At 39.6% G+C, this 72,089-nt stretch overlaps 2 protein-coding genes across 4 annotated transcripts; both read right to left on the bottom strand.

Annotated features, from left to right (window-relative positions):
- Positions 1-40,948: 40,948 nt before the first annotated feature.
- On the bottom strand, positions 40,949-54,898 carry LOC124118995 (cell wall protein DAN4-like). 3 transcript variants are annotated; one of them, XR_007218861.1, is made up of 5 exons: positions 52,834-54,898; positions 50,869-50,959; positions 48,655-48,748; positions 42,428-42,991; positions 40,949-41,952 (listed from the first exon to the last, which is right to left on the bottom strand). XR_007218861.1 is itself a non-coding variant. In XM_046481344.2 (5 exons), the coding sequence occupies exons 1-5, from the start codon at positions 53,113-53,115 to the stop codon at positions 41,446-41,448; spliced, it is 1,044 nt and encodes a 347-aa protein (XP_046337300.2). In that variant the 5' UTR covers positions 53,116-54,898; the 3' UTR covers positions 40,949-41,445. The 3 variants fall into 3 exon arrangements, 2 of the variants coding, with proteins under 2 accessions (XP_046337300.2, XP_046337298.2); XM_046481344.2 differs by lacking the exon at positions 50,869-50,959 and having other exon boundaries at positions 40,949-41,459; positions 41,863-41,952; XM_046481342.2 differs by lacking the exon at positions 50,869-50,959 and having other exon boundaries at positions 52,834-54,897.
- A 4,264-nt stretch (positions 54,899-59,162) lies between these two features.
- Positions 59,163-69,601, bottom strand: LOC125375961. The gene is made up of 6 exons (XM_048387038.1): positions 69,447-69,601; positions 66,146-66,520; positions 61,655-61,795; positions 61,101-61,128; positions 60,789-60,814; positions 59,163-59,910 (listed from the first exon to the last, which is right to left on the bottom strand). Exons 1-6 carry the CDS (start codon positions 69,526-69,528, stop codon positions 59,795-59,797), a joined length of 768 nt encoding a protein of 255 aa, XP_048242995.1. The 5' UTR covers positions 69,529-69,601; the 3' UTR covers positions 59,163-59,794.
- Between the last annotated feature and the right edge of the window lie 2,488 nt (positions 69,602-72,089).

Genomic DNA, 72,089 nt, shown 5'->3' with positions numbered 1-72,089 from the left:
GCACATGTGTTGTTCTTGTCACTGGATGCTGATACAGTTTTGGTGAAGGGGTCGAATGACTTCATCTATGTACACTGGTTAATATGTAAATTAATTACAACTGAACGTTAAATCGGCTAGGGTGAGTGAGTGAGTGAGTTGGGTTTGACGACCCTTTTAACAGTATTATATTGCGGTGTGTCCGCTCAATGTGGGAGATAAACCCGAAGTGATGCAGGTCTCAGACGTTTACCACTTCGTCGAAACCTACGAGCACGGGTAGGATGCTGACAAACCAAGAAACATAATCGGGGAGAACCGGGACTCGAAGCCCCAATCATAGAAGGGATGCAACTGTGCACAGTGAATAGGTAGGTAGGTGGGTGGGTAGGGTAGGGTAGGTGTGGGTAGGGTAGGGTAGGGTAGGGTAGGGTAGGGTAGGGTAGGGTAGGGTAGGGTAGGGTAGGGTAGGGTAGGGTAAGATAGGGTAGGGTAGGGTACGGTAGGATAGGTAGGTGGGTGGGTAGGGTAGGATAGGGTAGGGTAGGGTAGGGTAGGGTAGGATCGGTAGGTAGGTAGGTAGGTAGGTAGGTAGGTTATTCAACAACACAAAATAAAATGGGCTAAAGATTGTCAGCAACCAATGTGAGGCCACCATACTTGGGACTGTGGGGACTTTCAATAACTCTGCTACCTGCACGGTTCCCTTCAGCATTTGGCAATGGTATGAAGGTTTAACCATCCGAGTTAAATGACAAATATACGACTTCTGGCATGAATGAAAATGCTTTGAATGGCGTGGAACTTACGCTCCTAGGGGTACAATACTTTTATGTTACTTCAACCACCCCTCGAGGGTAGAGTCACAGGTCTATAATCACTCTATATAATAAGAAGTGTTGAGTGCTGAGTGCTGCTTTAGCTGCAGCAACAGTCATTGTGTTACCAATGATTCCAACATGGCTCGGTGACCAACTAAAAACGATGTCATATTGCAATATGACATACGTATAAATTAATGTCGATTTGTCGAAATATTTGCTCAGTCACGGCTGTGGGTCACGGAAGCAAACAACAAATCTCTGCGCACAATGGCGGCGAGTGCTGTGATTGGTCCGCGCTCCAACCATAACAAACGCACATGGGGATATTTACCAATCAGAGCGCTCGGGGCCATGGAGTGCGGAAATGTGAGTAAACGAACAATCACTGAATGGAAAACCGTGAATGGAAGTTTCCATGGCTTATTTTTTAAGATAAGGGTGAAACGCTTTTCATGAGCTGTAGTTTGTGTCGCTATTATGAAACCATGTTCAAATTAACAAATGTGTGGGCTTACGATATCGATGGCACCAGTAACATACAAAAGTCCAGTATCACTAGACACATCGAAAGTGGCGAACAGAAACAAGCCTGTGAAAGAAGGGAGTATGAAGGTAAAGACATTCCTAACGGTGTCGACATTGGTGATGTGAACAGTGATGATTATTGTTCAACACAGTGTATAATGATGCTAACTCAGAATCTCCTTCTGTGAAAGTGAATGATTTGCTGAACTTACAGAGACTGAATGGTCTTGATGTCAGTTATAAAACCTGAGCTAGGATACAGTTACTGGCATTGAACAGTCAATTTCGTCTGTGCTGACGACAAGTATTGTCGATGACATCAAGTCGTCTCCAGTATGTGCTATCATGCTTGATGAAAGCACAGACATTACAGTGGACAAAACGCTGTCAGTTTGTGTCAGATACGTGAAACAAGGGGAAGCCATTACAACTTTTTTATTCAATACGCACATACAGTGGGCAATGGTGCTGTGTAAGAGTTTGCAAAGTTAGGACTTAACTTGTCCAAATGTACTTCACAGATGGTGCTGCAGTGATGATGGGGGAAAAACAGGTGTTGGAAAACAGATGCAAGCACAATATTCCCCCTTTTATGTTCAAACTCATTGTGTTACTCACAGACTCAACTTGGCATGTGTTGATGCCATCAAGAAGATTGACTACCTGCTTAAATTCAGAGATAAATTCAACAGTTTGTATTTTTTCATAAACGGTTCTAGCAACAGAACAACCACACCGAAACAGCTACAGAAACTCTAAAACTTTCCGGAACTTTCTGTCAAGGAAGCCCACTCAATCAGGTGGCTAGGTTTAAAGTCGGCAGTTCTATAGTAGTGTATGAATGCTATCCATCCGTACTGTCAACATTGTTGAAATTTGCTGAAGAAAAGTGTGCCTCAGCTAAAGGATTGTTTAAGTATTTCAGTGACTACAACGTTTTGTTAACAATAGCATTTATGTCAGATGTTCATTCAGAGCTTGCTGTTTTGAGCTGTGAGTTACAGAAGAGGAATATGTTCTTCAGTGAGCTTCAACCCCTGCTTGATGCCACATTGCCGAAACTCGAGTGTTTCACGAGTACAAATGGGCAGGCCCTGACAGAGGTCAAATCCAAAATCACCAGAGAAGAGCATGATGGAGTCAGTGTCCACTATTATGAAAAGAAACTTGTCTTATCGATGCACAATGGGTGAAGAGTTTGAGAGATTGAGGAGAAAATATTTGAAGAATCTGTGCAAAAAATATCAAAGCTAAAAATCAAAGCCAGACTGTGAAATTTTCAGTGATTTTAGTAAGGTTTTGGAGCCATTCACGGTTAATGCTACATCTGATGCTGAATTTGATGATGCCCCTGCCCATGCAGCCGAGATGTGAGAGTGAGAAGAAAGTGTGTGTGGTGGAAGGGGACATGGCTTCAGGGAGAATGTGAGAATTGTTGAGCCTCTCCTGGACAGAGAGCAGTTGGTTGATGAGTGGCCACGCCTCAAAGCGATTATTATGGGTTCATTTGAGCATTTCTAAATCTGGGAATTGTGTAATAGAAATCCTCTTATTCATCAGTCTATATTGCCAAACTGTGCCAGTCTTGCCAATATTGGGCTATGTATGACAATTACAAGCGTTCAAATAATGTTTCAGTTACCTCACGGCGTCCAGTATTATGGCAGGACGAACGTATAGTTTTTTGTTGTGGACAAATAGTTGAGAAGTAAATATACGAAGCGAGGACTTTTGTTTTGTTATTTTATGTAAGCATATACAACAAAGGCAGTGGGTAATAAGATGAATCACCTTCTGATTAAAATAATGCAGTTGGCGTGGTTGGAGTTGCTAGGCAGAACATTTTTTTCCCAATTGCTTGTCAGCGCCTACAACTTTCAATGCAATATAAATACCACATAAATACAGAACATTTATGCTGCTAGTGCACAGGGTACTGGTCTACTTGGTATACTGAGATACAGTTGAAAGAGACCTTTTTCTAAAACACAACCATAATTTCATTTTTTTTTAAATCTTAAAATGTTGACTCATTTTGGGGGAAAATCCCAAAAGAGTCAAGAATAGATGAGTGAAAACATATTGGTTACCCAATGAAAATTGTAATAACCCAATTAAAATAGAAACCCTAGAGTAAAAAGCTCAAAAAGTAATCTGGAGCTCTGCTGAAGAAAAAAAACATATCATCAATGGTTGAGTTCCTTATTCTAAATCCAACTTGCTCTTCGACACTTTTTATCAATGAATCGGACCAAAATATCAAACGATTATTAATAATTGAAACATAATAATTGCTAAATATACTTGAAAGTGTAATACCTCTGCAATTATTCACCTCATTGAAGAGAAACAATAACACCAAGTGTCCAGTCTTTGGGAAAGGTACTAGTTTCTAAAATAGTGTTGAATCATAATTCGAGATGGTAATATTGCCTTTAGAGAAAATTATAAAAAATCCGATTTTAACCAATACATAACAGGACATCTATTTGATTTTCCAACGCTGAACAGCAGCTATAATTTCATGACTACTTATAGGTAGTTCTAAAATATCAGTGGTCAAATAACACTCACTATCAAATCCTAAATTCCACTTCATATCACCTGAAGCATCTGTAGAATCTGTACCTCTGAAATAGTCTTGAAGTATTCAAGCCAATCGTCTCTTTCTGTACGATTACTTCCTACCTTCGTAAAGTTCACTTTTCCTAATAATCCCCACAGTCATTGTGTTACCAATGATTCCAACATGGCTCGGTGACCAACTAAAAACGATGTCATATTGCAATATGACATACGTATAAATTAATGTCGATTTGTCGAAATATTTGCTCAGTCACGGCTGTGGGTCACGGAAGCAAACAACAAATCTCTGCGCACAATGGCGGCGAGTGCTGTGAATGGTCCGCCCTCCAACCATAACAAACGCACATGGGGATATTTACCAATCAGAGCGCTCGGGGCCATTGAGTGCGGAAATGTGAGTAAACGAACAATCACTGAATGGAAAACCGTGAATGGAAGTTTCCATGGCTTATTTTTTAAGATAAGGTTGAAACGCTTTTCATGAGCTGTAGTTTGTGTCGCTATTATGAAACCATGTTCAAATTAACAAATGTGTGGGCTAACGATATCGATGGCACCAGTAACATACAAAAGTCCATTAACACTAGACACATCGAAAGTGGCGAACAGAAACAAGCCTGTGAAAGAAGGGAGTATGAAGGTAAAGACATTCCTAACGGTGTCGACATTGGTGATGTGAACAGTGATGATTATTGTTCAACACAGTGTATAATGATGCTAACTCAGAATCTCCTTCTGTGAAAGTGAATGATTTGCTGAACTTACAGAGACTGAATGGTCTTGATGTCAGTTATAAAACCTGAGCTAGGATACAGTTACTGGCATTGAACAGTCAATTTCGTCTGTGCTGACGACAAGTATTGTCGATGACATCAAGTCGTCTCCAGTATGTGCTATCATGCTTGATGAAAGCACAGACATTACAGTGGACAAAACGCTGTCAGTTTGTGTCAGATACGTGAAACAAGGGGAAGCCATTACAACTTTTTTATTCAATACGCACATACAGTGGGCAATGGTGCTGTGTAAGAGTTTGCAAAGTTAGGACTTAACTTGTCCAAATGTACTTCACAGATGGTGCTGCAGTGATGATAGGGGAAAAACAGGTGTTGGAAAACAGATGCAAGCACAATATTCCCCCTTTTATGTTCAAACTCATTGTGTTACTCACAGACTCAACTTGGCATGTGTTGATGCCATCAAGAAGATTGACTACCTGCTTAAATTCAGAGATAAATTCAACAGTTTGTATTTTTTCATAAACGGTTCTAGCAACAGAACAACCACACTGAAACAGCTACAGAAACTCTAAAACTTTCCGGAACTTTCTGTCAAGGAAGCCCACTCAATCAGGTGGCTAGGTTTAAAGTCGGCAGTTCTATAGTAGTGTATGAATGCTATCCATCCGTACTGTCAACATTGTTGAAATTTGCTGAAGAAAAGTGTGCCTCAGCTAAAGGATTGTTTAAGTATTTCAGTGACTACAACGTTTTGTTAACAATAGCATTTATGTCAGATGTTCATTCAGAGCTTGCTGTTTTGAGCTGTGAGTTACAGAAGAGGAATATGTTCTTCAGTGAGCTTCAACCCCTGTTTGATGCCACATTGCCGAAACTCGAGTGTTTCACGAGTACAAATGGGCAGGCCCTGACAGAGGTCAAATCCAAAATCACCAGAGAAGAGCATGATGGAGTCAGTGTCCACTATTATGAAAAGAAACTTGTCTTATCGATGCACAATGGGTGAAGAGTTTGAGAGATTGAGGAGAAAATATTTGAAGAATCTGTGCAAAAAATATCAAAGCTAAAAATCAAAGCCAGACTGTGAAATTTTCAGTGATTTTAGTAAGGTTTTGGAGCCATTCACGGTTAATGCTACATCTGATGCTGAATTTGATGATGCCCCTGCCCATGCAGCCGAAATGTGAGAGTGAGAAGAAAGTGTGTGTGGTGGAAGGGGACATGGCTTCAGGGAGAATGTGAGAATTGTTGAGCCTCTCCTGGACAGAGAGCAGTTGGTTGATGAGTGGCCACGCCTCAAAGCGATTATTATGGGTTCATTTGAGCATTTCTAAATCTGGGAATTGTGTAATAGAAATCCTCTTGTTCATCAGTCTATATTGCCAAACTGTGCCAGTCTTGCCAATATTGGGCTATGTATGACAATTACAAGCGTTCAAATAATGTTTCAGTTACCTCACGGCGTCCAGTATTATGGCAGGACGAACGTATAGTTTTTTTGTTGTGGACAAATAGTTGAGAAGTAAATATACGAAGCGAGGACTTTTGTTTTGTTATTTTATGTAAGCATATACAACAATGGCAGTGGGTAATAAGATGAATCACCTTCTGATTAAAATAATGCAGTTGGCGTGGTTGGAGTTGCTAGGCAGAACATTTTTTTCCCAATTGCTTGTCAGCGCCTACAACTTTCAATGCAATATAAATACCACATAAATACAGAACATTTATGCTGCTAGTGCACAGGGTACTGGTCTACTTGGTATACTGAGATACAGTTGAAAGAGACCTTTTTCTAAAACACAACCATAATTTCATTTTTTTTTAAATCTTAAAATGTTGACTCATTTTGGGGAAAAATCCCAAAAGAGTCAAGAATAGATGAGTGAAAACATATTGGTTACCCAATGAAAATTGTAATAACCCAATTAAAATAGAAACCCTAGAGTAAAAAGCTCAAAAAGTAATCTGGAGCTCTGCTGAAGAAAAAAAACATATCATCAATGGTTGAGTTCCTTATTCTAAATCCAACTTGCTCTTCGACACTTTTTATCAATGAATCGGACCAAAATATCAAACGATTATTAATAATTGAAACATAATAATTGCTAAATATACTTGAAAGTGTAATACCTCTGCAATTATTCACCTCATTGAAGAGAAACAATAACACCAAGTGTCCAGTCTTTGGGAAAGGTACTAGTTTCTAAAATAGTGTTGAATCATAATTCGAGATGGTAATATTGCCTTTAGAGAAAATTATAAAAAATCCGATTTTAACCAATACATAACAGGACATCTATTTGATTTTCCAACGCTGAACAGCAGCTATAATTTCATGACTACTTATAGGTAGTTCTAAAATATCAGTGGTCAAATAACACTCACTATCAAATCCTAAATTCCACTTCATATCACCTGAAGCATCTGTAGAATCTGTACCTCTGAAATAGTCTTGAAGTATTCAAGCCAATCGTCTCTTTCTGTACGATTACTTCCTACCTTCGTAAAGTTCACTTTTCCTAATAATCCCCACAGTCATTGTGTTACCAATGATTCCAACATGGCTCGGTGACCAACTAAAAACGATGTCATATTGCAATATGACATACGTATAAATTAATGTCGATTTGTCGAAATATTTGCTCAGTCACGGCTGTGGGTCACGGAAGCAAACAACAAATCTCTGCGCACAATGGCGGCGAGTGCTGTGAATGGTCCGCCCTCCAACCATAACAAACGCACATGGGGATATTTACCAATCAGAGCGCTCGGGGCCATTGAGTGCGGAAATGTGAGTAAACGAACAATCACTGAATGGAAAACCGTGAATGGAAGTTTCCATGGCTTATTTTTTAAGATAAGGTTGAAACGCTTTTCATGAGCTGTAGTTTGTGTCGCTATTATGAAACCATGTTCAAATTAACAAATGTGTGGGCTAACGATATCGATGGCACCAGTAACATACAAAAGTCCATTAACACTAGACACATCGAAAGTGGCGAACAGAAACAAGCCTGTGAAAGAAGGGAGTATGAAGGTAAAGACATTCCTAACGGTGTCGACATTGGTGATGTGAACAGTGATGATTATTGTTCAACACAGTGTATGATGATGCTAACTCAGAATCTCCTTCTGTGAAAGTGAATGATTTGCTGAACTTACAGAGACTGAATGGTCTTGATGTCAGTTATAAAACCTGAGCTAGGATACAGTTACTGGCATTGAACAGTCAATTTCGTCTGTGCTGACGACAAGTATTGTCGATGACATCAAGTCGTCTCCAGTATGTGCTATCATGCTTGATGAAAGCACAGACATTACAGTGGACAAAACGCTGTCAGTTTGTGTCAGATACGTGAAACAAGGGGAAGCCATTACAACTTTTTTATTCAATACGCACATACAGTGGGCAATGGTGCTGTGTAAGAGTTTGCAAAGTTAGGACTTAACTTGTCCAAATGTACTTCACAGATGGTGCTGCAGTGATGATGGGGGAAAACCAGGTGTTGGAAAACAGATGCAAGCACAATATTCCCCCTTTTATGTTCAAACTCATTGTGTTACTCACAGACTCAACTTGGCATGTGTTGATGCCATCAAGAAGATTGACTACCTGCTTAAATTCAGAGATAAATTCAACAGTTTGTATTTTTTCATAAACGGTTCTAGCAACAGAACAACCACACTGAAACAGCTACAGAAACTCTAAAACTTTCCGGAACTTTCTGTCAAGGAAGCCCACTCAATCAGGTGGCTAGGTTTAAAGTCGGCAGTTCTATAGTAGTGTATGAATGCTATCCATCCGTACTGTCAACATTGTTGAAATTTGCTGAAGAAAAGTGTGCCTCAGCTAAAGGATTGTTTAAGTATTTCAGTGACTACAACGTTTTGTTAACAATAGCATTTATGTCAGATGTTCATTCAGAGCTTGCTGTTTTGAGCTGTGAGTTACAGAAGAGGAATATGTTCTTCAGTGAGCTTCAACCCCTGCTTGATGCCACATTGCCGAAACTCGAGTGTTTCACGAGTACAAATGGGCAGGCCCTGACAGAGGTCAAATCCAAAATCACCAGAGAAGAACATGATGGAGTCAGTGTCCACTATTATGAAAAGAAACTTGTCTTATCGATGCACAATGGGTGAAGAGTTTGAGAGATTGAGGAGAAAATATTTGAAGAATCTGTGCAAAAAATATCAAAGCTAAAAATCAAAGCCAGACTGTGAAATTTTCAGTGATTTTAGTAAGGTTTTGGAGCCATTCACGGTTAATGCTACATCTGATGCTGAATTTGATGATGCCCCTGCCCATGCAGCCGAGATGTGAGAGTGAGAAGAAAGTGTGTGTGGTGGAAGGGGACATGGCTTCAGGGAGAATGTGAGAATTGTTGAGCCTCTCCTGGACAGAGAGCAGTTGGTTGATGAGTGGCCACGCCTCAAAGCGATTATTATGGGTTCATTTGAGCATTTCTAAATCTGGGAATTGTGTAATAGAAATCCTCTTGTTCATCAGTCTATATTGCCAAACTGTGCCAGTCTTGCCAATATTGGGCTATGTATGACAATTACAAGCGTTCAAATAATGTTTCAGTTACCTCACGGCGTCCAGTATTATGGCAGGACGAACGTATAGTTTTTTGTTGTGGACAAATAGTTGAGAAGTAAATATACGAAGCGAGGACTTTTGTTTTGTTATTTTATGTAAGCATATACAACAATGGCAGTGGGTAATAAGATGAATCACCTTCTGATTAAAATAATGCAGTTGGCGTGGTTGGAGTTGCTAGGCAGAACATTTTTTTCCCAATTGCTTGTCAGCGCCTACAACTTTCAATGCAATATAAATACCACATAAATACAGAACATTTATGCTGCTAGTGCACAGGGTACTCGGTCTACTTGGTATACTGAGATACAGTTGAAAGAGACCTTTTTCTAAAACACAACCATAATTTCATTTTTTTTTAAATCTTAAAATGTTGACTCATTTTGGGGAAAAATCCCAAAAGAGTCAAGAATAGATGAGTGAAAAAATATTGGTTACCCAATGAAAATTGTAATAACCCAATTAAAATAGAAACCCTAGAGTAAAAAGCTCAAAAAGTAATCTGGAGCTCTGCTGAAGAAAAAAAACATATCATCAATGGTTGAGTTCCTTATTCTAAATCCAACTTGCTCTTCGACACTTTTTATCAATGAATCGGACCAAAATATCAAACGATTATTAATAATTGAAACATAATAATTGCTAAATATACTTGAAAGTGTAATACCTCTGCAATTATTCACCTCATTGAAGAGAAACAATAACACCAAGTGTCCAGTCTTTGGGAAAGGTACTAGTTTCTAAAATAGTGTTGAATCATAATTCGAGATGGTAATATTGCCTTTAGAGAAAATTATAAAAAATCCGATTTTAACCAATACATAACAGGACATCTATTTGATTTTCCAACGCTGAACAGCAGCTATAATTTCATGACTACTTATAGGTAGTTCTAAAATATCAGTGGTCAAATAACACTCACTATCAAATCCTAAATTCCACTTCATATCACCTGAAGCATCTGTAGAATCTGTACCTCTGAAATAGTCTTGAAGTATTCAAGCCAATCGTCTCTTTCTGTACGATTACTTCCTACCTTCGTAAAGTTCACTTTTCCTAATAATCCCCACAGTCATTGTGTTACCAATGATTCCAACATGGCTCGGTGACCAACTAAAAACGATGTCATATTGCAATATGACATACGTATAAATTAATGTCGATTTGTCGAAATATTTGCTCAGTCACGGCTGTGGGTCACGGAAGCAAACAACAAATCTCTGCGCACAATGGCGGCGAGTGCTGTGATTGGTCCGCCCTCCAACCATAACAAACGCACATGGGGATATTTACCAATCAGAGCGCTCGGGGCCATTGAGTGCGGAAATGTGAGTAAACGAACAATCACTGAATGGAAAACCGTGAATGGAAGTTTCCATGGCTTATTTTTTAAGATAAGGTTGAAACGCTTTTCATGAGCTGTAGTTTGTGTCGCTATTATGAAACCATGTTCAAATTAACAAATGTGTGGGCTAACGATATCGATGGCACCAGTAACATACAAAAGTCCATTAACACTAGACACATCGAAAGTGGCGAACAGAAACAAGCCTGTGAAAGAAAGGAGTATGAAGGTAAAGACATTCCTAACGGTGTCGACATTGGTGATGTGAACAGTGATGAGAAAATATTGTTCAACACAGTGTATAATGATGCTAACTCAGAATCTCCTTCTGTGAAAGTGAATGATTTGCTGAACTTACAGAGATTGAATGGCCTTGATGTCGTGTTAAAAATCTGAGCTTGGATACAGTTACTGGCATTCAACAGTCAATTTCGTCTGTGCTGACGACAAGTATTGTCGATGACATCAAGTCGTCTCCAGTATGTGCTATCATACTTGATGAAAGCACAGACATTACAGTGGACAAAACGCTGTCAGTTTGTGTCAGATACGTGAAACAAGGGGACGCCATTACAACTTTTTTATTCAATACGCACATACAGTGGGCAATGGTGTTGTGTCAGAGTTTGCAAAGTTAGGACTTAACTTGTCCAAATGTACTTCACAGATGGTGCTGCAGTGATGATGGGGGAAAACCAGGTGTTGGAAAACAGATGCAAGCACAATATTCCCCCTTTTATGTTCAAACTCATTGTGTTACTCACAGACTCAACTTGGCATGTGTTGATGCCATCAAGAAGATTGACTACCTGCTTAAATTCAGAGATAAATTCAACAGTTTGTATTTTTTCATAAACGGTTCTAGCAACAGAACAACCACACTGAAACAGCTACAGAAACTCTAAAACTTTCCGGAACTTTCTGTTAAAGAAGCCCACTCAATCAGGTGGCTAGGTTTAAAGTCGGCAGTTGCATAGTAGTGTATGAATGCTATCCATCCGTACTGTCAACATTGTTGAAATTTGCTGAAGAAAAGTGTGCCTCAGCTAAAGGATTGTTTAAGTATTTCAGTGACTACTAAGATTTTTTAACAATAGCATTTATGTTAGATATTCATTCAGAGCTTGCTGTTTTGAGCTGTGTGATACAGAAGAGGAATCTGTTGTTCAGTGAGCTTCAACCCCTGCTTGATGCCACATTGCCGAAACTTGAGTGTTTCATGAGTACAGATGGGCAGGCCCTGACAAAGGTCAAATCCAAAATCACCAGAGAAGAACATGATGGAGTCAGTGTCCACTATTATGAAAAGAAACTTTTCTTATCGATGCACAATGGATGAAGAGTTTGAGAGATTGAGGAGAGACTATTTGAAGAATCTGTGCAAAAATATCAAAGCTAAATTTTAGGAACGACGACCGTGACATTTTCAGTGATTTTAGTAGAATTTTGGAGCCATTCACGGTAAATGCTTCATCTAATGTTGAATCTAATGATGTCCTTGCTCATGTGGCTGAGATGTGAGAGTGAGAAGAAAGTGTGTGTGGTGGAAGGGGACATGGGACATGGCTTCGATGACAATGTGAGGATCGTTGAGCCTCTCCTGAACAGATAGCAGTTGGTTGATGAGTGGCCACGCCTCAAAGCGATTATTATGGGTTCATTTGAGCATTTCCAATTCCGGGAATTGTGTAAGAGAAATCATCTTGTTCATCAGTCTATATGCCAAACTGTGCCATTCTTGCCAATATTGGGCTATGTATGACAATTACAAGCGTTGAATGTGAGCGTTCGTTTAGTGCCCAGAACCCCCTCAAGTCAAATAACAGGTCTTCACTATTCTCAGATTAGCTTGATACTTTGCTGAAAATCAAGATGCTTGGTCTCCAGATTGATACACATGACTGTTCACATGCTGTGCGACACTGGTTGGCAGGAAAAAGGAGGAGAAAATCTCGAGAAAAATGAGAAGAGTTGCCTCCTCAACATGTTCAAGTGTTGACTGATCGGGAAAGGGTTGCTTTGACAATCTTGTGCCCCCACAACATAAGTAAGTTTAGGTTTTACGCCTCTTCAGTTACCTCAACGCGTCCAGTATAATGGCTGGAGGAATGCATATTGTTTTGTTGTGTACAAATGGTTGAGAAGTATATATAAGAAGCAAGGATTTTTGTTATGTTATTTTATGTAAGCGTATAGTACAATGGCAGTGGGTAATAAGATGAATCACCTTCTGATTAAAATAATGCAGTTGGCGTGGTTGGAGTTGCTAGGCAGAACATATTTTTCCCAATTGCTTGTCAGCGCCTACAACTTTCAATGCAATATAAATACCACATAAATACAGAACATTTATGCTGCTAGTGCACAGGGTACTCGGTCTACTTGGTATACTGAGATACAGTTGAAAGAGACCTTTTTCTAAAACACAAGCATAATTTAATATTTTTTTAAATCTTAAAATGTTGACTCATTTTGGGGAAAAAAACCAATAGAGTCAAGAATAGATGAGTGAAAAAATATTGGTTACCCAATGAAAATTGTAATAACCCAATTAAAATAGAAACCCTAGAGTAAAAAGCTCAAAAAGTAATCTGGAGCTCTGCTGAAGAAAAAACAACATATTATCAATGGTTGAGTTCCTTATTCTAAATCCAACTTGCTCTTCGACACTTTTTATCAATGAATCGGACCAAAATATCAAACGATTATTAATAATTGAAACATAATAATTGCTAAATATACTCGAAAGTGTAATACCTCTGCAATTATTCACCTCATTGAAGAGAAACAATAACAACCAGTGTCCAGTCTTTGGGAAAGGTACTAGTTTCTAAAATAGTGTTGAATCATAATTCAAGATATGGTAATATTGCCTTTAGAGAATATTATAAAAAATCCGATTTTAACCAATACATAACAGGACATCTATTTGATTTTCCAACGCTGAACAGCAGCTATAATTTCATAACTACTTATAGGTAGTTCTAAAATATCAGTGGTCAAATAACACTCACTATCAAATCCTAAATTCCACTTCATATCACCTGAAGCATCTGTAGAATCTGTACCTCTGAAATAGTCTTGAAGTATTCAAGCCAATCGTCTCTTTCTGTACGATTACTTCCTACCTTGGTAAAGTTCACTTTTCCTAATATTCCGCAGAATTCCTTTGAGGAGGAAATGTTATGTTCCAGCTTCTCTCTGTTTTGACTCATGACGAGACTCTATGTTGAAGTGTTCACAAATGTGAAATATATCTCCAGTACCAAGAATATAATCAATATCACCAGCTTCTATATTACCGTTACATGTAAAGACTCCTTTGTCCATCCCACTACACAACGACCAATCATGATGTGTACATTTAATAACGGACCCGTGAAGGTCCGGGTTAGAATAGGTCTTCAACAACCCATGCTTTCCGACAAAGGCGATTATGCTTGTCGTAAGAGGCGACTTATCGCTGACTCGGATAACACATGTCATCGTATCCCAATTGCGTGGATCGATGCTCATGATGTCAATCACTGGATTGTCAGGTCCAGACTCTATTTATAGACCGCCGTCATATAGCTGGAATATTGCCGAGTGTAGCGTAAAACAACAAACAAACAAACTAACAAACATTCAATAACGAACATAAATTAATCACTTTCTATAATTATTATCGCAGCAGAATACAGTTTGGTCAAACGTGTCTAGAATAAAGTCCCAGTTTGAGTTGTTTTGACCTTCTAGATTCTCCTGGATATTTATTGATATAACGTCCACCTTTTTTAGATGTAACGTCCCCCTTTATATAAATGTGCAAATCTAATAAATACAACGAATGCGGGTGAGGTGAGGTGAAATGGGGTTCAACATAGCGTCCAAGATTTTTACACTTATATACCGAAGTGCATGCACCTGTGTGAGTGCTCTGCCACTGAGATACCATGCCGCAGTTTAACGTGAATATCCCACTAAGAGACAGTGTACTGACTCGGAGCCGACCAGTACAGGGTAACAAGTACTATCTTATAACATCGTTTGTTATGACGCGGCCGGGACTCTCCGTACAACGAAAGTGAAACAGTGTGATCGCACTACCTACCGTGATGAATTGTTGCTGCCAGAATGAAGGCAAAGGTTTGACTCTTCATCACTGAAACGGCACCTACAAGAGCCATCGTCCTTGTCACACGGCAATGCTGACCCTATGGGAATCTCTACGGCTTCTGCTGCCGTTTACTCTTTCAGGATGACAGATAATATAGTATTACACGAGATGCTCCATAAAAAGTCGTTTACTCTGTTGCTTTGATATCTATATAAAGATGAAAATACAAAATACAGAAATACAAAATCGAAACACTATTTCAGATAAGAGATTGTATAGATTATCCACCTCTTTGATATTACCTATTCATTACGTTTTCTTGTGAACTTCAAGAAGGACGTAATTGTATGACGCACTGTGAAAAACAAAATAAGCACAACAACTTGTGAGAAGTTATTTCAATTACGAATACACACGACTTTGAAACACCTGAATACATTTATTAAAAGCCTTCAGCATTAAAGCATGCTATTACAAACATATCAAGTGGGTGAGTGCTTCCACGATGACAATATTTCAGAGGAACTCTTTCCAAAAGAAGCAGTGCGTTTAAATTTTCTAAAATCCTGTCATCAAATGACAGTAAAATAACCATATCACAAGTAACCATATCACAGATATATATTTAATGTTCCTGTCGCCGAGCATGCAGGTTTCTGATTAATCAGTCCTTTCCTCATGCATATCACTTATAAATATTTGTAACAAAATTTGGACTTTCGTGTTCACCTCACTCACCCTGTTCGCGGCTCGTCATTAGTTTTCTGCGTCTGCAGAAGCCTTTTCCAAAGTCTGTAAATAAAAGACTGAGACACGTTGGACATATTAGCTACCAAGTTCCAATAGCCCTTCACGATTATGATGTTGTCCTCGATGCATCCCATAACTGATAAGGGCGGTCGGGTAGCCTAGTGGTTAAAGCGTTCGCTCGTCACGCAAAGGACCCGGGTTCGATTCCCGACATGGGTAAAATGTGTGAAGCCTATTTCAGGTGCTCCCCGCCGTGATTTTGCTGGAATATTGCTAAAAGGGGCGTAAAACCAAACTCACTCACCCACCCATAACTGATAAAAAGTACTGTAGGCGAGAAGTGAGAGCTTATGTGTTACTGTGTATTTAATTTTCAACAATACTAATGACTCGATTTCACGATCCTTAAATAAATAACAAGGCGCCACTCTGTGTAACATAGGCATCCTGCCACATGGAATATAACAAGCAGTAAGTCAGGGTGGCGCAGTCAGTGTCATTAATAAGATAAAATCTTCCTTATCACGTTAACAATCAAAACTTGGTACACATGTATTGATTCCGAGCAAATATATCATATATATTACCCCATTTGAATGAGTATCTTGGGAGCAGTATAAAGTGTGCATTTCAGTTAAGTGTCCCGTTCCCTTATCTTCTAGCAAGTATGCTTGCCCTTTATCATTGTTAATGCAAAATATGTTTTGTCCCCAAACCTTTAACAGATGAATGTAAAGCTGACGTCAATTATTGAAAGCAGTTGTGATGTTTAAATTACACCAAAAGACAATCCGAGACAGTCAAGCAAGAACGGTCCTGCGGAGTAAATTGATCGGTCTTCGGTCTTGCCAACACAGAAGCATGTGTGACATTTCCTTAGGCAAGTGTCTTTGTTCAAAGTAAGCCTATGTCTAACCTGCGGTGAATGAGTATCCAGTAGTAACTAAAGGTTAGCGAGTGCATTTTGTTCTGTTTAGCGTACATAACAAGTACCCTGATACCCCGAGGTTGCAGGCTACCATTTGATAAGACATACACACATATTTTCGTGCATAGTTCGCAGTAATTTATCTGCACCTCAATACTTCAGAAAGCCATTTCCAAGTTAAATCGAGGTCCGTTTTTTACGTGGTGATTCCAAAAAATCCCGCAAAGGCTAACAAGAAAACAGGACTAACTTGCGAAATCTGCTAAAATAACCACACAAGATATATATGTACAATCGACACATTATACTGAAATACACAGGGTTAGGTTAACATGAATATGAATGACATATTTGGCAGCAGCAAAAGTAATAGGCCCCTTTAAAACAAGTCAGTGCACTCACCGAATGCGTCCCTCACCACGAAGTTGCACGAATATTGCTAGGAAGCGGCTTAAAAGCATATTCACTCACTCTTACGTTTTTTTTCATACATGAGTATGAGACTTTTTGCACAGATCAAAGTATAAATCAAAGGAGGCGACCTCACTGGTCTTCAATTTTTCTAGAGGGCACGGATGGCCCAGCCGTCTAAGGCGCCGCGAATCCCAGTTCGCCCCGATTATGTTCCTAGGTTTGTCAGCACCATACCCGTGCTCGTGGGTTTCACCGAAGTGGCAAACGCCTGAGACCTGCATCACTTCGGGCTTTCCTCCCACATTAAGCTGACACGCCGTGAATACTGTTTAAAGCGGCATTAAACCCAAGTCACTCACACACTCACTCACTCAATATTTCTAGTTCAAGTGTGTAAATCAGTGGAAATTGACTAGTTTATGGTTATTGAATCTCTATACCTGAAGCTTAAGTTAAACTTATTGGCCAAATGTCCTCTTTTTGATTATTCCAATCCGATCAGAAATTCCTATTGATATGCATAAAGAAACACAAAGTGTGTGCACATATTGGGAAACTCAAAATAACGAATGCAGTTGAGCACTGCACGCACTTAAAAGCGCCTCGGAGACAGTATATTTGTTCTATGGAGGGGGACGTAAATGTCCCAAGTCACCCGATGTTTGTCAAATCAAAAAGTGTAATATCTCGACTGATTGGAACTATGGAACAAGTACCGTTAAACGGGTGGTGTGGCAATTGCACCTTGTTGTGGCAGGTTTAAAAAATACTCCAAAATGAGATGGTCTCATTACATTAAGTGTACCAGGCAAAATAGTCACATCGGATCCTCTCATCAACAGAATGTACAATCACAAGAAGGTGAATTTATACATGGAGCCCACCTGAAAGCAGGTTTATAGCTGTTACATGCATTCACATCAACCCACATGGGAATAACAATCATAATAGTCGCAAGGGGTACAAATACAATAAGATGAGGTTTATGAAAAGATGCCAACATACCAGGAAATCAAGTAGAGGCCCACTATGTATTCCTTTTGCAACGTGTGAACGGATGATAAGTTCGTGTTCGCGTGCAGTATGTGAAGATAAGCAGTGGTTGTGTTTCTGTGCAGTGTTCACAGTTGCGGTCGTCACTTTCAGGCTCGTCGCTTCAAGATGGTCTGATGTTCGAACTCGAACTGTCACAAGGGGGCACATGTCCATCCCAGCATTATCGTCATGTTTAAAACATGTTTTGGGCAATTATTCGTTTCACAAGTGCGTATTCAATGGATTTGAGTGTATGTATGTAAATTGTGAGTGCCGCGTGCATCCAGAAAACCAGCTTACCTGGTGTGGTCCCTTTTTCAGTGATCCATTCATGTGATTTATACTGGAAATGTTTTGGCAGATAATCAAGACTGAGTATTCCTTGGCGTTTTGGAACTTACATATCGGAAACAAAAAACATTGAATCGTTTAACACGTACTAGCACGTTGACTCGTTTGTAGTTGGGAAAGTAGGCTACACATGTTGGACACACAGTGAGGCTCTACTGTTTTGCTCCCAGGATAATATTGATGTTTGAGATCATAGACATTTTCCCTCCTGAGCCCGTTTCCTGTGAGATCCCTTTTTATATTTACATATCTCAAACACCAAGACAACAGCAGCTAGCCCCACACCACATCCAGCAACAAATAAAACTGTGAACAAATTCCTCAGTTTCAGGCCATTATCTTCTTCCTCCTTTGATGAACACACCTTCTCGTCTAGGTTGGGCTGTTCATACCACTTATCAATAATCCCACGCTCCACAAGGAACATCAGCCTGCAACAATGAATATTAAAACGATTGAGGAATGCTGCACTTTGAAATGAACTTCGAGGAAATTATTAGGTTGTGTGAATTTAAATATTGGAAGCACAAAGACACTTAATCGTTTCACACAAACTAGCAGCATGAAGGTGATATTCATGATGTCAAGCCTACTCGTTTGTAACGTTAAGCTAGTCCGGACGTGCGGCACACAGCGCGGTTCTACTGTGTTATGGCACTGAACACCTTGGCCAGACTGCATATATTCTAAAGAGTATCATGCCATGTACTCAAAGGGTTTTGTTCTTTGAACTGGTTGGATTTTAAAAACATTTGTCAATAATTCCTTCCGCCATCAGCCTGTCATAATAGCTTGATTTAATGGTTCAGGCACACGGGACTTCAAGGAAATGTGTTGTGAAAGAATCGATTCATTAAGGACAAATATATCTACGCGAATGATATTGGTATCTTGACATATAGCCACATGCCCATGTGTGACGTTCTTCTACGCCAAAAGAAATCTAGTTCAGCGGATAATCGAGACTGATTATGCTAGTGTATCATCGCTATTTGAAAGTGAGTCATAAACTCATTTGGCCGACATGGTACACTGGGCAAAGATTTCATATAGCTACGGAAATGGTTTTGTCGCTTTTATTGGCATATGTATACTCACTCTGGGTCCATCAGCAAAGCAAGAGGAGAATGTTTTGGCACAATTAGTGAGGACGTGGCAGGAAACCTTTGTTCCATTGTGTGAGCCATGTCACATTTTTCAGCCATGTAGCTGTTGATAATGTCACTGTCCGTTATCAAAGCATACCGTCCTTCAGCTAGTCTGATCCTGTGGTAAACAATGTCCTCTTCATTAGTGAGGTTGCCAGGTTGGTGCTCCCTGTTCTTTTTCCAGATTTGTTTGTTGACGGAGGCATTCGACCCCTGCAATAAAATGTCAATGACGTCTAATGTGTCAGTATCATTTATTAATATGTACTATGAGCCCTGCAGCAACAATATCAATACAACATAATGTACAGTTGATTCTGAGCATCAGAGTACTCCTGTACTCTTTCTAAACTGGCATATATTTCTGGACCAAGCAATTGAAATTGACGAGAACGTAGTAGTCTGACACTCTGTGTAAACATGCATTTTTACCATTCGATCGTGGTGCTGGTTTAGGCAAGACTCCAACGCTTACATATGATCGAATGTAGAATACAACACCTACACTGAAGATCTCAGCGACGTATGATCCGGTTTCAATTCCAATATCATAGCCACTGTCGAGCAGATCATTTAGACCCGTGAATGGGACATTGTCCTTGGTGACAGTTAGGAAGGCAACCAGGTTCCCAGAATACACCGCCGTGATGGGAATACAACACAGCCACCAAAATGCGAGCAGGATCCGATTAGACTCTGTGTTTGGCAGTGTAGACGATCCTGTAAACGTTAATGTACATATCTGTGCTGGTAATTCAATTGTTTGAACGGTTTGCAGATGTTTTCACTGCCTGACATTTTGGTATTTCATTTTATCAGCTAATCGGAATCAGGTTGTCCAGCAATCACTTATTGTTATAAACCTTCACATAGATGCCTCTCTGTTCTAAGTAATAATTTGCTGACGACCGAATAAAACCCTGCACACACATATCATCATGGCTATTAATATTTGAAATTGTCATATCGCTTGAACTCCAAAATAAACCCTGATCTTATATAACAAAACAGTAGCATGATACCTTGCTTGCACGTAACTCCGATAGTCGACATTATTGTCTCTAGCATCTGATGGTCAACCTGTTTGCTGCGCCCGTGTTGATGGGCAGAACATCTCTTGCACACGAGGAAGGAAGTGGTCACTCCAACAATTGTCACCAGTACACATACATTGACTTGCCATTTGAAACATGATACCAGTACGGCCAAGTCGACGCGGGAGTCTGGTTTTTTGTAGAGGATGTCTTTGTAGGTGTATCTGATTGGATACAGAAATGTCACGTAGTTTGATCTGCGAAGGGAAACTGCATACGGCACTGCCGATATGTCCACTGTCTGAAATGATTAAAATGAGAAACTTGCTATCACAAACGATACATTGATGTCATGTGAGTTGATTTTGCGTTACCTTTTTCAGAGTACATCGACTACATGAAAGACATGGTTTTGTTATGGCACTTATACCTGTAGACCGACAAGGCTACTTCCCGGATTTCAGCCACATTAAATAACTAATTCTGCTTAAAAGATGCACGATCGCCTGAGCTAGCTTACCCATACGTGACCAAGAATTCTAGCACCCGTGAAGATCCGGGATAGACATGGTGTTCCTCAACCCATGGTTGTCGTAAGAGGCGAGTAGCGTGATCGGGTGGTCAGGCTCGCTGACTTGGTTGATGCATGTTATCGTATCCCATGCTTACTATTTGCTGTGGACAGTGTGTGATGAATACATACATGTATGTGTTACTGGTTTCTGTCATTTTATGTTTGCTCATGATGGGGAAGTTAATGTTAGGTAAGCTAAATTACAGCAATATCCAGGTATCTGAAAAACACAAGCTATGTCGCTGATACCTGTGCATTTTATAGTTCTAGGGGATGCATTTGCAAAGGCGAATGTATTTCTTTGAAATGTACTGCCTATATTGTATCTGTTAATGGTGTGTTTTAAACTTTAAAACAAATTATATTCATTGATATTTTTACCCGGTGTCACACCAAATTGCATGATATAATTTATTTTGGATTCTTTTGCACATTCAACTATTATTGTTACACTTTTGGGTACACGTAGAACGTGTTGTTCATTCATTGTTATGAATAAGACCACAGGGGCTTATGCTTTGCACAAAGCATGTTTATTCATTGCTGAGTTAATAACATCAATAGTTGTTTGTTTTATTTGATTGTTTGTTGTTTAACGTTGCACACAATATTCCTGCTATATGACGGCGGTATGTAAATAATCGAGTATGGACTAGACAAGCAAGTGATTGACACCATGAGCAATGCATCAACCAAGTCAGCGAGCCTGACGATCCGATCCTTTTAGTCGCCTCTTACGATAAGCATAGTCGCTTTTCACGGCAAGCACGGGTTGCTGAAGACCTATTCTACCCCGGATCTTCACGTGTCCATCATTAGCTAAGATATACACAGTTAACGTAAATGTTTACACTTTTGGTAGGCTTACACTACAACTTTGATCTCATCCATATCTCCAACATGACAGCATGGATAGATGTAAGCAAGGATGCTCAGAGAAAAATGCACGCCAAATGTATTACTTTCCCCTCGTCTGGACATTTGATAAAGATATAAAATATTATTTCGAATACATAATTTGTTATCTATCTTATAAAATTAAATTGATATGGCACAATAATTACAGACCAATCACACTAACACACTTTTTTCGCAAAACATTTGAAAAATGTTTCCATAAACACGTGTTTAACTTCTTTAAAGACAACATCATTGTGAGAAATCCTCACTCATGCGGAACCTGTTCTAGCTTGCATTAATTCTCAAGGTAGACATACCCGATATTAACGTGACATTATTATGAATATTTTGACATCATACACACTTGCCTCGTCACGTGTTAGGACTGTGACCTACACCCGTCTTTCTGGGCCTGTCCGTCTAAAGGTTAAAGTTTGATTGCAATGTATTTGTGAACACATGATGTTAAGAGATTGCTTTGATGACATATCCAATATGATTTTTCTATATGGTTTTGTTATTCTTCCATAAGCTCTCAAACACTTGGTATCGTTTCTGTTGGACATACCTTGTTTACCAACAGTCCCATGATTCCATCCCATGTTCCATTGTCGTACTTTCCCCAGGACTGATCCTCGGGCTCAACGTACGTGTAGCTGGAAAGAGCATTAAAAATATCGAATATTCCACAATTGAGTTTAATATATACAAAGCTAGCTCATTTGCTTAGTACAATTAAATAAATAACGTGTTCATTATTTCTGCATATTTTCGTAAAATAAAATATATATCCTTAGTACGCATTAGTCACAACATAAATGTCACAATACAATTCCCTATTTTGATTTGTACCATACGTTCCCTTGTTTTTTTTCAAGTGAACAATTTACTTGCTTCTGCGTGTGTTTCTGACGAGTTCCAAAGGAGGGCCAGGATACGCCGACCGTTTTGCAAACACCTGATGTCATCATTATTTGATAGTAATTCATAAACGCATGCCCATGGCATAGTTGGACTCGTACAATCGGTTCTGCTTGTAGCAGAAATGTCATATGAACATGGAAAGGGGTTGTATTGCTTTTAGTAGTATGGCAATGCAAAATCGTTGTCATAAAGATTATGAAAAGCACTTGGTCTAATATACGAACCTCTCTTTTGGTTCGTGTGTCAAAGTTTTTGAAAACGTTACCTGAAATTAAATACTCCTGATAGATGGGATATGAGTCTGCTGCATGGCCCGGAGGTGGTTTTGGTTTTACTATTTAGCTTGCATGAAAGCCACTGAAACGGAATGTGTGACATATTAATCAGCATTCATTGTACCAGTCAAACCCCTCATTGTTAAGATAAACAACGCTTCCCATGAGGCAGATTGAGAAAGCTATGTTTTGAATATTGAAAAAGTAGAAATAAACAGCGGAGGAAGAACTGGAAGTTTGTGATTAATTCAAGTATTGGCATGAGCTTGACAGAAACGTATTTTGTATGGGTATGGGGTGTCGGTTGTGGGTTGACAATCTACTTCCAAACGAAGGAGACTTTATATCTAATCTTAATATTTTTTACCAACATGTTTCAGCTCTGCCATGTCTAAAGTAAATATTATAATTATATAGTCCTCAGTTTGTCTATTCTAAATCGCACCTTAGTTTATCTAGCGTTGTTGTAATATAGTTTTTCAGGGTACAGTAGAAGGTGGCGATCTGTCGAGAGTCTCCTTGTTTCTGTGTTCTCGGTATTCACCTAACGCATGAGTTCTACAAATGCATCATGCTATATGGCAGTGTAATGTATTATCAAACAATGTTGCAAGAGTATTACTTTGTTTCTGTTGAATTCAGTAGACGGTCATAGCATCGTATTTTATCATAATTCGTGTTCAAGAAATTAGTACTATATAATGTATACAGTGCTGTGGAAGTTACTATATTTCGATTCTGGTGTTTTCTGGAAAATTCAGGAACAGCATAGACCAAGCCTGTTATGAACGATTCTGAAAGGAGACTGAAAAAGACAACATAGTAAACAAGGACAAACGTATCTCATCTCACATTATATCTCACATTATGTCCTCAAGACCAGCTTTTGTGTGAAGATTCACCCTGGACACCAGCCAAGGCCTATCTTGGAAGCTTATCCACTGTTTATATATTTGATACTGCCATTGTTTATTGTGTACCATTTGTTATTTGTTTGTTGGTTTTCACACTAAATTATTTTCTGTACAGATTTCTGGGTTAACATATTGTTTTAGTTTGTAAAGCGACACGTATCAATCTGTTCGAACTTTCATCTCAAATTATGCTGACAGGTCTTGATATTACAGAAATACTGTAAGTTTACCCCAGATACTTAAGTAGATGTTACATTCCTGTAATTAACAGACCGACCTGTAGTACTGCTGCCTTCAGTAGCCTGCCATTCAAACCAGTCTTGGTGTTGGGAAAAATACGAGAAGAAAGGTCCTCTGTAGGTACTTGTTTTCTTGAAGCGTTTTTCCACAACATAGTCTGCAGCAAGGAGATGTTCTGACAACACAATGGTACATTCATATAACAAATAGCACGTATTTCATGAACTTTACTTGCTGTCACAAACGATAAATGAATTGAATGAAAGTGTTGACCCACTATGCACAGACATACATGTTCAGTAAGTACAACCCAGTTGCATAGATAACAAGAGATTATTAAGCCAACATTGGAATATAACTGTAACAAACTGAAGACATGTACACTCTGAATCGATGTAACACAAACTTTAAATGAGTTTAAGAAATAAGTCCTCAAGACCAGCTTTTCTTCGTTGAAGGTGGGACTGTGAAGTAAATGAAAAAATTGTTGTCGATCTTTACAACTTGTCAAAATGATATATATATTTTTGCTGTTTGCATAGTTGTAATCATGATTTAAATTCATTAAAATGCTACTTTGGTAAAGAACCTGCAGTTTTATATTTGGGGTATATGTTCGAGTTATACACAAATAGTGTTATTTTTAACAACCTGGTGGGAGGGGAATGACGAGTTTTAAGCCATGACAAACATACCCTGCATAGGCTGCAATATATGTTGTCTATTGTCGTTTACAGCAACGTTGTCAAACACAATGTCGTCAATGATCAGTGCATCTACCGCTCCCGTTGACAACACTACCAGCCACCTGGAGAAGTGTCGAAGAAGTAGGCCTGCTCCAAGGTCGCTATCAATCTGCTGAGCCTGTTCATGACAGATGACTGGACAGTGTATATAAGCTGGATATATTGGCAAGAACATCAGACATTTCTCCTCTTTCCCTACTTGGGATGACAGCTTACATGCATTCTCTTTGAATAATAATCATAGTTAGGTTGCACCATATTCTATTCTACCTTGATATAAACAACTCAGGTAATCAGGTTTCCAATTCGCCTAACATACCCCGGAGAAAAAGAAAGCACTTTTTAAAATCTCTATTTGGGGGTAGTTAAAGAACGAAAGCATATGCCAGATAGGTAGAACGATATCAAGCAATGAATGTATGAAAGTGCTGTGTGTGAATATATTTTGATCAGAAGAACAAACGGGTCGATAAAAACTCGGAGAATATAAAGGGTTTCATAAATTTCAATTGCACAGAGAAAGCTGTCATAAATTGCTGGTTAATGTTTTCCTTGATATTATTTTCTCATCAGACAATATTAGCTCTTTAGCGTTTTGGAATAGTCGCGGAGTCGATCATACAAGTGTACTTATGATAACACCCAATGTCATAACCATTTTGTTCGTTGTTTAACGCCGCACTCAGCAATATTCGAGCTATATGACGGCAGTCTGAAAATAATCGGGCGGGACCAGATAATCCAGTGATTGACATCATAAGCATCGATCAACGCCTTTCGGATACGATGACATGAATGAACCAAGTCAGCGAGCATGAACACCCGATCCCGTTACTGGCTTCTTAGGACATAATATGTAATAGCGTAAATCAGCATCATGCATTGCATACATAGTAATACCTTTTGTAGCAGAGGACGAATTGTTTCAATGTCAGCGAGAACGAGAAACTTGAGGTTCCTTTTGACAGATTCCCGATTTTCATACAACATGACTGTAGACATATGCCACGATATCATGTTTGGAAAGGCATCGAGATCCACAATTTTGGCTTTCGTCTGTCGTGAAGTTGTTCTGATGATGTCGTCTATTCGCGAATCTAAAAAACATATTCCGTCTTAAATGAGAAAATGTCGTTTGTATTTAAAACCGATTCCACAGCGAATAAACAATATTTATTCTGGGTCTTTCACTTGTAAGTGGTAAATATGTTGTATTATCAACATTAATACACAAATGCAGCACAAATACAAACATGGTATGCTGATCGTATTTTTAACGATAAGCATGTCTCTCAGTTTCTGTCAGGTTATCAACATGTCTAATAACCTGTCAGACGGGCGGCACCAATTAAAATATGGAACTTGCTAAAGGCAGTATATTATTATAGTATGTAGACATTAATGGATAAAAAGTATTGAGATAACATATAGTATGTAGAGATAGATTGATAAAAAGTACTAAGTTTTGAGATAGCATCGCCCAGTAATGTGGCACAAGCATACAAAGCTTTAGCCTACATACAGGAACAAACCATTTAAAGTGTTAACCTGTTTTTGGTCCAATAATGATAGCCGTCGGTAACATGTCCATCTCACAGAGGAAACCGCTGAGGTTCCCTGTATCAGAGACAGCTTGCGAGTACCCAAGAAACCAACATGCTGAAAATAAAGAAACGTTTAAGGAAACATGATTGCAACACACCCAACATAGTCGTTGGGGTATCTTTCTCTTTCCATCCATCCATCCATCCATCCACCTATGCATTTATCTGTTTAAACCTTACACCATACCTTTAAGGGGATTTGTCTCGTAATTTCTAAACGCGGTTGGTGGATGGTTCTGAAATACCTCACCTTCATTTGTTCATACAAAGAAATATTTTCCTTACATGTACACAGTCTTTTTAATGTTCATCCTTGATTATTGCTTATTTAATAAACATTTGTTTTAACGTTATCTAGTTGTAACAGGGAGTGTTTATGTAGACTCCCTGATTGTACCTTCTTTGAAATGTGCAAATCCCATTCAAATGTTAGGCATTTTCTTCCAGCCTAAGGCAAAAGATGCCCTCTATTTCTGTTTCATAATTCATAAGTAAAACCACTGTCCAAAAGAAACGATACCCAGTGTTTGAATGGTTAAGGAAGAAATATAGAAAATCCATACTGGTATATCTCATTAGAGCAATCGTTTAAACGTCATGTGTACAAGCATTGATTGCATTCAGGACAGGCCAATAAATACGCGTGAGGTCAACGGTGAAAGTCACAGTACTAACACATGACGAGGCAAGTGTGTAAAATGTCAGAATACGCATCATAATGTCACGTTAATATCGGGTATGTCCACCTGCAGCATTAAAGCACGCCAGAGCACGTCGACAGGCCGATGACGTCAAACGTAGGTAGGGTCGATGTGCTCTGATACCATGTGCTCGTTTTCTCTTGCACGCGGTTTGACGACTGATCCTGTGTCGCAGTGCCTTCTGCTGCCGTTTATGTCGCCGTGACGAAGCGGTTTGAGAGGTGAATTGTCCGAATGCAGATGTCTTGAATGGTCGCCCGTGGTCTTCCGCTTCTCGGCCTGTCTGTTGTCGGACCTGTCTGACATAACCTTGTGATGGTTATACGGGCGCATCCAAACGTCCTGCCAATGACGGCGTGCGTTGCTCCCTGTTGGGCCATTCCAACGGCTCTCTCCCTCTCTATCGCAGTTAAACGTGTTCCTAACGTGTCGAGGTAGCAGTAGATCTTTGTGCAAGTGCACTTTTTGACACGAATTGTCAAATTTTCTTACCGATTCGTGGGATATGTTTAAAAATGTTTTAATATAAAATAAAGAAATTATAATAGTTTGTGTCGTTTATTTGGACATAAGTTTAGGATGGTCACTGTTAACACAAACTCAAAGGTAGATCATCCTGACAATAAGAATATATAAGTGAATGATTAAGAAATGAGTTATTATCCCCCACTCCAAAGCCCGTTCGTATGTTCGTCACGTTCCGTTTCCGGAGTATAACTCGGAAACCGTTTAAGATTTTATTCTGAAACTTTGTATGTTTCAAACACTTGCTGAATAAGTCATTCTTGATGTTTCAGTATCACTAAAATATGTTTTCTGGACAACAAACAAGGCTTAGACTCAAATACGCCTAGTGTTTTAGGAAACTGTTTAATATGGAACTTTGTGCTTTGCACTTTGGCAAATACAGTAGTAATTCATCAAGACGATTCGTTCTTATTCTGCAATTGATCATCTTGCAGATTTAACAGTACAATTACCTTGTCCATTATGCTAGACATTTGGAATAGGCAAAGCGAACAAAATCAAACCCATATACCCGAGGTACTAAGGTCCGTGATAACACATCAAGCTGATTTGTATTTCTGTCGCTTTTGCTCCCCCTGAAGTGTTAACAGTACAGTTACCTTGTCAATTATTGTAGCTATTTTGGATATGCCAAATCAATCTCCTACATCCGAGCCGCTGATATTAGACATACAATTTAATGTTTTGTTGAAGCATTAACTATTTGGCAAATATAAAACCAGCAGTTGTTCTTGGAAGTTATAGTGGATGCTTATAGTGACACGAACCCACCTTGTATGAACAGAAGAGAAGTTTCTAAAATGTCAGGAATTGCCATGTTCAGACGTCAAACAGTTCCAACACAGTCCGAAAGCTATGACTTTACATGTTGATCCTTTTATTTGAATGCACATGTACAATTGGTTCACAACACTTGGAATGATTAATTTGGACGAAGTGCGGCTTCGTGACAACACTTGAAGTGATTTGTAAACATGTTAATGAAGATATTACGCCTTCTATTTGCTCTTCACTGGCGACTTAAAATATGTTAAATGAATCCTTGTAAAACAAAACCCGATTGCTATCATTTAGCAAGGCCATATTGTAATGCTACAACAACTACCATATTTAGGGATATGGAATGGTAAACACATCGCTTGTTTCTGCCAACATCACATTATCGACTTTTATCACATGTCCCTTGAGGCGACTAACGGGAATGGATGGTCAGGCTCGCTGACTTAGTTGATGCATGTCAGCCCTCTCAATTGCATGGATCGATGTTCAAAATGTCAGTCACTGGTTTGTCTGGTCAAGACTCGATTATTTACAGACCATCGTCATTTAGCTGGAATATTGCTGAATATTGCTGAGTGCGGCATTAAATAACAAACAAACACATTCCCCTCGGGGAACTATTTACAAAGACTATTGATTTCCGTTTGATTCATTTATGGCATTATAACTTTCATGCAGATGCATTAGAATAGCCACATCAAAATTATATATAATTTTAGTATTCTAAAGAGAATTTTCTCTAAAAAGGAAAAACTGCTATCATGTGTATAATACACTGCATGACATGAAATAACTGTTGGAATATTCAGTATCTGTTGGTGTAGCATATTATGTCAGTATCATGAGTAAAATCATCAATTTATTTTTTACTGATCTATCTTGTCACCATAAAAAGGGGGAAGTGGGGTAGCCTGGTGGTTAAAGCGTTCGTTGAAGGCCAGGGTACAATGTTTCCGGTGAGTCTCCTGCCGTGATATTGCTCGAATCGTGGTAAAAGCGGCGTAAAACCACACTCTCCCACTAATATCAGAAAAATATCCATTTGTCATTTTATGGCTTTGGTCGTATTTTGACAGCGTTTACATTGTGGTTTTTAGAAAGCAGTTTAGGGAGGTAACTCTCGATCATGCTGATATTAGACCCTTGAAGAACCGGGTAAGAATAGCTCTTCAGCAACCAATGATTTAACAGGGGACAGTACTTGTCGTAAGAGGCGACAATCAGGATTGCAGGTCAGACTCGCCGACTTGGTTGATGCATGTCATCCTGTCCCAATTGCGTGGATCGATACCTGATTATTTACAGAACGCCGTTATATAGCTGGCATATTGATGAGTTCGGCGTTAAAGAACAAAAAAATAAAAACAAGCAAAACACAAAACACAGCCCTTGGGAGGTTTTTGACTGCTCTATTTGCCTTTGTCTACAGTCAATTGATGTTTTGTATGAAGCAAAGTGAACCCAGTGTGCTATTAGGAATGTTTAAATACAGTACGTTGATTGTGTGTTTGTAATTCATGGTTGTGCGCCCTATAATTCCGTATTACTGCATTAAACTTTATTTTCTTTTGTTCCTACTTCTGTTTTATGTCATCGTCTTTGATTCACCCCCTGAACCTGGTTCCCATCAATACTGTTGACTGTGGGGTCGAGCAACTAAACAAACAAACACACAAACAATCTGTCTTGTGCTATGAACTCCCAATAATGTTAGCCAGGAGATATAGGATAGTCCAGTACAACACATGTAATGTACTTTGACCATTCTGTCCCCCTCCGATATGGTCTGATTGATGGTAACAGCGACCCACTCACTCATTTGTTGTCTTATTTTTTTAGAGAGAGCATTTACTTGAATTTCATCTCCAATATAATCACTAGTATGTAGTTCACAGTAAGGACATTTTTATATCTGTCACTTTAAGTTATAAGTTTGCATTAAACACTCTTTGCTTAACAACGCTGATAAAAAAATGCTACCAACATTGTTGAGAAGCCAGATAAATTGTTGAGAGAGTGAGTGAGTGAGTGAGTTGTCAGTACTGCAGCCATATATTGACTAAAACTTGTTAAAAAATATTTATTTTTTAAAACAAAACAAGTCCAGATACATGTACAAAAGCAAGTCTACCAAGCTCTAGCCTGCTCATTTCAACAGTCATGTAAGTAAAATGAACATCAGAAAAATTATCTGTTTAATTTTAGAGGAGAGAAATGTATTATGTAATAAAAGATTTCATAGACCATATGTTAGTCCAATGTTATACATTGATAATAGTATATGAAAATTTCTGAACGGTGCACTGTACTATATCTAGCAATATATCACATTCAGATTTTCATGTCCTTAAAACAAGACTGAGAACATTGCATAAAGAAAACTATTGCTCAGGAACACAATGTATAAACGGGCAAAAGACCAACCCAGTAACCGTGGGGGATGGTGGTCTGCCGTCAGTTGCTGACGATCTACAGCCCGTTTTTATATTGTGTCGTCTGTTATAATCTGATTATTTTATTGTTCTAAAACTAGTTTAACAATTAGAATATGTGTCATTTTGCTAGTTCTTATACTGTCCTTCGACGACAGGTCTTAAGATATTAAACAAATGCATAACTTGCTCAAGTCACGATATGGCTGAAACAATGCCGAAGGGACTTTAAATATTAACTCACTCACTCACTCAGTAATAGACCGTTATCTACCAACCCAGTAACCGTGGGGGGTTACGGGCTACATGCACGGTTCTCTGGCAGGATTTGCATCATCTTACCGCGCATGATATAGCACCAGGATATTCCTGACGACCGTTATAGGTTATAGGTGTCGAATGTAGTTTTGTATACTTCATTTTAGAGCAATACGCTATGCATTTCTGTGCAGTTTAAGTATTTTGTTGACGAGAATAAGATAATTAATTGTGTTTCTTGTCGGCCTAATATGTGATTTTCGATATCGAACAGTTAACCATTATGAACTTCCTGCCCACAATTATGTTTCGTCTTAAGCGCCTTGCTAAATCGCCATGACACACAGACGATAAAAATATGAAAAACTTGACATTGGGCGGACGCTCTACAACTGGACCACGGAGGCGGTACCGAGATCTGAAGACGAGGGTTCATGACCACTAAGGACAGCTTTTAACGTCTTTTGGTATGACGCGGCCGGGGATAGAACCCCTGACTTTCCGTTCTCAGGGGGACGCTCTACAACTGGACCACGGAGGCGGTCCACAGTATAAACGGGCTGTAGATCGTTATCTACCAATCCAGCAACAGTACTTTGTTGAGGAGTATAAGTTAATTAATTGTGTTTCTTGTCGGCCTAATAATTGATTTTCGATATCAAAAGTTTAACCCTCATGGTGCCTGGCTGTCAGCTGGCTTTGTACACCGCTCAGTGCAGCACTGTGGTGACCTAGCGGTTTCACAAACGTATACATTGCATCGAAAGTAACTGTTACGACGTTCTCATTTCTATACACAGTGTTACTAAACATTCAACTTGAGTTGATTGTCTCTCCAACAGTATCTAAATTCATCAAGTCCCAAAGGTATACACTGTAAGTTTCAATGAAAGGAAAAACAAATTAAAACCGAACTTTACAGCACATCGTATCCATCCGTAAGCAGTTAACTCAAATGCTAAAAGGTATTGCTGTCATCATTTAGACGTTATGTTTATTGTTTTAGTAGTTGTATTATGTTTTTATCGCGTGTACCATCGACAGAAACTGGGGCCGAGGTACCGCATTCGAAACCAACCTTGACACAATTTTTTTACAATATGGCGTCAACTCGCGTTAAGATGTCGTGGCCACACTTTTGAAATCTCCTCTTGCGACAAAATGTGAAACAGATAGGGTAATTCATTCACACGGTCGGGTAATTTGACCAATCACACGTGATTGCATATTGACGTGTTGATTATGAACCTTCTCCCCACAAATATGAATATGCTACTTGATATTGACGATCACAGCTATCTGTCTATAATTTATATTTAATTATGTTTTGTCAATCAGCATCATAAACAGAACTGTCGTTTCATCTCTAACGCCGTACGAAATCGCCATGACACACAGACAAAAACAATATGAAATACATAAAATACACATCAAATCCTATGAGGTTTAAATGTCAGAAGTCTTAAGCCAGTTACTGTACAGTGGGGAAAGTAAACCTTTCTGACAAGTGTGATCTGAGTTCATTTTCAATTGGCTGTCTGATACTAAATTAGTTGTGTGTATGTGACATGGGTGCACAATCAAAATTCGCAACCATTTGTTCAAAGGTTTAAACATTGCCGAAAAAAGTCGACAAGCACAGGAACTACTTTACTAATGTCATATTGCGCAATCAGTATGACTGTATTACGTGTATCTTACACCATGTTAAAGCTGATCTGATTGCTGTGATGATGGTTATAAGTCTAATTTGCGTGAGTTTGAAAAGAGTGGACGTGTTTTTCATAACTCCCACCATGGGATCTCTCTTTCCCAATACAGAGCTAAAATAGGACTGTTTGTACAACCAAACAAAGCGAGAAGAAGCATGAAAGGTATCAAAATTAGCAAAAAGTGTTACTCGATGTGCCTACGGCTTCTGATCTGTCTGAGTTTGCTACTTGTACCAGATGGTTGTGTCGAGACGAACCCAGGCCCACCTAAGTCCGGCCCCGCACACAATACCCGAAATCAGTCAACTTTGTCCGTGTCTGAAACAGGATCGATACAGATATCGGCAACGGAAAATGAAAACAGCGACTTGATGGCGATTTTAAAGGACATTAAATCTAACACCACGGACATAAACAATAAGTTTGAGAGACTCGATGACAAGGTAACAAAAATGGCGTCTGATTTCAACGAGAAGCTAGCCTCGCTTCAACATGAAAATAAACAACTGAGACTTTCTCTTTCTGGTTTGGCAGAAAAACTCGAGGAGCTAGAGTGTCGTGAGCGGCGAAACAACTTAATAGTCCATGGAATATCTAGAGGGAGGGGCGAAACATGGGATCAGTCCGAGTCAAATGTGAGAGAGTTTACACATGGAGAAGGCAAATGATATTGTTATTATTCGTGCTCACCGCCTCAACCCTGGCAAAAGTGATTCTCCTATCATAGCTAAATTCCTACTGACAAAAGACAAGAGTGATATTTTCAAGCTTATTGTGGAAGGGCAGGTATTTATGTACGACCGACAAGACAAGTGTGTGAAGAAGATGTCTACAGGTGGGGGTACGCATCGTGATGCAAGACCCTCTTTTTGCGATCGTTCATGGAGTGATTTGTTTGGACCCGGAAGCAACAGCAACCGAGACACGCCTCCTTCAGGGGAGGTAACTCCCAATGTTGACAATTTTGGTAGGTGATGTGACGGCCACGGCCCAACATTTGATATTCTCTCGTGGAATATAGAAGGACTGCGAAAATATGAAAACTCGACATCCCAGGTAAAAAGTCTTTGTGAACACTTTGACTTGATCGCGTTTTGTGAGTCATTTGTGAGACGGTCCGATGAATTCTCGGACTTCTTGTCCGGTATTCGTGCGGTAAACTGTGTCCGTCCCAAGACACACACGTTCGGGCGATATAGTTGTGGTATCATTGTTTTGATACGCTCTCACTGGTTAGATAGTGGACTGTTATGTAGGCTTTACGATAACTTTGAAAATACTGTTGTACTTTTATTCAAAACATCAAGTTTATCATGGGACTCTGACTGTGTTTTGATATTTACTTATATCTCACCCGAAAATTCACCAGTTAACGACAATATAGATAGTGATGGATTTACTCATCTTGAAAACTATTTGAACATTATTGTTGGGGAACACCCACACAAGCATATTTTTCTTGCTGGTGATCTCAATGTAAGGACAAATGACTTCCTTGACTATATCCCTGATGACAATATTGACTTTATTCAGAGAGATGTTGATGATTATCCCTCTGATACATTTGATATGCCAAGAAAAAACAGAGACTCAGTGACACATAATAATTTTTACAAAAGACTTTTTGAATTGTGTAGGACCTTTGGTATTCACACATTGAATGGGAGATTGTTTAATGATACAAGTGGTGAATTCACATGTTTCACTCATAATGGATCAAGTGCTGTGGACTACATGATTGCCTCCTCTTCTCTCTTTCCATATTTCTCTAACTTTGGGGTTGGTACACAGGATTACTCCAATCACTTCCCCTTATATTGCTCACTCAATATTCAGGGTACCTCATCTGGTAAATATAGTCAACCCCCAACCCCAGGTAGTACAAGGAGTAACTCCAACTGTAATCTGGAAAAGGAAGGTGGAAGCAGTTGGGAGAAATATGTGTGGAATGTAGGTGCTAACGAAACCTTCTTGCACAAGCTTGCGGGAATATTAGCAGAGCATTATGATTATATCTTACAACTAGCTAATAATAATTGTAATACAGCAGTATCTTGTATAGTCAGTTATTATCAAGAAGCTGCAGAACACATAAAAAAAGTGTATGGTTTAAATTCTAATTTCAGGAGAAATCAGCAGCCTCCCTGGTGGGATGTTGAACTTGAATTTATTAAACATGACAAATACAAAGCCCTGAGAGCTCACAGAGATCATGGGAAAGATTTTGCACTTTTTAGACACTTAAGATCAATGTTTAAAAATGCCTTTAGTAGAAAGAAAAACTCATATCTTGAGAGAAGAACTGATAGTTACAAGAGACAACCAAAAGTTGTTCTGGAAACTGCTCAAGGATAGTAAACCATTTAATGCAGTCACTCAATCAATTAATACTGAGCAATGGACTAACCATTTTATGTCTCTTCTTTTTAGGCAGGATCTTGAACTTGATAGCAGTATGTACCATATCCCTGACAATAATGATCTAACAATTAACATTCCTATCCTAGCACAAAAAAATATCAAGTCACATAAACCAGCTTGGAATAATAAATCCCCTGGGCCTGATGGTATTGCTGCTGAATTTTTAAAGTCTTCAGAAAAACAAATTACACCAATTTTAGTTATTATATTTAACAAAATCTTTGAGAGTGATAACTTTCCAGATGTGTGGGGAAAAAGTATCATCTGTCCTCTGTTCAAGTCTGGTGATATGACTGATGCCAACAATTATAGAGGCATATCACTCATTGATACCATATGCAAAGTATTTACATCTATTCTTAATGCTAGCCTACAGAGGTGGTGTGATGATAACAATATCATTGACGAATCTCAAGCTGGATTTATACTCAACTATTCCACGACGGATCATATATTTTCACTACAGGCCATTATCCAAAAGTATGCATGTAAAAAGAAAGGAAGGTTCTACTGCTTATTTGTAGATTTCTCAAAAGCTTTTGATAATGTTGATCACAATATGTTGTTACAGAGTTTGGCTGATATTGGTGTCTGCGGAAGGTTTTTGTCTATTATCACATCAATGTATGATAAACTGTGTGCCTGTGTTAGAACATCTACTGGGTTATCCAAATACTTTAAGTGTAATATAGGTACCCGTCAAGGATGCATCCTCAGCCCTCAGATGTTTTTAATATTCATAAATAAACTTATTGAGGACAAACCGTCTTTATTACTGAAGACTGACCAGCAATATATGCACTTATGTTTGCTGATGACGTGTCATCTATTACTGATACACCTTTAAATTTACAAAATAAGCCTTGGAACATTTTTGCAATACCACAGGCATGAAGGTAAACTTGAAGAAAACTAAAGTTATGGTATTCAGAAATGGCGGACCCCTTAGACATTATGCAAAAATGGAAATTTAATAGTGTATATATTGAAACTGTGTCTTTTTATAGATATTTGGGTATTGTGTTCACGCCCAAACTTGTTTGGACTAAGGCACTAAATACTCTTGCTGCACAGAGTAACAAGGCCATTATATAGATATCAAAAGAAAGTTGGTAATATACCCTATCAAGATTTATTCAAGATAGTTGATGCTATGATTGTGCCTATCGTCTGTTACGGCGCAGAAATATGGGGCACCTCATATTGTAAAATTATTGAAGATGTACAGAATAAAATGTGTAAATGGTTTCTAAATACAGGTAAAACAACAAACAATGCAATGGTTTTAGGTGCGGAAGAGCCCCTCTCCAGCTTGTGTATACCACAAGAGCCATCAAGTATTGGTGCAGGCTACTGCGTTTGGACGAGCACAGACTGCCTCGCCAATGTTATTTAATGCTCAAATCACTGGACCATTCTGGTCGCACCACATGGGCTACTTACATCAAGAATATTTTGTATAAATTAGGTTTTGGATATGTATGGTTAACACAAGATGTTGGCAATGTGAAGATATTTATTCATCTTTTTAAACAAAGATTATTTGATAACCTTCAACAATCATGGTGTAGTTCTATCAAAAGTATATCTGATACCTTTTATTAGAAACATTTTAAATCCCCGTTAAATGTAGAAAAATATCTTACACTCTTCATACCAGTACGTCTAAGAATATGTCTGACTCGTTTCAGATGTAGCAAGTTTAAACGTGCAGTTGACTTGGGGAGATACACAAATGTCCCATACACTGAACGATTATGTAAATATTGTATAGAAAATGGTATATCTTTTATTGAAGATGAATTTCATGTTTTACTTGTATGTGAGCGTTATTCAGCCCTAAGAAATATGTATCTTAAACAGTATACCAAGTTTCAAACTGTAAAATCTTTTACTGAAATTATATCATCAGAAAACTTTGATGTTGTATATAACACATGTTTATATCTATATAAAGTCCAACAGTTAAGATAAACTTAAATCGACTACTTCCTTGGCATGCGTAGTTCATGCAATCAACCATTGTCTGTAGTATGGGCCAATGGCCTGCTTAATGAATAAACTGTCTGTCTGTCTGTCTGTCTGTCTTTCTAATTAAATAATTTTGCGCACTCAGTGTTTGACATCTTAATTTACAGTTGAAAAGGACCATTTTGGTCCCGTGGCTCTAAGGGGATGTGAAAAGTGAGGGACCATACGTCGTTCCATGGCACCACGAAGGCTGAATCAGATCACGAAAATCAAACATGAATCGGACATATTTTAGTGAAAACAGTTTTCTCTTTAGCCTGTTGCCAACTTTGTCGATGTTGTGCTGTTGCCATGGATGCAGCCACTGCGTCTTGGCTTGAAAGTACGTTTTTGTTCCTGCCTATCGATTTTACCTTCAAGATAATAATTAGCTTAGGACCGTCTTCACTTTCACCTATGAATGATTGATACCTGTTTCGCCTTGTAAACAACTGTGATAAAATGTGATAAAAACCTCGCTTGTCGTTTGAAGAAACGTTTAAACATTGTCCCACAGAACAAGGGAATGAAGAGAATGAATCAAAACATGTTGGTCGTCACAGTTTACTCAATTCAAACTTAGCAAATCGTTTTATAGTTTAATCAGTAAATCCGCTATCGTGTCACTAAATGTTCCGTTTGGTCAATCAGCTGATTGTCTTGTTTGTTCGCAGACCGTCGTCCCTTGCCCGGGTACTACTGTGCGGAGTCGTGCAACACACATTTACTTTTTACACAAATTGCGCGAGTAGTTGTGCTACCGATACGGCAGAACATTACCATTATCCCCAATAGAACACAAACAGAAACCACTGATAAAAACACGTGAGTGAAAATTCCTTAAAGGCCCCCGCTAAAAGTCTCCTGAATCTATTCACGCGCTGTAGTTATTTACCTTTCTAAGTCAGAGTTTCCCAAACACCCACTGTGTACCTTTGTTCTTAGGATATTGGTATCATGGAACATATGTTTAATATTATACATTGTGTTATGGCTTCAATAGACAAACCCGATACATTTGGTATCAAGATCCGATAGATATGCAAATTAGGGCACGTGGCAGGAACTATATTTAAGGTACATACAACTTTTCAATGTCTGCTTGCTTAATAGTTATTAACTATCGTTTCGTCAGAGCATTCTTGTTGACTTTCTAAAGACATACATGGCGGTAAATCAATAGTCACGGTATGTGCAAAAGACAGTTTCCTGAAATATGTAGTCAAATGTGGTTTCTAGAGTTACATGTATTTAACATCAAATATTTTAAGAATGACATTTCATGTTTCTTATGTGTATGGTTCCGTATCATAATTGTCGTATGTTAGGAAGAAAACCCATGTCTTTCCAATACAATAAATGATCCTAATAAATGATATTTACCATACGGAAACACTTGGCCAGTAATGACTGTTTCTCGAAAAAGGTATGATATGCGTTGTGTGATATGAAAAAGTTACATGTATGTGTTTATGTGTAATCCAGAATATATCTGAGCGGTGGTAGGTTTTGCAGCGTGAAGACGGTGTCAGTTTCGTCTGCTGTTATCAACAAAATTCCTGATATGAAGTATACATTATTCTGATACTATTACTTTTCTTATCATTTCGAAGCACAGATTAGCAATAAGTGAGGGATTAATTGATCGCCTTGCCTACATCCCATCAGTGCTGTAAATATGCCAGGGCACACAAGGCTACAATCGATGATGTAGGAAATGTTAACTTCAAAATTAATGATCAGTAAACCCTGGTATATCCGATACAATCAGTGTAGTGTATAATACTATTGATTAATCTTGTTTCCTCGCTTTACAAACTATTTGACATAAACCCTGTTTGATCTTCATGCATGAAAGATGAGGATAGTTGAGGGGACTAATCTAGCCGATCCCATATGGATTTGGGAAATAACATGATAACCCACTTGAAGTCGAAAAGGCTCTAAATCATGCTATTTTTACAACAGAAGTTGGAGTTTTTGTGCTGTCCCCATCATCACTTTGTGAGAGGCGATGGGGCCACATAGTGGGTAAACCGTTCCCTCGTCACGCCGACGGCCCGGGTCCGATTCTCCACATGATTATAACATGTGAGGCTCATTTATAGAGTCCCCTTGCCGGCATATTGCTTGAACATATAACACCTTGTGACGCTATTTCCCACAGAATGTCTTCTCCTGTAAACATGTTCATGGCCATGTTTTTGTGGGCTAGCACATTCATTTTGAAATGGTAGCAAAGGACTATGGTTTGTCATAAATATGGGGATGATGCAATACATGAACTCGTAAGGGGGACAATACATTTTGGATAATACTTCTCCATCTGGCAACCCACACAGAATATATGTCAGATATTCTTGATGTGTGGGTTATCACTATCTTCAATCGATACCTTCTTTTAAATGTTTGAACATTGTATGCAGATGTGATTTCGATCTTCTATGGCAAAGTGTTTCGTAGAATGGTGTGAGTGCATTGATTGTATGATTGTTTTCTTTTGTTGGGGTTATTTTGTCTCTGATTTGGTCATTGCTTTATTGAAAATTAATTCTGGATTCTGGTGTTGAAATGAACTTCGCTAGACTATCTCTCTCGTTTCCAGTTTGTTATAAATAAGAGAAATATTTCCCAAGTTGTGATTGTGTTTTGACGTGCTTGACTACCTTTAGCGTTTGTTATTAACAATGTCAGTTTAATATAGTTCTGCTTCTAGTTCGTCTACTATGTAATTATACTGTCTTCATCTGTATCACGTACACTTTTATTTCGTGTTGAATACCTTGTAGACTTGCCTTTAACCATCAATAACTACGTCTCCATAGCAGTTGATCATCAATATTACATCTGTGTCGAGTGTGTATTCATCAATAGTTTCTTTCAGAGTACGTGTCTTATCGTGCAAAACATGGATATTGAATTAATGTTATATGTGTTCAGGGGGCCAATGTATTGAGTGATTGGATCGATTTTAACCTGAATCAATTCCGACCTTTCAACAGATATTTCATGGTTTTACAATATGAAAAAAACATTATCGAATTTTGCTTGTTTACCTGTTCAGATTGACATTGTGTTTGTGTATATGTGGCCGTGACCCGATTGATTGTTTTCCCGGGTTCAGTTAAACTATTTATTCATTTGTTTTCCCACAAACCTTTTAGTTGTTGATATTTTTTAGACATCAATCCAAGTAATTTTGTTATACATTATTCTACAATGAAAACAAAATTCTGAATAGCAAACCGCAGTATATGATGTTGCTTGCTACAAAATATTTGAACAATAAATGTTGTACGATATACTTACATTGTCCTGTTGATATATCCGTGTTTTAACAATATTTATAGTGTTCAAACATGTCTAAATCTGTTTCAGAGGTTGGTGTATTGTACAACGTAATGAGCGAAGCCTCCTCTATGGTGACCAATCTCACAGCAGGTTACGTATTTCTTCAAATAATAACATGTTGGTCACAGATCTAACCTGACGTAATACATGTATGTTAAAGCAAAGCATTTGAATTCATTGCATAAAAGAAAGCAATCACGAATGTCTGCAACTGTTTTATTAATCTAAAAAGCTCAGACATATTGATGAAAGTCACAGTACATTACTTTACAGAGAGGTACATTCTCATATTCATATGGCTTATGGTGAGACGCTGGAAATTGGCTTCACATTTAGGGAGTCGAACCCGGGTCTTGAACGCAACGACTGAACCCTTTACCAACCAGGCTACCCCATGGCCCTAGTTAGTGATTAAGTGACACCATCACTTTAGAGATTCCAGCTTCTAACTTGTCCCCAGCAACCTTTACTGGTTACAAGAGGCGATTAAATTGGTTGAGTGGTCAAACTGGTTGATTTGGTTGATTGTGTGTCAACGTGCCACGACATGGTTGCATCATTGCTCACCACAAGGGTTAGCTGGACAAGGTTTTAAAAAAGATTGGATTATATAACTAGAACATTGCAGAATGTGGCGTTTCATAACTGACAGTCAACCCCGTCTCGGGAACACACCGCTTTGGCTCATCAAATCTCCAGTCACATTTCCTTTTATTCAGTTACACCTGTAAATGCCAATTATATGTGGGTGTATTTGAATCTGTATCTATCAGATGAATTGAGTCCTTCAAGCACGGAGAATGTTGGTGGCTAAAATTGTTTCCAAAAATACAGGAAGTTATTCTCTTGGCACAAGCACAATTTCCAATTTTGAGTTGATACTGATGTATTCTCGCGCTTGCAAAGCCTGCCACTATCTAGTGTACTTTGATTTTACATCCTTGTAGGTAGGTTATTTTTGGATGAAGACACGGTGTTTGCCTTGGTGCTGTGATATAGCTGTGAGTTTAATACTGCAGCATAACTAGAATTAGAGCATCTAACTGCATGTTGGGGATGGTGGAAAATTACATAACTTGCTATTATCATCCCACACTGTACCTGGCGGGCAGGTTTTTGGAAACATACCGTTAACTGAACACACCACATATTCATCGCAGCCTCCTGAGCAGGAGTGAAAGCTTCCGATGAGATCAACACACTCCGACACACATGAATCTGAAACAATACAGTATCTACATGTATTTTCACTCTGAATATAAATGTTATTCCACATTATCAGACATATTTAGTCATGTATATCTGCATATAACATGTGTTATTCGCTGAATTCATTTCTGATCTTTTAAGGTCAAATGGAAAGTTGCTACACACTAGTGTTGAAAGTGCTATCCTAACAAGAAATGTCACGTACAGACCTTATAGTAATGACTCAACATGTGATGTTTGCAAGAAGTGAAAATTATAATTCATTTGTCATCTGGATATATGTTACTAATACGATCTAATCATAACAATGAAATCCAAATATGGATATACTTAAAACCTTAGAATTCGGAATACCTTATTTCAAAAACGTTTATGATTATTTCAACTAAATCAATAAATGATTCAATATACCTTTTACAAATAATGAAAATAAATTTACAAATCTAAAAACATATATCAGTAATCAACGACTTGAAATGCTTACTTGTTTCAGTAGTAGTCGAGGCAGTCATTACAGTGGTAGGTGCTGCAGTAGTCGTTACAGTGGTGGGTGCTGCAGTAGTTGTTACAGTAGTAGTTGCAGTAGTTGTTACAGTGGTAGGTGCTGCAGTAGTCGTTACAGTGGTGGGTGCTGCAGTAGTTGTTACAGTGGTAGTTGCAGTAGTTGTTACAGTGGTAGGTGCTGCAGTAGTCGTTACAGTGGTGGGTGCTGCAGTAGTCGTTACAGTGGTAGTTGCTGCAGTAGTTGTTACAGTGGTAGTTGCTGCAGTAGTTGACACAGTGGTAGTTGCAGTAGTTGTTGCCGTCGTTTGTGCTGCAGTAGTCGTAACAGTGGTGGTTGCTGCAGTAGTCGTTAAAGTGGTAGGTGCTGCAGTAGTTGTTACAGTGGTAGGTGCTGCAGTAGTTGTCACAGTGGTAGGTGCTGCAGTAGTTGTTACAGTCGAAGTTGCTGCAGTAGTTGTTGCAATGGTTGGTGGTGCATCTGTTGTTACCGTCGTAGGTACTGCGTCAGGTGTTGTTGAAGCAGATGGTATATCAGTAGATAGTGCTGATGTAAGTACAGAAACAGAATCAGATTCAAGTTGCTTTCATTTCAGTATTGACAGTGTATGTATGCCCCATGTTATCAAACAGGGACTTATCAAAGCTGATGAGAAAAATGAAAAGTGTGTTGAGTACCATTTATGGACACTATTGCAGAGCGACTTTAGCGTCCCTTACAGGGTGGGTGAGGTCACGTATCACATTGTGAACGTGTTAGTGTTTGTGTTCTGTCAAAACAAAAGCTTAACACAAAATTAATCATTTTCCTTTTCCAATAATTGTAACAGCGTCCTTAACATGTTTAAATCGCAATCACATCAGAGCAAGTTAAGGTTCCAGACATGTTTGGCATCTAATCATGTTTAGGCCAAATGCGTTACAATTATGGACCATTATGTGCTTAGCTTGGAGTTTTAGGATCTAAGCATATGTTTTCAATCAAAAACTGTGTGTCAGTGAAACTAATAACGGTTTCAATTGATCAAGGAGTCAAATAAACCAATATAAGCATACTATTACATTCTTCATGCCGATCTACATGATTTTATTATTCTGTTTTACAAACACCAAATGAACAAAAACAATAAACGACAATGGCAATGTGTCTATTAAAGTATCTACTAGAAGGGAGATAATTCGCTGAATGCCACCATTGGATATCAATACCACCTTTTATGCTTCACCGCGTCAGTTAAACAACTCAGATCAGGATGTCAGATGTGCTGACAGTGTGCTTCTTTCCGTTAGGGACTCTCCCGGAATGAGCTCCAGGCCATACCTACATGTACCACTGCATAATAGGTCTCAGTAAATCCAGAATTAGCCATTGCTCTTGATGAAAGTGTTTTTCACTTCTCGTGTAAGCAAAACCTCTAACTATATCCATTTCTTCAGATACAGGTCTGGTGTGCAAAATGTATTATTACTGAGTGTTACACAGATGCAAAGTTACTGACTCGACCTGAACCCCATCATCAAAATAAACGAGCTAAATTGTGATATGAGCAGCAAAATTTCAACTCGAATCATGCATTACAAAGACCGCATATAATTAACTACCATATATTGATGATTATCATGACGATCGTCATTGAAACAATATTGCTGTATTCCAGAATATTACAAATGTCATTGTCCACACAGAACTCAATGCCGAATTAATGTGTTCTCATAATGTTTGGGAATCTAAACGTGTTTAGAACATAGGTAGGTTGTGTTTAGTTTAATGTAATCGGTACTGGTAACATTTCACGTGGTTAAGTTCTAAACACATTTCGATTGAATAACAAAACAAATTCACTTCTGTTGGGAATGAAACACATGTCAACGAGTTCATAAGTAGTGAGTGAGAGAGTGAGTTGTGTTTAACGACGCTTTTAACAGTATACCAGTTATATCACGGCGTGTCGGCTTAATGTGGGAGGGAAGCCCAACGGGATGCAGGTCTCAAACGTTTACCAATTCGGTGAAACCCACGAGCACGGGGGTATGGGCACAAAGTTAGAAACATAATCGGGGCGAACGGGGATTCCCACAATCATAGGTTTCTGGCGTGCCCAAGGGACGCAACTCTGTACAGCGAATCGCGTCGCCTTGGACGACTGGGCCATCCGTGCCCCCAGTTCATAAGTAAACATGTCTTGCATGTGTTTAATGCCATGTGTACAAGATAATATATGTGGAGTAGACGTTTCACAATTCAAATGTACATCCCAAATTTGAGTATTTCCGGACCAATATATAAAGTAAAGGGAGACATCATATGTGAGTGACATGTTGTGCAAACGCTTCTCTGTTACGAAACATATTGACCTGGACTCGTAAATGCCCTCGACTGACATCTCCATCAATGCTTCGGGAATCATTTAAAACACAAGTGTTTGCCATACAACCAGTAACCAACAAAGACAATTGTGAATAATAATATTTTTGTCCAGATAACGCGACAGGTTACTTCAAGGCCTTTTCAGAACAAAAGTATCCGAGTCAGGACTTACTGACTGCCGACAATGTAGTTATGTGCATTACTGGCTCGAAGTTCATTCCCCTTACACGCATGGGCACCTTACACGTTACGCAACCCGTGTGCACCCCGTTGGTCACTGGTGTGGAACCCGTCCGCCACGCGTTGAACGCGGGTGAGCACCTCGTTCGTCACTCGTGTGCAACGCGAGACACACTCATTAGATTGGGAACAAACGTTTGACCAAAGGAGGACCCATGTTAAGTTGAACTTGGTGGTGGTAACAAGGAGAGACATCCTGACCAAAAATGCTGATACACATGTTATTTTCTGTACTTGCTGATGTCTCATTTTTAGATGTGTGATTTTGTAGGAAAATATGAGTATTGGTGTGGCTTCTACATGATGTTTTGCGATGGTGTCAAGAGAATACACGATCCTAGTTAATGCCATTCAAATGGGGTTTTTTTTATTTGACATTAAATGTCTGTAGCACGACTTTCAGTGTTTATGAGGCTTGGCGGGGCATTGTTTTTATTGGACCCTAATTACTTTATGACGCTTGAAAAGTGCAGCATTTAGTTAATGAGAGTAGGTTATATCATGGAAGATACACTTGAGGGAGAGGGTTCTACTAATTACCCTACCACAGGAAGAGACCTGTAGATAAGATGGCCGTTGCATAATGGCCGTCAGGAGAGATAAACATTGAGCTAAAGCACTTTTGTTTTCACGCGTTGTTGAATAGTTTCCCAGCGCTACAGTCAATTTAGCTTCTACTTGATCCTTGATACATCATTTTGGCATTAACAATATATTATTTTCAACGTACATTATTAGTTTTCTAGTCATTTGTTTTTGAATATTTGTCAAGTCTGTTTAGCTAACAAGCAATAATGGTAATATATATGGTGGCATGTAAACATAAAACGTCTCACGTAAAACGTAGTAAGTACAATAGTAAATACAATTATTCAAATCACATAACAATACAATTATAACAAGATACATATGTTATTCTAAAACCTGTGTTCCACATTCAACATGAGCTGTCCCACTTTTAAAATACCAATGTAAGCTACTGTAGCAGGAACATGAGCTCTCACACTTTTAAAATGCCAATGTAAGCTACTGTGGCAGGAACATGAGCTTATCAATTTTAAAATACTAATGTTAGCTACTGTGGCAGGAACATGAGCTTATCAATTTTAGAACACTAATGTAGGCTACTGTAGCAGGAACATGAGCTTTCCCACTTTTAAAATACTAATGTAAGCTACTGTAGCAGGAACATGAGCTGTCCCACTTTTAAAATACTAATGTTAGCTACTGTAGCAGGAACATGAGCTTTCCCACTTTTAAAATACTAATGTAAGCTACTGTGGCAGGAACATGAGCTGTCCCACTTTTAAAATACCAATGTAAGCTACTGTGGCAAGAACATGAGCTTATAAATTTTAAAATACTAATGTAAGCTACTGTGGCAGGAACATGAGCTGTATCAATTTTAAAATACTAATGTAGGCTACTGTAGCAGGAGCATGTGCTGTATCAGTTTTAAAATACTAATGTAAGCTACTGTAGCAGGAACATGAGCTGTGTCAGTTTTAAAATACTAATGTCAGCTTCTGTAGCAGGAACATGAGCTGTCCGACATTTAAAATACTAATGTAAGCTACTCTAGCAGGAACATGAGCTTTCCCTCTTTTAAAATACTAATGTAAGCTACTGTAGCAGGAACATGAGCTGTATCAATTTTAAAATACTAATGTAAGCTACTGTAGCAGGAACATGTGCTGTCCAACTTTTTAAATACCTATGTAAGCTACTGTAGCAGGAACATGAGCTGTCCCGCTTTTAAAATACTAATGTCAGCTACTGTAGCAGGAACATGAGCTGTCCCACTTTTAAAATACTAATGTAAGCTACTGTAGCAGGAACATGAGCTGTCCCACTTTTAAAATACCAATGTAAGCTACTGTGGCATGAACATGAGCTTTCCCACTTTTAAAATACCAATGTAAGCTACTGTAGCAGGAACATGAGCTGTCCCAATTTTAAAATACTAATGTAAGCTACTGTAGCAGGAACATGAGCTGTCCCACTTTTACAATACTAATGTAAGCTACTGTAGCAGGAACATGGGCTGTATCAATTTTAAAATACTAATGTAAGCTCACGTAGCAGAAACATGAGCTTTCCTACTTTTAAAATACTAATGTCAGCCACTTTAGCAGGAACATGAGCTGTATCAGTTTTAACATACTGATGTCAGCTTCTGTAGCAAGAACATGAGCTGTCCAACTTTTAAAATACTAATGTAAGCTGCCGTAGCAGGAAAATGAGCTGTCCCACTTTTAAAATACTAATGTAAGTTACTGTAGCAGGAACATGAGCTGTATCAATTTTACAATACTAATGTAAGCTTCCGTAGCAGAAACATGAGCTTTCCTACTTTTAAAATACTAATGTCAGCCACTTTAGCAGGAACATGAGCTGTATCAGTTTTAACATACTGATGTCAGCTTCTGTAGCAAGAACATGAGCTGTCCAACTTTTAAAATACTAATGTAAGCTGCCGTAGCAGGAAAATGAGCTGTCCCACTTTTAAAATACTAATGTAAGTTACTGTAGCAGGAACATGGGCTGTATCAATTTTAAAATACTAATGTAAGCTTCCGTAGCAGAAACATGAGCTTTCCTACTTTTAAAATACTAATGTCAGCCACTTTAGCAGGAACATGAGCTGTATCAGTTTTAACATACTGATGTCAGCTTCTGTAGCAAGAACATGAGCTGTCCAACTTTTAAAATACTAATGTAAGCTGCCGTAGCAGGAAAATGAGCTGTCCCAATTTTAAAATACTAATGTAAGCTACTGTAGCAGGAACATGAGCTGTCCCACTTTTACAATACTAATGTAAGCTACTGTAGCAGGAACATGGGCTGTATCAATTTTAAAATACTAATGTAAGCTTCCGTAGCAGAAACATGAGCTTTCCTACTTTTAAAATACTAATGTCAGCCACTTTAGCAGGAACATGAGCTGTATCAGTTTTAACATACTGATGTCAGCTTCTGTAGCAAGAACATGAGCTGTCCAACTTTTAAAATACTAATGTAAGCTACTGTAGCAGGAACATGAGCTGTCCCACTTTTACAATACTAATGTAAGCTACTGTAGCAGGAACATGGGCTGTATCAATTTTAAAATACTAATGTCAGCCACTTTAGCAGGAACATGAGCTGTATCAGTTTTAACATACTGATGTCAGCTTCTGTAGCAAGAACATGAGCTGTCCAACTTTTAAAATACTAATGTAAGCTGCCGTAGCAGGAAAATGAGCTGTCCCACTTTTAAAATACTAATGTAAGTTACTGTAGCAGGAACATGAGCAAGTTACCACCGGTAGCTTGGACACTATCTCAAGTGGATGAGTGTGTGGGGGTCAGTAGTAGTTATATCACTGCACGATGGTTTAATGGTCCGGGATGCTGAAAGGAACTTAAGACTGTAGTACTATACATAATGTTTGTATTATTCGAAGAATAGAGATAAACGTATTGTGAATATTTTGAAGTATACTGCAATTTAATACCTATTTATTATACATGCACCATGCCAGAGTAAATTTATTAGTATTAAACAAATGAAAACGAACCTAAAATCTATTTTCAAATAGGTATCTATCTAAATGTCTTACCTCCGTACAGACACAAGAAGCTCGTCGCTGCCTCAGTTGGCACACACACCTCATCTACAGGACATGGTCGACTCGCGCAGGGGTGGTCAAAATTCTGCAAAAAATGTTTTCAGTAATCAGATGTAATAGAAAATATAAGGTTAGTCCCAGATGTGGCTTCTTAGAAACGGCTCCACCCCCATAGTTTTAACGAAACTTTTCTAACGTCAAAGCGCCTTGATGCTTGCTTCACTGTGCTCTAACTATAATGGGCAAAACTATTCGTATATACACTACACATGTGGACAGAGTAAATGTTATTTCTTAGGTATTATCCTACAAATAATATTACCCCGGAAAGTGCATTTTTTTAAAATCTTACGTAGCTTTACATCATCGCATGGATTCGGAAAAACGCAACCAGTGCTTTTTAAAAGGGTCATGGTGCTGCACGCACTGAAAGTGCAGCAGCACTATACACGGTGTTTAAGTGCAGGGTTTTTGATTGCCTGGCATCTGCGTTAATCGAACAATGACAGTTCAACAAGATTAGCAGAAGTGCAAAGAAACACCCTCATAGGTTTCTTGCAGGCGGAGGAATCCCGATCAGCTGTAGGTTTTCAATGTAGTGCCCAGAACCACAACAAGGTTATAGGATCGGTTTAACAGCGTGGGCTAACATGTGATCGGCCAAGGTCAGGAAGACCAAGGGTAACCGTCCCTACATCCGACCACAGCCATCTCAACCGCATCGCAGATACCTGGACTGCGCAGAATAATCTCCAACCAAACCGTACGAAACCGTCTAATAGCAGTAGGTCTACGAGCAAGACGTCCTGTTTGACGCATCATATTGAGTCGACAACATCGTCAAAGACGATTGCATTGATGTCGTCAACGCAGGGTATGGCCTTAACTGCGATGAAGAGATGTCTGGTCCAGCGACGAATGAAGATTTCTCCTCTGTTGAGGGGATAGAAGAGCACTGGTCTACAGATATCGTGGAGAATGTTACGGCGGAAACTGCGTACAGGAAGGAGACAGGTTTGGTAGGGGTAGCCTTTTGATGTGGGCGGCTATCTCTCATTATGGCAGAACAGATTTGGTCCATTTGCAGGCCAATCTGACGGCTAAACGATACATAAACGAATTCTCCTACCACACGTCCTCCCAATAGCAGACAATGGCAACGGTGTATTCAAGCAGGACAACGCTTGACCGCATCACAAGAGCCTGTGCACACAACAACAACGTTGATGTTTTCCCCTCCCTCCAGATCCCCGGATTTGAACTCGATAGAGCACCTGTGGGATGAATCGGATAGACGGCTACACCGACGTCAACCACAACCCCAGACGTTGCAGCAGTTAGTTTTTGAGTTGCAGGCCGAGTGGGCTACCATTCCCCAGGATGTGATTCGCATACTCGTCTCTTTCATGGGCAGCAGATGTCAGGCCACTATCGATTCCAACGGGGGACATATGCTTATTGGTAGTTGCTTACCTTCATCGTGTACTTTTCCGATGTGCCTTGTACGGTTTATATCTGTATAAACCTCACACAAATCTAGCTTTGCGTTGCTGTTTTCAAGAGTATATTAAACTGATAAGCTTTTAGCCTTTACTGTTTTGTTTCGGCATGCTTTCCATCTAACTTTAACAGAAATAAATGTGTCGTTAAGTGTACATGCCGATACGAATGTTCTGAGTGGTTTTGCTTGCACGCACACATATGCACGTTGTTTTCCTCATGTGATTTGAGTACTGCTGAGACCGCTATATTGTTTATCTGCCGATAAATGCCTCGTGTTTGGAAACACTCAATATCTTTTATAAAAAAACAAACATTTAAATTAGTATCCAGCCTGTTTTCATTTTTTTAAGAATCTAATGATGTTATGAGTGCTTATGCAAAATAGACATTGATACCCGTATTTTGTTAGTAAAAATAAAAGCGTGCATGACTTGAACATCCGTGCGTTCTTTTATGATTAAGAAACACTGTGCATCAAGAATCCAAATAGCAGGCTAACTGTCTTTCTCTTGAACGTGTGGTTTTATTTGAATGAAATTATAGAGGTAATCGTTCGTTATCTGTTCATCTTGCTTCTTGTTATATTTTTGAGCAAAACAAAAGAGAAGAACTCAATTTAAAAATCTATATCAATATATTGTATAAAATATATGGTCCTCACATGTACATTTATATGCTCTCTGACCCATAGCATTTATTCACCTGATGAAGGAGTAAGCGTGTACTCCGAAACGTGTCTCGTCATAATAAAGAAGTTTTTCAACTGATTTGTAGTAGAGTCATACAGCTTTATCTGTAAATGAGAAGATGGATAAATAAACTATTGCTTTGAAAAGTTATCCGTAATTTGTATTTGTTTGTTTTATGTTAAAAAGATACATATTATTTACTGTGTTAATACCATACAGCACTTCAAGTTTTAGAATGTAATTTACTCAGCACTTGGAAAATGGGGAGATGATACTTACTTACCCCCCACATCAAATGTTGTCGCATGAGTTTGGGTATCAGAGCATAACATTACAGCATTGCTTCACAGAAGATCGATCGGAATACATGATCATGAAATGCACTTCTTTCGTTGCACTTAAGTGAAGAGTCCAAGTTCAGCGAGTGCTGTGATGTTAAGTGACAATTCAGATATTTTTTGGTCAAAATTTCTGAGTGACAATTTACAATAATCTATACCCCTACAGGACTTGTTTTGTGCCATTACATGTTTCATAGATGAAGGTGCATTAGGAAGCATCTGTTTGATATTCCGGGAGTTGCGTTTTTTAATATTTATTGACGTGACATCGAATATATTTGTATATTTTTGTTTATTGTTTGACACCGCACTCAGCAATATCGCAGGTATATGACGTTAGTCTATCAATAGTTGAGTCTGGACAAGACAACCAAGCGATTGACATCATGAGCATCGATCCACGCAAATGGGATACATCTTGGATGCTGCAGTATTTTGTAACAATGATGGCCTCCCTTGCCCCAAAATGAAGTTTATTTTTAGTTTCACTCATTAAGTGTTAATACTTTCTATTCTTACGAGTCTTCAATTTCGTACATGACCATTTTGTTTCCATAGTATCCACATCCACATTGCCTCTACTGTACCATGCGAGACCTTGAACATATAATGTATAATAAGACTGAAAGGTCTAACGTATACCCAGACTGAACAGACCAGCGTATTCGCTATTTCTGGACGTCTACATTCATCCAGTCATATTCGAGGTTGAAATGCAAAGACAGATGACCGACACTCATCATGGTTGATATTCACAGAAATGAGAAACTTTTCAATCTTGTTTTAAACGTCTGAACATATACAATGTGTGTCATTCAGATGTGTTTTCTGTGGTACAAAAGAAAGACATAACCCGTCATCCAAGACCCGTATACAAAGGGGTAATAATATCATGACACCCGTGCAAATATGTACCTTGAACAACGACTATGGGTATTGTGGTCCAACAGGTGTTCATGGTTTTCTATAATTATAGTTTATAATTATAACGACAAAACCCTTTCCATATCCAATAGAAATATCATGAGCATGTGATGGCACCAGGTGTAAAGACATACGGAAATGAACTTGGAAATGAGGTCATTGGTTGAGTCATTGCTATTGTGACTCCGAATTGTTTTAGGTTGATGAACCGTTATGATATATGGATTTATTAATATTAACTTTCTTATCTCTGTGGTTGCAGAGTAAAAATGCGTTTGCTCTAAAATTAAAGGGCGTGTGCATATAAAAGGTCGTAGCATTATCACATAAAACTACCCACGGAAAACATTAAAATGTACAGGTGGACATTGTTATAATTGTTTGCAATGTATCCTCATGTCAGTCGTAAGAGGCGACTAACGGGATCGGGTGGTCAGGCTCGCTGACTTGGTAGATGCATGTTATCGATCCCAATTGCGTGGATCAATGCTCATAATATAAATCACTGGATTTTCTGGTCAAGACTGGATTATTTACAGACCGCCGTCATATAGCTGGAATATTTCTGAGTGCGGCGTAAAACAACAAACAAACAAAATCATTTCAGTATCAGGGCATTGTACTGACAGACTGACACCACTCCTGCCAATGGAGTTTGTAGCAACTGAGAAACAAGGGTACATCTAACTGATAGATAACAGGAAGTCACATACCAGTCCAAGTGGAGCCAGGGCGTCCGAGTATACATGATGCTGGCTGACAGAGAAGGAGCCAGGTGAGGTGTTCCTGGTGTCTCTGCTGAGCTGACACAAGCCTGTCCCTGTAGCAAACGTGGAGGACCTGCACGGAGTGGAGTACCAACACAGAGACTGACACAATGTGAAGCTGGGGACGCGAGTCTCTTTGAAAACACCAGACACGAGTTGTCCAGAGATGACATTCTGTCCATGTCCTTGAGCGACCATCACCAGCATGCACGGAATCATCAGTAACATGTTCAACGCCCTATTCAATGTGCAATAGTAAGAGGTATTAGAGCAGTAGGAAGAGGTATTAGAGCAACAGGAAGAGGTATCAGAGCAATAGGAAGAGGTATTTGAACAATAGGAAGAGGTATTAGAGCAATAGGAAGAGGTATTAGAGCAACAGGAAGAGGTATCAGAGCAATAGGAAGAGGTATTTGAACAATAGGAAGAGGTATTAGAGCATTGGGAGGGGGTATAAGGGCAATAGAAGAGGTATTAGAGCAACAGGAAGAGGTATTAGAGCAATAGGAAGAGGTATTAGAGCAATATGAAGAGGTAATAGAGCAATAGGAAGAGGTATCAGAGCAATAGGAAGAGGTATTAGAGCAATAGGAAGAGGTGTCAGAGTCAACTGCGATTGTTCCCGTCAATATCAGTCAGAACCGTCGGTGACAGTTGATGCCAAGAAGAAACTGAGCAAATCAATTATTGCTCTTTGTGGAATACTTCAGTTAATCCTGCCTGCCAACCAGCATATGAGAGATGTCAGTGGCTCAGTTATTTAAGTTGTGTGTTTACTTATATTGATTAACACAATAATCAATATACCTTCCTGTGTAGTAAGTTGGGACGACGCATAGCTATAACAATGACGTAAGGAACTCAATTACAGGCATGTTGTTACATTGTTTGTAGTCACTTTGTAGTTCTCCACTTTAAAATGCTGAACATCTTCTACCATTATCAGTATAGTATATCTTCAGTGCTATTCTGTGTTTACACCACTAGACAACCACGAGCAAGTACCTTTAATTGTTAATGTTTCTGTTTATGAAAACAACACTGGTACACATCTACTAACTGTGCCGTGACTTCCCTCCAACAATAAGCTGCGATTCCTTAGAGGGAACGTGGTACAACAGCGAGGTCAACACCGTGAATAGTCTTTTTTCACTTTGTACATCTTCCTTTGATACACTGTGATCTAAACAACAACAAAACGGGAACATGTTTTACGGACCATTAAATATTCGGGGATAAGTTGCTTGTTTGTTGTTTTTGAGACAGAATTATGTTTTTCAGTCAATACTTCTTCAAGGCAATCAGTTTAATTGATTTGTCTCAAAACATTTCATCCCCGAGTAATAATTGTTTTCGCACACCTCAGTGGTCATGAACGCTCGTCTTCAGATCGCAGTACCGCCTGCGTGGTCTAGTGGTAGAGCGTCCGACCGGCGTGCGCAAACGACGTTAAAAGAAAGTACTTGTTGTTACCCTGTCATTGCCGCTCGGCATTAAGGGGCTAAAAGAAGGACTGTTTGGCTCAGAGTCAGTATAATGTGTCTGAGTAAAATATTCATGTTAAACTGCATGGTATGTTAGTGGGCTAGCATTATAAAATCGGCATGACATGTGAGATTTTATACTTGCTACGGAACCTGGCAGCAGCCAAACATTCGGTACCATTAACTGTGTTCTTATAACACAATTAGGAGGCAGTTGTCTACAACGTTCATGGCCCGGTACAGATCTGTCTGAGAGACATGTACATGATCATCATACATGGAATTAACACTCAGTTATTCAACATGTACCGGTCCGAAATGACTGTCGGGAGATTGAAGACTGTTAAACACTTGCTGTTTATGGATCGGTTTTCCCAAAACACTGAAATAGTTATGCCAGGATATACATAGTACACCTATATTGTTCCCATCAACGTATTGCAACATAGCTTTACTGAATGCTTCATACACCATCACGTAACTTGTTTGATAGGCATTACTTAGAAGTTGGCGGATGACAAGATAGACACAATTTTATGGATAACAACTTCTTTAATACTGTAAAAAGCGACGTTTCGGTATAGATCCTTATACCGTTGTCATGCAAGACTGAATGAGGGACATAGTGCAGAATATATATAGCAAGTGGAGGATTAACAGTAACAACAAGGGCATACATGAGTGGGATAACAAGAGCCAACGGCAGGAACACATCTACACCCCAAGGTTAAAGGTGTAGTCTACAAAATTGACTGCAACTGCGGGCAATCTTACGTAGGTGAAACATCCCGCCCAATCAACACTAGAATCAAAGAGCATAAAACCTCCACCATCAAATCCGACAGCAAATCACCCCACCCACCTCGGCATTTATTCCAAATTTAAAAATTCCAAAAGTTCAATATAATTAAGGAACCCCTAAAAGCCCCCTCTTGGGTTGCACACACCACTTTCACCCTTTTTGGAATACACTAAATGGTCTGGCCAGGCCCGTGTGCGAAATACGCTACAGTCGGAAAGCGCACGTTAAATCTTCTATATCAGTCAGTCAGTCAGTCCCTCATTCAGTCTTGCTTGACAACGGTATAAGGATCTATACCGAAACGTCGCTTTTTACAGTATTAAAGAAGTTGTTATCCATAAAATTGTGTCTATCTTGTCACCATCACGTAGTCAGCAAGGATAAGCTATATGGATAAACTGCTTCATTACAATTAGGAGCGACTTTTCTGTGAAGGTTCAAAGACCGTTATCAAGCAAATGTTTGAACCTGCACCGAATGGATATTGCTGAGTGCGACGTTAAACAATAAACAAAAAAACCAAAACAAACACTTCAGGTAGCCTTTCTGTCAGACTATCCACGATCAAACGGCATTCCTGTTTCCAGCTATGGGTGTAGACCATGTAGAGTAGTATATCAGGCCACTTATAGGTGTCTATAACTGTACACAAAGGCACAACTACATGGGGACTTTCCATCATAAGCTAGTTGTTAAGAAATGAACGGGGAACGATGTACGTGGCTGCATTCATCATGTCCCATCTGCACCACAGCGTCTCGGTAATAATACAGTCAATACAAGCCAATCTAGTTTCAGAACACAGCGATCAATGCCACCGGAGTACGATGACAATAGGCCGTCAGCCAGGTCACAGAGCTTGATCACCCGATATTAGTCAGGCGCCTAGGGTACCTATTCGTAACTGTCTCCATGTTGGTGATTATGGAGACATCAACATTGTTATTCAAACTTCAATATTCTTAGATCGATTCATAATGTCGTTATTATTTTCTGATGAACGATCCCCCCTTGACGCCCACAAATCGTTTTCGTCAACACGTTTCCAATAACATGATTGGATTGCTTTGGATTATTATTATTGTCAAGGAACATATCTAAATTATACTTGTAATACCAAATAAGTGAATGAATGTTATGCTAACAGCTGGTCGGCTCTACTGGAGCAGGTTTGTCACAGTGACCTGGCGCATGCCTGAGAGTTGTAAGTCGATGTCGATCCTATGGCAGTGTCATATCAAAAGACGTTAGAATATGGTACTTATTGTTATCCTGCCTGCTTGGTGCTCGGCATTAAAGGTATAGAGCAAGGACTGGTCAGTTAGAAGGTATCCCCAGCAATGTGAGCTTATTGTGTGAGGCGAGTGGATTGGGTAGTCATGCTCAGTGTCCTGCCTGGACAGAGTGGAATATTGCTGAGTGCCGTGGCGCTAGGCAACGAACATACAGTTTTTGGCTATGTTCCTTTTGGTATTAAACATTTCTTTTCAAACGGTATGCAACCAAGGGAGCGACCATTTGATACTCCCTTTAGGGGGCTGGGAATCTGTGTCGAGAGTAGATATTTTTTTCAGCTTCAGCAGAAAAATCACATTTTTTGTTATATAAAACTATCAGCCTGATTTTATGAGATACACAACTTGCAACGATGTCATTTTTGTGACAAGTAATTGCTTCATACTTCAAAGGTATGAAGTGTAATTATTATTTTCATTAAAATCAGGGACAATATATTTTTTTCGATGGATAATGGAGTTAGACCCGCCACCGCCACGTCGTTCCTTATTGTAACAAAGACGTTTCCGTATCCTCCCTGATACTAGTACTCCAACTTCTAAATGCCCCTCAAAGAAGCCAGGAAGGACAGTTGTTAGAGGAGAAAAAAAGGCAATGTATTTACTATCTATCGTATACAGTGAATTAAATGAATTGATAAGTATATTGAAGTTAAATCAAATGTCATATGCAGGAAATAACCCTGAAACATTGTTTGTGTACAATATATCTAATATAACTTCTACATGCATATGAATACTCCCAGTGGTTAGACCATTGTGGCATGTTTCAATCAAGATATAACACCAATACGAAGGTCCACAAACACCCCTTACTCCGCATCAGGTGTTCAAGATGCGACCGCCTCTGGAGTGGATAACGCGTCTGTCTAGAAAGTTGGGGTAGCTGAAATACAATGAAGGCGACGTAAAACCCCATTTCACTTCGCATATCGGATGTTAAGACATTTATTTACATTACCTTTTAAAATTCAATTTTACAACATAACATACCACCTGATTTGTGCGTCCAGAATGTTACGTCTGCAACATGACAGCCGTCATTGACCTACGTTGACCAGCAGCAGAATTGAAGCAATGCACATTGTTTTCCAAGAATTACGATTATAAAATTACCGTTGCCATAGAAGGAGATCTGCCGAAATTAGGATATGGAAACATTAAACCAAACAGAGGCATCCACCTTAGACTATAGACCTCAGAGACGAGCTATTGATACAGCTGGATCCAACTGCACCTTTAGATTAAATAAATGTTACAATGGTCATTTCGATACAAATCCAGCTCTGTCGATGACCACTGTCTACTGACCACTGACAACTGATTACTGACAACTGTCCGATGACTGACTGCGGTCCATCGAGTGATCACTGACCACAGTCTACTGACTGCAGACCACGAAGCGATCACCAACCACTGTCTACTGACTGCGGACCACCGACTGACCACTGACCACTATCTACTGACTGCTGACATCAACTGATCACTGCCCACTGTCTTCTGACTGCTGACCACCATGCGATCACTGCCCACTGTCTACTGACTGCGGACCACCACACGATCACTGCCCACTGTCTACTGACTGTGGACCACCACACGATCACTGCCCACTGTCTACTGACCGCCGACCACCACACGATCACTGCCCACTGTCTACTGACAGCTGACAACCACACGATCACTGCCCACTGTCTACTGACTGCGGACCACCACACGATCACTGCCCACTGTCTACTGACCGCCGACCACCATACGATCACTGCCCAGTGTTTCGAACCCGTGTGCATTGTACTGGAAGGCAGGCTCTGGCTTCAATATTCACCAAAGCGTTTGTAAAATATACCCAGGAACATCCTCGCAAAAAGTGGCTGTTAGTGCGAAATGTATCCTTTTAGTAGAAATGTTGGATTTCAAGGCGTTTTAACAATTGTGCTTGATACTTTTCATAAATATACTCTATGAGCACAACTCATTCACGTTAAACCAAATTTATAGCTAAAACATACTTTGACATATTCATTTTACAAGCAATGTGTTACGCCATTATATTACATTTTAAATAATACTAAATATAGGAAAGTCGTTGTGTTTGTTCCAATAATTCTATCGCACCATTCTGAAGTACCAAAATCGCAATTGTCTGGTTAGTATAGGTGGGCTATGTAGCCATGTACTGTGCACATTTCCTTAGAGTCCAGACTGATGGATGAAAATCCCAGCTTCGCCCAACGTTTTCCCACCGATAATCTTTTATCAATCAATTTCAATCCCTCCACCCGTTGGTGATGTGAGTTGAAATTGAGTTTACCTTATTCAAAATGTCCATTTCCTAAATGTCCTATACAGGGAAACAGGCAAACAAGTATTCAGATGGCTCAATATAGACCTGTCGTGATATATAAACACTCTTAAATTACATTAATCATGATTTTCATGCATTTTCCAAAGGTTTCTGTGTACAGGCCTTTGTTGGAGGATACGGAGGAAGGGATGGTCGTGCAGAGTTGCGTCCCTTGTGATTCTGTGTTCTGGGGTTCAAATTCCGGTTCGCCCCGATTATGCTTCAAGGGTGGTCAGCACTACGCCCCGCTCGTGGATTTCACTAAAGAGGTAAACGGTAAATCCAACAGTAACCTCCCAAAACTGGAATATTGTCAAAGGGCCATCATACGAAATAAATGAGCACTGACTCGGTTGTTTGCCGTATATACAAGTTTTTTTTATACAGTTGAAAGTAGTTATGTACAGGAGCGTCATTGTCTTAGGTCAACTTACACATGGGTCCAGTGTAATAAAACACCTAGCCTTACCCTTGGCTAAGTGGGAGAACAAATCCCTACCACCCAAAATCCCCACCCCTTGTTGAAGGTTTACATAGCCAAAGCAATAATCCACAGATTAACTAATGAGTAATAAAAAAAATTACAATGAAGTATAAACTAGGTGCACAGCCCCACGTGGTAGGCTTACAAAGCCAAAGCAATTCTACACAGATTAACTAATGATTAATAACAAAAAAATTTACAATGAAGTATAAACTAGCTGCACAGCCCGATGTGGAAGGCGTACATAGTCAAAGCAATACTACACAGATTAACTTATGATTAACAACAAAATTTACAATGAAGTATAAACTAGGTGCACAGCCCGACGTGGAAGGCTTACATAGCCAAAGCAATAATCCACAGATTAACTATGGTTAATGACAACAACATTTACAATGAAGCATAAACTAGGTGCACAGCCCGATGTGGAAGGCTTACAGTGAACGTATGATACAATATCATGGGGTTAGCAAAGCAGGCTCAGCATGGTCACCACATGTTTCAAAAGATTGGAACATGGTCACATGAAGCATCCGAACGAACTGACAGAGCAGGTGGGTGAGCATTGACACTGTTTTTTTCGTCATGGGAGCTGTAGATCGGGTTGTCCTCCATCACTGTGATTAGAAGAAGAGAAGAATTAATTCATTTTCGACGTGATGTGTTTTGGGTCGAGAATTGGCACATCATCGTTACTGTTTTATAGCGCACACTGTGAAACGTATTCTGTCTCTAACACATGTGTGTACATTCAAATACGTGCTAACAAATTATAAAACAAAAGATAAACCGGGTCCTATTGTATCACCCATCTAGATGTGTGTGTGTTGGGATTTACGCCGCCCTGAAGACTTTACGACACTTATATGTGCACACGCTGCAGAATACTCCAGACATTAGTTGGAGAACAAACCTCTTTATCCCTAATGTTATCAATAAAATTTGAAATGATCCTCCATCGACAACCTTTCCATTATTTTTGATGTACTAAATATTTATAAATATCAGTCCAAAATGTTAAGTAATTCGAAAGGAAAACGTGGTAGATCAAAGCTAAAATAGTATCCTATTACACACAAATGATATGCTTATTGTTTTATCTTTAAACAAATGTCCAACTTAGGTTAATTAGGGTCTGATATAAAATATTAACGTTCAAGCAGTACATATCAAGGACATATCATGCTTTGTAACTGCGTGTAGAACTAGATAGTTTAATTCCTGCCTCCTCTCTGTGAATTCATCCCACGTTCTATGTCTATCTGACGTCTGTCTGTATCGTGTCTGGACAAGACAATACAGTGATTGACATTATGAGCAGCAATCCACCCTGTTTGGGTACGTTGACACGCCATCACATAAGTGGACGTTTGACCACCCGATCCATAAAGTCGCCTCTTCTAGCCCCAAATCCCCTCGGGGCTAGTAACGCCTTATTGACAAGTAAACCGTCACACGAGATGCTAAAGGTTGCACACCCAGACATGTCACTTACCCACAGACTCATATGATCCTTGGTCTCTGTGGAACAAACACAACAGTACAGTGTACAACATACTTAACTATTCCCCTTGGAACCGATGCTAAAATAACAAACAAACTAAGCATATAATCTTCAGGTTTAATTAGATGAACATTCTTTCTTTCATATACTTGAATAAAAGATTTCATATTTTGTTTACGTTTTAGAATAGAGCTTGTACGACAAAGTAAATAATATTTTTTTTAAATTATAATTGTCAAGAGATATTATTTTTAACTGCACGTATTTTGATGGTACAAACATGTAAATAAAGTTACTACTTACTGTTCACTCTGTTTTGATTTCGGTCCAGCTGAAGTATAATTTGTAAACATACTTTATTCACGGCGAGAAATGAAAATAAAATAATCATCAACCCTGAGAATGATCTCATCCGTATTTTTAACAATTTCATGTATACAAAAAAATCATTTAAATTCCTGTGCGTACACCATTATGGGCAAATACATAACTTGTTTAAGAGTTTTAATGGCTCTTAGCAATAGTGCAGCAATACCATGATGGACAAAAGAAACCGGACTCACACATTGTACAAACGTGGGAATCAAACCAGGGCGTTGGCGTGACGTGTGTTCTATTTAAGCACAAGGCTACCCCATCGGCCACGTTATGCAAGAGTGACTTGCTGAGCATGTTTTAGGGCACCGAAGCTTAATTGCATCCACTCTAGGTGTGATACATTGTCATTACGGCATAACATTATTGGGGGACAACATTGATACCAAATGCACAGAAGCAATACGACTTCACTATGGTTGCAAAATACAACGCCATTTTGGGGTGTTGTTACTACATTAGACCCTTCAAAAAAACCATACCATTTGCAGTGTTCCTTGCTCGCCTTGACCTGAGAAGGCCAACCACGGTAGCAACAACGGCAAGTAGAACCAAGGCGCCACTCGCTGCTGCACCTATAAGCTGAGGTGTGGAGTCTGTAATCTCTTCTCCATTGCCAACACCTGAAGATTACATGAGAGATATTCTAGTTGGGTACCTCTTACTTAACTTTTTTGTGAACATCCCCATTCATGAAATCAGAATATTTGAACGACAAATATATATATTTGTTTTAACAATTTTACCCTTTTTCACTGGACGAGAGGTCGGTCACATGACAGCAATACTGACGTTCATAAGAAAATGAACGACGCAATTTGACGCTCATACGTTTTTCACGAAACTGTATTCTTGAAAGGACGTAAACACTTACGGACTACTTCGACATTCCTTGGGATACCCCGAGGAGTTCTCACAAACGGATACATAAAGATGCGTTCTGTCTGATCATTTAAACCATTTAATCTTGAACACAGCGTATTCGCCCACGACTATCCTCGCTATGACCTATCTTTGTGAACAAACGAAGCGAGTGACATCCAAGCTATTGTATCGACTCGACCTGTGTCTAGCCTGACAGTGACAGTCTGCAGCAATCTCTGAATTTACCTTATTAGTTTTAATTTGACACATCTCTACAATCACCCTTCAATGAGCTGCCAACACACACACACACACACACACACACACACATACACACACACACGCACGCACGCATGCACGCACACACAGAGCGGGTTAAAACGATACTTTACTGACTGATTGACTGACTGACTCGCAATCACTTACGCAATCTCTAACACATGGCCCCTTAGTTCGAAGGGAATGGGTAATATACCCGAAGAGTTTAGCACAAAAGACACGCTTGCAAAGACATGCCAATCTAATATGTGGCGCAGAAACCCCTCTTATAGTATGGAGATCCATGTCAAGGGTATACATGAACCTCAATTACCTTATTCTTTAAATGGAAAAATTTCAAACAATGGTCTTGTGAAGTGTTATGAAATTAAAGGATATGCTCATCGCATCCACACACCATTCACACAGAAGAATGTATACACGTATGTACCAGGTCAGGAACGTGAGAAATACATCGATGTTCTCAAACAGACAATAATACAACATCTGTTGTGAATAATACTTGCGCTGAGTACTTCAATTAAAATGAGTACAATTGTCAATATTGTAAAGGTTTAAGTTAAGAGTAATAGCCTTATCCTTGCATCTATAAATGAAATATTTGACAAAAAATATAATGAATTCAAAGACTTTGTCAGTGTAAACAGTATTTTTACATCCGTACAATATAAACTATTGGTCATGTATAATAAGCTCCTATGTATACATGAGAACATTTAGCTTGTTTTTAACCATCCATCAGGGATTTCCAAAATATGTTTTCTTTTTCATATTCACATAACAAATGTATACTAGATTCGGTTTTTAACATGCAAAAACTACATAGATCATTTGATCGCAATTTTTGAGTGAGTGAGTGAGTGAGTGAGTGAGTAGGTGGGTGGGTGGGTGGGTGGGTGGGTGGGTGGTGAGTGAGTGAGTGAGTGAGTGAGTGAGTGAGTGAGTGAGTGAGTGATCGCATGTTTTACTTTACAAAGAATTCTGAATTTACAAAGTTTGTTGTATGGATTCTATGACTAATTCTGTATTGGGTGAGTGAGTGAGTATGGTTTTATGCCGTTTTTAGCAATATCACGGCTGGGGACACCGGCTTCACACATTGCACCCATGTAGGGAATAGAAGATCGGCGGCGGGACGCGCCAAAGCCTTTAACCACAAGCTTTCCCAACGCCCCTTGTTCTGTATTGAATCCATCTCAGCCTTGTATATCTCGTTGTTGAAAAAAGGCTTCACATATATCTGTTACCAGTCTGGTGTTTTATCTAAATGTATGCTCCCATTTGTGTTGCGAATCTGCCAACGTTAATATTTGGATTATAAAATGAAGGGGCAGTAATACATTTGCCAAAGTTTAAATGGTGTACTTTGGAATCCTGATGTTTTTAAGGTTTTGGGTGTAAAGTTATCTACTAATATGGAAGAAATTGCTCATCGAGGTCTTAACCTTTCTGGAAAGTTATTTGAAACTGAACAAATAACTCATAGATTGATGAAGAGAACTATTACGCCCCTTCGCAGTATTGCTATAATGGCTTTTATTACCCACGTGATGCAGATGCAGGTGGTGAAATACGTCATGTCACGCATGTTCCGTACAAGGTTGAGCTCGTTTTATTCGTTTTGATTGGATAACCGTGACGTCTATCATAACGGAACTACTTGTTTCATTCACAAAAACCACCAAAAAAAACCCCAAAAAACAACAACACGAGACGTCGTTCACTTTTACAACTGCAAGGCAGAACTTTAGGAATCGCATGAATGCGAGAGACATTTATGCATAGAGAGACACTTTAGTAAACCAAACAAGATAATCACACGCTTCAAATTCACTTTGCATTCTATATTAGTTATGCATGCTGCTAATACAGACATTACACAATCGAGCTATATCCATTTGCAATGTACGATTACCGATAGATCCAGGGTCCCACTGAGCGTGACGCACCCGACCAGTCTCGCGACTTTCAATTTGATTTTACGTAAAAGGGGTGAATTGAAGTCAGTTTAAACAATCCGGACAGTTATCTAGACTCACGTTGGAAGCTCCGACGTGCGCCGTTAGTGTCCCCTTCGAAACGTATTATGTGGGACTGCTTCCGAGGGTGAATGAAAGTACACGACTGCACGACCAGATAACTAAAAGTCAACAGTTCCGATACAAGTCTTTCGAAAACTCCGCGGAAATGTGTCTGACTTCTGATTTCGTGACCCCCAAACACCCAAAAGGTTAACAATAACGCTGTGAGTAGATCACGGTTGTCTTTTCTTCTTCCGAAGGTGATCTTGCCCTGTCACTGACATGCAAGAAGATTTGCGTTTGTCGATTTTCACGTCTTCAGTACAAGGTCGTAAAGTTAAGTCTTTGGCGTGCACTCTGATTTCCTCTTCAGAAATGGTACGGACAGGATACAAATTCAGCTGATAGATCAAGGAAACCGAACGATTTTGATTGCACAGCCGGGACCTCGTCGGAGCGAGTGACCGAGTGTTGCGCCGAGATTCATTGACTTTTAACGTTTCCTTATACTTGTCCTGCGTACTAACAACATTGCTCAGAATTACTATAAGTTGACTAAATTCTTTACAAAGTGCTGTCATGTTTGCACACACAACAGGAACATGTTGTTAATGTGTATGCATAGAAATGTCAAAAATGCCCATATGTGGGCATATATTAATATGATTTGCAAACCGGTTTCAGTTTAGTTTGTTAACGAACGAAAGTTGTTTCATGTATTTTCAAATGAATACAGAATTAATGTGGGTAAGTAATAAACTACTACACTCATTCTCGTTAGATACCATTTTTTACGTGAACTTTCTATGGTATATGACCTCGCAAAAGTGGTATTCTCTACATACAGTTGAATTATCTTTTTGTGACTTTACCAACCTCACAAAAGATTTTCTGAATAGTAACATAACATATTGTTTAAATTCTTGTGGAATAAAAAAACAGATAAAATAAATCGAAGTACAATATGCAAATCAGTTTAAGAGGGAGGTCTTGGCATAACTGATAGTGCTACTTTTGTTCAGTCCCTGAAATTGATATGGATAAGAAAATTGGCTGATGTGAATCTGGAGAATGTATGAAAACAAATCTTTTCGTTTCACGAAAATTATAATATTTTTTCTCAAAATGAGATGTGATTGTCAGAAAAAACCTGGAAAGAGTAAAACTAACTTTTGGAAAGACTGTTTAATATATACATGTACATGTATTAAACAATTAAGCTGGACTTCTCAAACTAATAACATTTCAGAAGAGTACGTGTGTGTGCAAGGGGGTGGGGGATTGACATGCTGGCTTCAATGTTGATCACGATGCCCACATCAAGGTTTGGGCTAATACTGGCCGGCCTATAGAGCAGTGACCATGTCTTTGAGTGAGTGAGTGAGTGAGTATGGTTTTACGCCGCTTTTAGCAATATTCCAGCAATTTCACGGCGGGGGACACCAGAAAAGGGCTCAACACATTGTACCCATGGCGGGAATCGAACCCGGGTCTTCGGCATGACGAGCGAACACTTTATATAAATTAACCACTAGGCTACCCGACCGCCCCACCATGTCTTTGAAAATTATCAAACTGAAAGAAAACCTTCTTACATCCGAAACATTTTGGTCATGTCGCGCACATGACATTTAAGCCAATCTTAATTAGTGACATAGTTAACTCATTCCACGATTTACCCAATGTGGATAACATTCATTGAGGACCAATGGTATTAACGGTGCGTGGTTTATACTCTCAAAAATGAATACGTGTGTAATTCTTACGTGCCTGTAAGGATGTTAAGAGAGAAAGTAATAGTAAACTTACTTATGTTTTGAACGTGAAGAGCAACGAACTGGCTTTGATGTCTTTTCTTCCCAATTAGGACGACACAGAACCAGTCAGCCTCATAACGGATATCGACGTGTCTTATCCTCAGCGTGAATTGTCCATTTTTGCAGTCCGTCTGTTGTACATACAGGCCTGGCAATGTTTGCATCCTCAGTTGACACTTGTTGTTGAAAAACTCCACATCAGCTGTTTTATTTCTTTCGTAGTTTCTGTACCATTCAACGTTGACAACATCTAAAGCTTCTGTGCGACACACGAAGGTAATATTCAGACCTGTTGCGACCGTTTCGTTTGTACCGTCGCTGGGTTTAGCAAATATTATTATTTCTTTGTTGGCATCGAATGTGATTTCTGAAAGACACAAAAATGGAATCCGCATTCAGGAAGGTGCATGTACAATCTACCTTTGTTCACAGCCTTTATAACATCACACACTCACGGTAGCATGAAAAAACGAGTACCAACAGGGCACAGGGCGCCAGGAAAATGAAACTCTAACCCTGAACCTAATAACATCACACACTCACGGTAGCATGAATAACGAGGACCAACAAGGCACATGGCGCCAGGTAAACGTAACCCTAACATTGACCCTAATAACATAACACACTCACGGTAGCATGAATAACGAGGACCAACAGGGCACATGGCGCCAGGTAAACGTGACCCTAACATTGACCCTAATAACATCACACACTCACAGTAGCATGAATAACGAGTACCAACAGGGCACATGGCGCCAGGTAAACGTAACCCTAACATTGACCCTAATAACATCACACACTCACGGTAGCATGGATAACGAGGACCAACAAGGCACATGGCGCCAGGTAAACGTAACCCTAACCCTAATAACATCACACACTCACGGTAGCATGGATAACGAGGACCAACAAGGCACATGGCGCCAGGTAAACGTAACCCTAACATTGACCCTAATAACATCACACACTCACGGTAGCATTGATAACGAGGGCCAACAAGGCACATGGCGCCAGGTAAACGTGACCCTAACCCTAACCTAATAACATCACACACTCACGGTAGCATGAATAACGAGGACCAACAAGGCACATGGCGCCAGGAAAACGTAACCCTAACCCTAATAACATCACACACTCACGGTAGCATGGATAACGAGGACCAACAAGGCACATGGCGCCAGGTAAACGTGACCCTAACCCTAATAACATAACACACTCACGGTAGCATGGATAACGAGGACCAACAAGGCACATGGCGCCAGGTAAACGTGACCCTAACCCTAATAACATCACACACTCACGGTAGCATGGATAACGAGGACCAACAAGGCACATGGCGCCAGGTAAACGTAACCCTAACATTGACCCTAATAACATAACACACTCACGGTAGCATGGATAACGAGGACCAACAAGGCACATGGCGCCAGGTAAACGTGACCCTAACCCTAATAACATCACACACTCACGGTAGCATGGATAACGAGGACCAACAAGGCACATGGCGCCAGGTAAACGTAACCCTAACATTGACCCTAATAACATCACACACTCACGGTAGCATGGATAACGAGGACCAACAAGGCACATGGCACCAGGTAAACGTGACCCTAACATTGACCCTAATAACATCACACACTCACGGTAGCATGGATAACGAGGACCAACAAGGCACATGGCGCCAGGTAAACGTAACCCTAACATTGACCCTAATAACATCACACACTCACGGTAGCATGGATAACGAGGACCAACAAGGCACATGGCACCAGGTAAACGTAACCCTAACCCTAATAACATCACACACTCACGGTAGCATGGATAACGAGGACCAACAAGGCACATGGCGCCAGGTAAACGTAACCCTAACATTGACCCTAATAAAATCACACACTCACGGTAGCATGAATAACGAGGACCAACAAGGCACATGGCGCCAGGTAAACGTAACCCTAACCCTAATAACATCACACACTCACGGTAGCATGAATAACGAGGACCAACAAGGCACATGGCGCCAGGTAAACGTAACCCTAACCCTAATAACATCACACACTCACGGTAGCATGGATAACGAGGACCAACAAGGCACATGGCACCAGGTAAACGTAACCCTAACCCTAATAACATCACACACTCACGGTAGCATGGATAACGAGGACCAACAAGGCACATGGCGCCAGGTAAACGTAACCCTAACATTGACCCTAATAAAATCACACACTCACGGTAGCATGAATAACGAGGACCAACAAGGCACATGGCGCCAGGTAAACGTAACCCTAACCCTAATAACATCACACACTCACGGTAGCATGAATAACGAGGACCAACAAGGCACATGGCGCCAGGTAAACGTAACCCTAACCCTAATAACATCACACACTCACGGTAGCATGGATAACGAGGACCAACAAGGCACATGGCACCAGGTAAACGTAACCCTAACCCTAATAACATCACACACTCACGGTAGCATGAATAACGAGGACCAACAAGGCACATGGCGCCAGGTAAACGTAACCCTAACCCTAATAACATCACACACTCACGGTAGCATGAATAACGAGGACCAACAAGGCACATGGCGCCAGGTAAACGTAACCCTAACCCTAATAAAATCACACACTCACGGTAGCATGGATAACGAGGACCAACAAGGCACATGGCGCCAGGTAAACGTAACCCTAACCCTAATAACATCACACACTCACGGTAGCATGGATAACGAGGACCAACAAGGCACATGGCACCAGGTAAACGTGACCCTAACCCTAATAACATCACAAACACTCACGGTAGCATGAATAACGAGGACCAACAAGGCACAGGGCGTTACAGAATGTATGACCAGAGGCTGAGTAGGTGGTTCATCTGAGTTATATGCCTTCATCCATTAGACTTGATAAATACCAATGCACACATGAGTGTACACACAATGGAACAAAAGGTAACAATAAACAAATAATGATTGCGTGGATCGTTCTGTATTGTTTTCAAACAGTTTGCCTTGTCCAGATTGGATTACTTAGACTGCAGACCAGTGATACTGAAGACTTGGCTCGCTCTCTGTATATTCTTACCATCGCTGATTCTCTGTGTGTGTGTCTGTCAGACACTGTGATCAGGCATGGTGACTTGGTTGATTGCGGATTGTCGCTCATAACATTAACCACTGGTTTATCTGTAGATATACTACTTGATAAATCTCAATCACGTTGAGCAGTATCGCTATATATTCTGACGATAGCCAGAATGAACACAATTGTACACATATGTGGTATTATACATACCTTGTTGTTCTCCATGCACCACATGTGTGTAAAAATGCATAACTAGTCCGTACCAGAATACTACATGTGTTTCATATCCCATGGTGCAGTGATAGTGTCAGACAAGTACCGAGACATTTGACCCTAAGACTATACTTAGCGAAGTGCATCCTCATCATCGAGTGAGGCCCCATCACCCGCATCCTTCCGCCAGCGGAACAAGCACTATGCAGTCACTTGTGACTTTATGGAATGACTTACTTCCTTGTGGTGAAACTGTAATCTATTGATTCTGTTCAGGTCCATTCACTATGAAGATGTTCAGCTAATTAATTGTTAAGTGTTTTTCATTTAACGTCGCACTCAGCAATAGTCCAGCAATATGCAAAAGGTCTGTAAATATGTGTACATTCATGTTATATCAGTTGTTGTCACTCTACGTACAATTAAGTAGAACATACTCTAACAAGCATCGCAAACATACACACTCACCAAAGACCACAAGACCTTTTCTCTACACCAAATTACAATCGTTGAAGCTCAGATATCAATGGGGGAACATCCTGAACTGTGAGATTCTAACGAAGATCTGGTGGTGCTGGGATGTTAGGTCACACTGACATGGCACTTTGACATGAACAAGGAACCTGAGATGACACGATAGCCTGCTGAGGACATTGTTCCTGTGAGTCATACAACTCCTTGGCAGTAGTTGAATTTTGCGATGGCATCAGTATGTATAATGATTAAACCCAAGTATGTTTAGTATGACATAGTCATCGCACATTACAATCCTCAATCTGGTGTAATGAACACATCATAATACGCTTGATACGCAGCATAGACATTTAAATTGTGTTCCTTATAGAAGACTTTTATTCATCAGAGAGCTAAAAATGACCATTAATATAGTGGCGCATTATTATCGGGGCGCATATAAGAAACAATGACGTACATGACAATGCACCCAGTAAACAATACAAATGAGGGAAAGATGTCACGTCTCACACAACAATACAATGTCAAGTGCCGTCAGTTCCCCTACACAAGTTGATCAAGCAGCTCTGACAGTCGCCAACCGTGTATGGCCGCTTCTATTATTTGGGAGTACTGCAAGAAGATGACACTGCCTGTAGTTGTCAACCCTCTGCAGGGTGGTGGGGTAGCCTAGTGGTTAAAGCGTTCGCTCGTCAAGACCAGGGTTCGATTCCGAGACATAGGTACAATGTCTGGTGTCCCTCGCCGTCAGGTCGAAGACCAGGGTTCGATTCCCGACATGGGTACAATGTCTGGTGTCCCTCGCCGTCAGGTCGAAGACCAGGGTTCGATTCCGAGACATGGGTACAATGTCTGGTGTCTCTCGCCGTCAGGTCGAAGACCAGGGTTCGATTCCCGACATGGGTACAATGTCTGGTGTCTCTCGCCGTCAGGTCGAAGACCAGGGTTCGATTCCCGACATGGGTACAATGTCTGGTGTCCCTCGCCGTCAGGTCGAAGACCAGGGTTCGATTCCGAGACATAGGTACAATGTCTGGTGTCTCTCGCCGTCAGGTCGAAGACCAGGGTTCGATTCCCGACATGGGTACAATGTCTGGTGTCTCTCGCCGTCAGGTCGAAGACCAGGGTTCGATTCCCGACATGGGTACAATGCCTGGTGTCCCTCGCCGTCAGGTCGAAGACCAGGGTTCGATTCCCGACATGGGTACAATGTCTGGTGTCCCTCGCCGTCAGGTCGAAGACCAGGGTTCGATTCCGAGACATAGGTACAATGTCTGGTGTCCCTCGCCGTCAGGTCGAAGACCAGGGTTCGATTCCCGACATGGGTACAATGTCTAGTGTCCCTCGCCGTCAGGTCGAAGACCAGGGTTCGATTCCCGACATGGGTACAATGTCTGGTGTCCCTCGCCGTCAGGTCGAAGACCAGGGTTCGATTCCCGACATGGGTACAATGTCTGGTGTCCCTCGCCGTGATTTTGCTGGAACATTGTTAAAGCAGCGTTAAACCACACCCATATGCATTATGCTCACACCCAATTCTGCTGTTAGTGAAATACTTTCCTCAGTTACCGACTGCAATCGTGGCTTAGTCACACGTTAGTCAACTGTGACATGAATCGAGGAAGTGAGAGAAATATGACACAAGGATTTCACATCAGTAAGGATAATATCGTTGATAATATGTCTATGTGTGCTTAGGGTGGGGCCTTTATGAATTTTCTGAGTCATGTTATAATCAGTTTTTACTTTTCAGCAGTGCGGAAGATGAAAACGAAACACTCAACTGACTGAACAGCAGGCGACGTATTTATTACACCTGAATGTTAACGTTCAAGTTAGAATGCCTTTGGAGGTGGATTATAAAATGATATGTGAAATAAGTGGAATATTCAATCATGAGTGGAATAAGGATCTTATTAGTTGTCATATAAAGAGTAGCGCTGTAGAAGCGATAAGCAGAACCGATGAACTTAGAACCACGAGTTAATAGATAGATGTAAGCTGCTCGGCGAATACACTAATTCTAAGTTACTGCACTGACAGTTATTACGTTTTTAATATTATATTTTGGGGGGGGATTAAACATATGTAAAAAAGACACAACTACCTTCGAGTACTACTGTAATGTAAGCATCATACTTGTGCTTGTGGGTTTCACCAAAGTGG

The sequence above is a fragment of the Haliotis rufescens genome, unplaced genomic scaffold (genome assembly GCF_023055435.1).
Source record: "Haliotis rufescens isolate VD_foot unplaced genomic scaffold, xgHalRufe1.0.p SCAF_63, whole genome shotgun sequence".
Classification (NCBI taxonomy): Eukaryota; Metazoa; Mollusca; class Gastropoda; order Lepetellida; family Haliotidae; genus Haliotis; species Haliotis rufescens.
This window is presented reverse-complemented; position numbering and strand designations above follow the sequence as displayed.

Excerpts from the sequence above, each read along its gene's own strand:
- LOC124118995 (XM_046481342.2), bottom strand. The coding sequence starts at position 53,115 with ATGTTACTGATGATTCCGTGCATGCTGGTGATGGTCGCTCAAGGACAT. Across the intron at positions 42,992-48,654 it reads CTTCTTGTGTCTGTACGGAG|CACTATCTACTGATATACCA; the intron begins GTAAGACATTTA and ends TACTTACATCAG. Across the intron at positions 41,953-42,427 it reads CTCGACTACTACTGAAACAA|ATTCATGTGTGTCGGAGTGT; the intron begins GTAAGCATTTCA and ends GTATTGTTTCAG.
- LOC125375961 (XM_048387038.1), bottom strand. The coding sequence starts at position 69,528 with ATGGGATATGAAACACATGTAGTATTCTGGTACGGACTAGTTATGCAT. Across the intron at positions 66,521-69,446 it reads GGTGCATGGAGAACAACAAG|AAATCACATTCGATGCCAAC; the intron begins GTATGTATAATA and ends TGTGTCTTTCAG. Across the intron at positions 59,911-60,788 it reads AGGATCATATGAGTCTGTGG|TGATGGAGGACAACCCGATC; the intron begins GTAAGTGACATG and ends TTCTAATCACAG.